Source organism: Cyprinodon tularosa, unplaced genomic scaffold (assembly GCF_016077235.1).
Source record: "Cyprinodon tularosa strain WSP-4 unplaced genomic scaffold, ASM1607723v1 ctg109, whole genome shotgun sequence".
Classification (NCBI taxonomy): domain Eukaryota; kingdom Metazoa; phylum Chordata; class Actinopteri; order Cyprinodontiformes; family Cyprinodontidae; genus Cyprinodon; species Cyprinodon tularosa.
This window is the reverse complement of record NW_024037882.1, coordinates 1,627,880-1,699,968: the sequence shown is the minus strand read 5'-3', so window position 1 is coordinate 1,699,968 and position 72,089 is coordinate 1,627,880. Positions and strand designations below refer to the sequence as shown.

The window sequence follows — 72,089 nt, the reverse complement described above, 5'->3', positions numbered from 1 at the left end:
GGTAGCTGTGTTTTTTTCTTTCTTAAAGGAAGGGTATGTAATCTTGTAATAACAACTATACATATATGCAGTTATGCATAAAAATAAACAACTTGTATGGTACGTTTTTTTCACATAGGTATATGATATAGCAGGTAAAATTGTTTAAATCTTAAATGTAACAAAAATGCAACACACCTGTGAGCCGCTACTGACAGATATTAGATTTTTTTTTTCTTAAGCTAAAAATGCTAATTTAATTAGAAACACTTTTAGTTCCATTTATTTTTAAAGACATTGGTAACAGGTTATTCCCTAAAGAGCCAGTGCTTCAGAAAAATATTACCACTGCATGAATTTCTACACATTTTTGACACAAAACCTAAAAACCTCAGCTGAGTTAAAAAAAACAAAAAAAACAAAACACCCTGAGCAATGCATAACTGTCACAAAGAAGGATTTTTTTTAACATTACCTTTCATTTATTTACAATTTGTCAGCATATTGACATATATATATATATATATATATATATATATATATATATATATATATATATATATATATATATATATATATATATATAATGAGAATATTTGATATGCCAAGTAATTGTTGGATTTAATTTATCTCTGAGTAACTCAAGACAGTTTTTAAAGGGAGCTACTGTAATCCACAGTAAGCATAATACAAACTATCAGGAAAACAGAAAAACTATTATGTGATCAAAGACCCTACAATTAAGTGTGCTGACTAAAGTGGCCAATTTATAAAATTTTTCACTGACACCCCAATTTCACCCTAAGGCAACCCTGACTGATTCTCTATGCCATCATTATAGAATCAACTCTTAGCTTATGATACCCACCTGAAAAAGCAAAATAATATCTAAATTAGTCCACTGCATTTTTCTTTATATCTGCTATCCTCTGATGTTAAATTCATAATGCCTAATTTTCTAAAATATTAAAAAATGTATCGCCTTTAAAGGTTCTGAAGAAAGTTCTTTGCAAATATATCCTAAAGGGCAAATCATTATTTTGTGTCTTTTAGCCAAATCAGTTGCACAACAGCAATATTTTGAACTTCAGCATCTTCAGCATCTTTAAGTTGTAAGGCATAAACTTTAACAACAATGGTTAAAAAAAAATAAATATCCCCTTAGATGAAATACTGGCTCAAAGTGTTTGTATTTCACAGAAATTCTGTTCACTGCTGGAATACATGAATTTTCAAGAATTCTTATGAAGCTTTTTCTATGGAAATTTTTGTAGTATTAATAAGTACATTTTTTAAAGTATTTAATATGTCTATGTGCTTGCAAAGTCAGCCATGAAACTACCGAATGGCTTTAGGTGGTTTAAAGAGTTGTGGGGCTGCTTTATAGGTTTAATAGAAAGACCAAAATGGAGTGTGTTATTAAATGTGTTGTTCTAGTCTGGCCTAAGATGCCAGGGATGGAAATCAGTTGCAGTTTGCTATTTTTTTTTGTGAAAACTGATTTTGTTTCATCTTGGCTGTTTTGCTGTAAAAAAGTTTTGGCTTGCACTAGGACACATTGTTAGTGTTGTTAACATTTACTCTGCCCATGTAAAAAATGGTCTGAGATCTAATTTGTTTTATTAAAGATAAGTAAGTGGAAAATAAAATAAGCTTTTCTTAATATGCAGGACCAGGCAGCATAGGAGGGAGAAATAATCACTTGGTTAATCACCAGTTTTTTTCATTGTTAGTGTAGCATTTTTGGCATTAGAAAAACCGAAGCGGTTAAGACCTGACAGGTAAGAAGTTTATTTTTTATTTATTTATTTTATTTATTTATTTTTTTGAACTTTTTTATTCAGATTTTCCAGTGCAGGTCACATCACATACATCTTACAGATAATACATTTTACAGGTTACATGTACAAACTCACATGTTATGTTTCATAAAATGTTTTGTTTGTCTGGATTCTTAAAGAGGCAAACAATAATTATACAATCAGGGTGAAGAACTCGAGGAGGAATCTCCTATTTATTAATCATAGTTTCCATCAATTGCAATTCGAAATGAATGTTTGAATTAGGAACCATTTTTCTAAGAAGATATCACTTTTCATCTGAAGTTTTGCCGTAATTTGTTCCATATGGTAAACCTCCCTCACTCTATTCTTCCACTGGGAAACTGTTGGGGGCTGAGGCTTCAGCCATGAGACAGTAATCATTTTCTTTGCGAGGACAAGTAAAATCCTTAAGATATAAATCTTACTGTGATCTTGGATTTTATTCTGGAAAATACCCAGTATTATTAAAGATGGCTCTAGAGGAATTGTAATGCCCAGACATTTATTAATTTCCCTTTGTATTCCTTTCCAATAGGTTAATAGTTTTGGACAGTCCCAAAATACATGGGTGAAATCTCCAATTAGTCCACAACCCCTCCAACATTTGTCCGAGGTGCGGTTAAATCTGGATGTGAAAAGAGGAGTCCTAAAAAATCTCACTTTGATTTTCTATTCAAATTCTCTTAGCATTGGGCTATTTGATATTTTATGACCCTCTCGGAACATTTTCTCCCAGTCTTCATCATTGATTATGACATTCATTTCTAGCTCCCATTTCCCTTTAATATCTTTTGTGTCAGTTATTCCTTCCTCTTGCAATATTTTGTAGGTATGGGATATGAATTTGGTGGTTATGTTTCCTTTTATTACAGAGAGAAAAACATTCTCTATGTTTGAGGGGGGTATTTGTAGGTTTTCCCATTCCCTTTTTTCTGCAGGTAATGTCTCATTTGCAAATATTTAAAAAGGTCATGGGTTGGGAGATTGTATTTTTGTTGAAGTTGTTGAAAGGACATTAGGTTTCCATTTTCAAAACTTTTGATCTATTAGAATCAATCCTTTTTCAACCAAGTTATGTAGTCCAGATGTAGGAAGAAATTCAGAGTTATGGTCGAGCCGTATAACTCTACATAAGGAGTTGGGTAGATTTAGTATCTTTTTGATCTTTGCCCATGTTACTAGAGTAAACTTAACCCATTCATTATTAATTTTATTCTTTGTCCATGTGTTTTGGTTAACAAATGGGACAGTATCAAGAAGTATATCTTGGGAGTCGCCTTGTTCCATCTTGTACCAAATTGTATCTTCGTCTTGGCGTATCCATGTTATTATTGATCTAATTTGTGCGGCCCAGTAGTATTTTTTAAGGTTTGGTACGTTTAGTCCTCCATGTTCCTTAGGACACATAAGAGTTTTCAATCTAATTCTGGGGCGTTTATTTTGCCAGATAAATTTCGAAAGCCATTTATTCAGAGTATTAAATATGGACATGGGTACTTTTATAGGTAAGGTTTGAAACAGAAAGAGGAGTCTTGGAAGGATGTTCATTCTAATGGTTTCAATCCTCCCTACTAGTGAGAGGGGTAGAATGTTCCATCTCATAAGGTCTGTCTTGATGTCATCCATTAGTTTTCCATAATTAGCTTTAAAAAGTTGTGAAGTTTGAGGAGTTATGAAAATTCCTAAGTATCTGAATCCCTGTTTTGATGTTTTAGGTTTGAATCTATCTGTTAATTTTGTGGGTAAATGACCGTGTAACACCATCACTTCAGATTTGGATTGATTGATTTGGTAACCTGAAAGTCTACCATAATCTTCAATAGTCTCCATAAGTGAGGGAATAGACTTCACCGGATCACTTATGTAGGTCAAAATATCGTCGGCAAAAAGTGAAATCTTGTGTTCCGTATTATTTTTATCTCTAATACCTTTAATATGCTTGTTCATTCTAATTGCTGCTGCCAGAGGTTCGATGTTTAATGCAAAGAGTAGGGGACTAAGACAATCTCCTTGGCGAACCCCTCTTTCAAGCATAAAGAAGTCAGAGCAAATTCCATTAACTCTAACACGTGATTTAGGGTTCGTGTATATTATTTTAATCCATTCCACAAAACGTAGATGGAAGCCCATAGTTAGCAAGGTGTTATATAAAAATTGCCAGTTAACTGTATCAAATGCTTTTTGTGCATCAAAACTAATTAGCATGGATTCTTGGTTGGTTTCTTTGGCTTGTGTTATAACATTCAGGGTTCTCCTTATGTTGTTAACACTTTGTCGATTTGGAATGAAACCCGTCTGGTCTGGGTGAATTAGTTTTTTAATATATTTCTGTATCCTTTTACCCAGAATACTGGTTAGTAGTTTTAGATCTGTGCATAACAGGCTAATTGGTCTGTATCCCTCACAAATTGTTGCGTCTTTCCCCTCCTTATGAATAACTGAGATGATGGCCTCGGACCAGGAGTCCGAGATTTCACCCTTTTTAAGTGCATAGTTAAAAATTTTCGTTAGTGTTGGCGATAAGATGTTTTTGAAGCACTTATAGAATTCCCCCGGGAGTCCATCAGTCCCTGGAGATTTATTATTTTTCAAATTGTTAATTGCCTCCTGTACTTCTGTTTCTCTTATATCTGAGATCATTTCAGCCGCCTCCTCCTCAGACAGAGTAGGTAGTCTTAACTTAGCAAGAAACATAGCAGTTTGATTTTTTACTTCGTTATTGATTTGGTTTGGTTCCTGGTATAAGTTTTTATAAAAGGATGCAAAAGCGTTGGCGATTTCTATCGGACGAAATAGAGTTGTTTTAAGTGAGGGATCTGTTATTTTGTGTATTATTCTGTCCGATTGTGTTTTTCGAAGCTGGAAAGATAACAGTCGACTGGCTCTATTTCCCATCTCATAGAATCTTTGTTTGGAGAACCTCAGTGCTCCCTCTGCTTTGTATGTAAGAACTTCATCAAGCTTTTTTCTAGTCTCTTTTAGTTCTGTTAGAGTGTCATCTCCTCCTCTATGCTTATGCTCAATTTCTAGTTGTTTTATTTTATTTTCAAGTCTTGTTTGTTCTTCCATGCGTTGTTTCTTAAGTCTAGAAGATATCTGTATCATTTTTCCTCTTAACAGTGCCTTGGCTCCACTCCACATCATAGGTGGTGTTACTGATCCATTATCGTTTATCTCTAAATATTCAAGCAAATGTTGTCTCAGTTCCTGAATCACTGATGTGTTGGTGAGTAGTGATACATTTAACCTCCAGTATCTAAATGGAATGTCCTTACTTAAGTTTAATTGTAGGGTAACTGGAGCATGGTCACTTAGAGTAATTGGTTCAATACTACAGTCAATTACTTTATAAAAATATTTTTGTGGTATGCAAAAGAAGTCTATCCTTGAATAGCTATTATGAACTTTCGAAAAGAAAGTAAAATCCTTTTTGCTCGGGTTTTTAAATCTCCATGGATCCCCCAGTCCCAGTTCAGTTACCATATTATTAAGTATTTTTGTTTTTCTGCTCTGACTCCCCCTCTCTACTGGTGTCCTATCCATTTTGCCATCATGTACTGCGTTAAAGTCTCCTCCAATTATTAGCATGCCTTTAGCATTCTCTGCAATTATATTAGCTATTTTTTTAAAGAAGGATTCATCACATTCGTTAGGAGCGTAAAGATTCAAAATAGATATCTCCTCCTCCCACATCCGACCAAGCACAAAGACATATCTCCCCATTTTATCCTGAATAACTTTTTCTGTGGAAAAGGCCAATGATTTGTTAAATAAAATAGTGACTCCTCTCTTATTTCCATATGATGCACTATATACTTGATTTGCCCAGTCCCGTCTTAATTTTTTATGTTCTAATTCGTTTAGGTGTGTTTCCTGTAGTAGGGCAATGGAGCAGTGCATCTTTTTTAGTTGATTAAAGATCTTTTTCCTCTTTATTGGGTGATTTAATCCGTGGACATTATATGTTACGATTGTTAGTTTTTCCATATGTACCTTTTAATTATGAATACCTTTTCTATATTACTGATCCTGTAAGTATCAATATTAATGTAAAATATGTATTTTACACGATGTGATTGCACATTTGCTAAATTGGTCAAGGTAAAGTTTACAAACATTAGAACATACTTGAACTTTAAAGTGAACAGGCTTCCAAACACTGAACTAAGTAACAATACGACCTTAAAACTGGTCTCCATGGCGACGAAGGGGGTGTGACAGAATCCCTTCGCCTGAACACGCCGTGTGATAGCAGTCTGACAACAAGAGTCTGTTCCCGGACTTGCCTTTCCAAAAACAAGTATACATAAAATAAAATAGAAAAAATAAATCATCCTACCGTTCCTGTGGTGAGGAAATTCCCTGGTATACAGAATTGTTTCATATTTTACTAAACTAGCCTTCTTTCAAGTCATTTTAACCCAAATGTGATACTTTGAGATCGATTTTTTAATTGTCCATATATTACTCCCAAATCCTTGGTTTAATTATTACCTTGTAAAATCGCCCGCATGTCCATTATGCTCAGCATAGTTTCTCCTGCTTTTCCGGGCACCGTGGTCCAGGATTCGCCCAGCAGTTCCTCTCGGTATCTCTCACGCTCATCTATCTTGACATGGATTCCCATCTTCTCCAGTGTTGGGGCTGCTCTTGCAAGTGTTGCAAAGGTCTTCACACCGGAGTCCAGGTGGATTTTCAGTTGAGCCGGGAAAGGTGACACTGCTTTCACGTTTTTGTCTTTAAGTTGCTTAATAACTTCTCGGACCTGTTTGCGTTTCTTCTGTACGTTCGCCGTGTAATCTTGGTCGAAGTATATCCTTTGGTCGTGGTGGGTAACATCACGTCTACTCCATGCCGTCTGTATTACTTTTTCTTTCACTCTGTAGTTAGAAAACCTGACGATGATTGACCGAGGGGGAGCGGAGTCTTTGGGCTTCACATTTAGCGACCGGTGGGCTCTCTCTATATTCAGATTCATGTCCTGCGGTAGTTTGAGTGAGGTGCGCATCAAGTCAGTCACGAAGGAAATCATATCGTTCTTTTCTTCTCCTTCAGGTATCCCGTAGATGCGTAGATTGTTGCGCCTGGATCTTGACTCGAGGTCTTCACATTTAGCTGAGAGATTAGCTTCTCTCTGTAGCATGTAGCGCAGCACTCGGTCATGGCGGAGCAGCTGGTCTTCAGCGTCGCTCACTCTTTGGTTGGTGTCAGTAATTTGCTGCTCCAGTTTCGTCGTTCGTTCAAGCACGTCTTTCAATGATGATTCCACCCTTGACAGAGTAGTTTTAGTATCGTGTGAAGCATCCGTGTGTTCCCTTCTCAGTTGTTTTAGCTCTGCAAGTACGGTCTCCATGTTGTCTTTCTGTTCACTCACGACCGTAGTAGTTTCTGGAAGTTGGCAGGTTTCTTTCCGCGAGGTCGTTTTACTTTTCTTATCAACTTCTTTTCTGAGAGTAGTCATTTTTGTAATTCGTCGAATTGTTATAAATTATATGTTATATCGTCAAATAAGCTAGTTTTAAGGGATTTTCCTCGGAGTAGGGCAATCAGGCTGCTTCTCCTTTCATGGCGTCACCGGAAGTCTTTATTTTTTTTTATGTTCTTAAAATTCTAGGGAACAAAGGAAAAAGATAGTTCCGACAAGGCATAGAATTTTGAAAATACAAATGTGGGACTTAAACAAAATTGTACAGCCAGACATTATCCATGAATGACACAAAATCAAATATATTGATTTTCATTTTATTGTACTAAGAAAGCACTCCTTTTTTCAGGTGTTGCGCAGTAAAAAAAAAAAAGCAGATTTCCTTTCTCCCTTTTATCTAAAGCAGTTCTTTAATGTTACGAGCCCTTCATCTCAAAATGTAACTTTCCATTTTGGCAGAAAAAATTTAGGGAGTGTACCATAACAACCTTGTCAGCTGTTTCCTTCCATTCTCTGAGTAGAGGAATATGTTGCATTTACATCTTTCATACTTTTTCCTTAAACTGATATTTTTCAAGATAGTTTTTACAGTTTTAATCTTAAACATATTCTACTGCTTGTTTTATGTCGACGTGGTGATATAGAGGAAGTCATGGGTGGTTCTAGACAGGGGCCAATGGGGGCCAGTGCCCCTGTAGATCATGTCCTGGCCCCTGTTATGGCCCCTGTACTGAAGACATAATACTCAAAGAAGTTCTAATGATATTTGCTGGGACATATATAGGTACTGATAGGTCCTTTGGATCTATTTAATTTTTTTCCTTTACAAATTCTGTTTTACGAATTATTTAAAAACAATAAGGTTATAGCTTCAGTGATATTGAGATATGATCACAGTTTTCATCTGCTAAATGTTTTTTTTTAAATACTAATTTTTACAGCTGAATTTATCTGTTTTTCTTGGTTCAAATACAGATTTTAAAGAAAATGGTACTTTTAACTTAAATTAAGTCAAAAATATGTAGAATTCCAAAATTATTAATGTATTTGACCTAATAAGACATAGAATTTTTATTAAACCTAATTGAATAGAAATGTCACTTCATGAAGCTATCTTAATATATTTGAAACCCTTGCCCTGTTTTTTATTTCAAGCATTTTTTGTTCCCCCATGAAAACACGCTGGCCCCCTCCTGGCCCCCTGGTACATTTGGTCTTAAAACCGCCTCTGGAGGAAATGCTTTTTAACCAGTGGCGGTTGGCAAATAGAGGGTGCTAGGGCACCGCCCCACCCACCGAATGATCTTGATTAAAACATAAAAAAAACAAAACAACTAGAATTATAAAATTGAAATATTTCAAAAATATATTAATACATTTTTTTTATGCGCAATATAAATATTTAATCTTTAATGGATTCATTGGATTGTTGACGCATTTCCACCCTGAGGAGCAAAAATCTTTGCCCATTTACTCTCGTTAAAAGTTGTACGTGCACCTCTGCAATGCAAAAGGATAGGAGAGCTTGGTGAGCTGCGCCCTGAGGTTACAGGAACTGTCGTCACAGTTGTAGTCTGGCTAATTGACAGGTCGAGTCGCAGAAGCTGGAAAAGATGGAGAGAGATAGAGAGAAATGGTGCACGAAAAATTTATTTGTGAAATCCCTTAAAGAAAACTTACCAAGAGATGTTGGAGGTAAAAGCATTTGGACCTGATCAACCAAACATCAAAATAAATATTTAGCAGTCCAAAGACAGATGGAGACGATAAACTTTTTTTATTTTTCCAGGACCTTGTTTACCAACAAAGCTTGACTAACTGCCTGCAGCCAGTCTAACACTTTATTCTTCTTTACAGCCTCCTTTTTCAAATGTCAGGATCTCACCCAGCATGGACAAGACAGGTAGGACTGAATTAAAGCACTTTTTAGAAAAGGCAAAGAGGCATGAACAATCTGGGATTCACATGGAAAACAATATAATATAGTGTACTTTTTCTAAGTGTTTGATAATTTGCATAGTTGCTCTTAAATAAACACATTATCAGAAAAGAAATAGTTTTTAAATATATTAAAAATACTGAACGGCCTAATACCTTCACCATTATTGAACTGGTATGTTATTTTTTTTAGGTCTGTGACACCATGTTGGACCAGGCAAAACAGATTTTCTTCACAAACCCTTAGAAGGGCAAAATGTATGTACAATAAGTAAATCTGAACATGAAATTAGGTTTTGTTTTTATAAAGTGTTTTTATAATGTTTTTTGTGGTTGGCATTCATATAAGTATGCTGGTGTGATAACTTAGTATAAGTTTGATTGGTTTTTGGTATATGTCTATTTTTAATTTATAGCCCCCCAGGAGAAAACTCCACCAGCAGTTGCTGATTTTAAGTCCTTTGTTTGTATATCACATATACACTAAATTGACAGTAAAAAGGCTTGAGTCTTGAATCCGTTTTGGCACATTGTCTTAACTGAGTAATTATGGCCAATAAGCTATATTAAATATGTCACACACCTTTACACATTTTATAAAGACTTTGGAACATAACACATGTGACCTATTGTAGATGTGTGATCAAATATGTGTATCAGCAATATGAAGAAAAAAAGCCTTGGAGATGGGCCAACTCCCTGCTTTAGTCTGTGTGTCTGACAGTAGTTTTTCGTATTGATCTGTGTGTACGATCATTCATAATAACATCATGACACACTTAGAATCTGTAATATCCACCCATTAAATCATTTTAATTCATGTCACCAGTCAGGCTCCATTCTGTAGCTTTAATCTCATGTGAAATGCATGTGCAGGTCTGTGTGTGTGGTAAAAACTGAATATGCTTTGCTCTAATAATAATTTATTCATAAAGCATGATTCATTATACCAGTGCCCCTAAAAGCCCATGTTTGTGAACTCTGTGCTCTGCAGTTTGTGACCGCGCGTTTTTAGTTGCGGGGCAGTAATAAATAAAGCGGAAGACCACTGAGCTTCTGAGAACTCTCCACAGGGGATTTGGAGAAAACATGGTTTAACTGTGATACTTAGCGAGATGATCATGCTGCCTCCAAGCTGACAAACAGTTGCGAGAAAAACAGCAAAGAGTGATGCATAAACTAATAACTCCTCTCCAATCTGGCAGTTTTTCCAAAGGAAACGAAGCAAATCAAAGAGATGAAAAGCCATGCAACATTTGAGAGAACACAGATATTAAAATGTGTGAGCCGAATAGGGCATCTCATATCACCCCTTTTTTTTTATCACCCAGTTCATAAACCTTTTAAGCTGGCATACCCTTTAGTGAAAAATTATGCTTTTTTTTTTTTTTTTTGGCATTGTCAAACTCCATGCACTTCAATTGCAGTGTCAAAATAGAATTATTACAAGAGAATTTTTTTGATATTCACAAGCTATTAACCTCCTTTAAACCACCAGTTAATGTGTCCCTACCCATCTCATGCATATTCTTAATGCCCTGCTTAGTATTTTCTTCTCATGGGTCCCTGCTAGACTCCTGGGGAGACAGCGGTTTCAATTCAATTAAAACTCCAAGTTCTGTGACTGCCTGATCCAATCAAGGTCTTGGCTCTAGTCCACAACCATGACCAGAATGATAATGCCACAGACGACAATTGCAGAGAGAGGCAGGCGTATGACACCATGAAATTTGTCAGGTGAAACAGCAATGGAAAATTGTTGCTGTGAGGATTACATTTCTTAAAAAGAGGATAAAGCATGCACCGACGTTCTTTGGGGTAATATGACATCTACAACCCAAAGTTTTGTTTTTGTTAAATGTTAGAGAAAATCTTTAAGATGGAGACAAAAGTTTCATTTATCCTGCACTGGGTGGTGGGATTAATAAGGGAGTAAGGCTTTGTGATGGTTTCTTCAAAACATTGGCTTTGTTAACCTTAAGCCACTTCAAAATAAATCCGGTTAGCTTGTTTTTCATTTGTGAGGCCAATTTATGCCCAGTTATTAACCTCCACGTATTTAGATGATGTTACGGGATTTCCACAGCATTTTCCTTGTGATTTCATAAAAGTTTTTGATTATCTAAATGTAGTAACTTTTCACATCTTGCCTGCATCTTAAATTTAATTTCAAACCCATGCTTGATTTTTGGTTAAGACCGCCATTGACTCAAAATGTACATCAGACAGTAACAACAACTCACTTAACCCAGACAAAAAAAAAAGTTATGAGTAAAAATATTTGAAGACACAAGCAAGGGCGTAGGAAGTTTACAATTGGGGGGGACACATGTCGGAAATCTGAGATTCGTAAATATTCAACAGAAACATATCTTAAGTACGCTACTTAAAAAAAAGGCTATTTAATCTTTTACTTTATTCCTTTATAAATGTGTTTGCAAAAATAATGCATTTAAAATGTACATAATGCAATTGTTCATAAGATGTGAGCATATCACCAAACAAAATGACTGGAGTCTTTTATTAAGCAAAGGGAGATGTCTTTCAAGGGCTTCAGCCCTTGGCATATTTAGTGTCTGCATACGCACTAGAAAATCAAAACAATTCAGTGGGCCACACAAGTGCAAAGTTTGATATGTTTTATTTTGTCAAACTTGCAATAATGGTCAAAAATGAATTTATATAGGTTGACTGACAGAGGGAGCTGACAGTGTGTTGAAGAATTATGAACAGGGCGCTTTCAAGCATCTGGTTCAAAAACGCATTCTAAATCTTTGGTAGAAATCCATCCATCCTTCCATTTTCTGTACACCCTGTTCCTTAGTGGGGTCAGGAGGTGCTGGTGCGGGGTACACCCTAGACAGGTCGCCAGTCTGTCCAGACCTTTGGTAGAAATGGCGCCTTTAATTCCAATTTGCAGTACAGAACAGAGAAAACTACAGAGTTGTCAATGTTGTGTTAATCTGTTTATAGTCTAAAAAGAGGAGCCAGCAGTTTGAGGAAATAAAGGTGCAGAAGTTAATTAGTTGGTTAATTAGTGGTTGCACAACCAATGCGACCGCCGCTGCTAAGAATTAAAATTAATTCTCCCTGTGGTTAACTAACGATCAGGAGCGCAGCAGGTATAACATCTGTCCATTTCGGCGAATCAAAACCACGCAAAAAATAAAAAATCCTCGTAAAACGCACACCCAGACCGGGCTAATTTCAACACAAGTTGTGTTAGGTGACTGCTACTCACACTGACGTTTCTCTTTTTAAAAAATCTGAGTAAGTCCTGCTGCTGTTTCAGCCTTTTAGTTGGTGGTGGCAATGTACTGAAATGAGATATAAAAAAATATATATAAAAAAAACATTTTGGCTAGCGTGGCAAACGTCTAGAGAAAGTTAGCAGTTAAATATTGGATGAGTGATCAGACCAAGACTACGGAAGAGGATTAGGGCCACTGGAAAAAAAAAGTTAAGTGATTTTTACATTTTATTTCAGTTTAATACGGGAAAAAAGTCAGAATTCTGACTTTTATTTTCAGAATTAAGACTTTTTTTCTCAGAATTTTGGATCTTAATGTAGATGGGCACCATGAAGGCAGAGATGTGGAGCACTCAGCTTCACTGACAAAGATGTGAGTTGTTTGAGAGAGCCAGTGACACATTGGTGGAAAATGACAGAATTAGGCAACTTTTTACGTGCCCGAGGGGTCCCCTCATTAATGGAGGAGCAGAGGGTCATTAAAACAAGAGAGCTAGTCTCTAAAACAGACATGGCTATGGCTTGATGCTAACATGTTTGTTGTTAAACATACTTTTGTTATATTACATTTGTGTTGTGTTTTCCAAATAGTGTAGAAAATTAATGGTGGGTTTATAATGTTTACCTTTTATGAGCAGGACAGGAAGCAGAGAAGTGTAGCATTACCTCCAACTAGTTAAACTCATAATTATGAAGTTATTCAACAAATTCCTCAAGTAAAAAAGTGCAACTTTTTTATTTATTTATTTATTTTTTTTTTTACCAGATTTGTGGATTAATTTCAAAATTATGTATTCCTTCCAAATTTCCAAATCTGAAGAATTTTTTAAACCAATATCTACATTATTTAACATTTAGTTTATGTTTTAGCAGTACTTCCTGTTATATTTCTTTATACGTATATTTTACATTTTCTTGCACAGCAAGCTCAGCAGATTTGAAATTGTGTGCTTGTGTAAACACAAGTAGTCAATCTTTACTCTAAACATATATTCTGGTTATTTTTTAGGTAGACCTTCTTGTTTTTATATATCTGTATAGTCCCCCCTCCCCCCACCAAAAAAAACTGTAAACTGATTAGAAATATTAATCATCTGTCAGATTTCTGAGAAAGCGGGGGGGACGGGGGGGACATGTCCCCCCCAATATAAAAGCCAGGTGGATATGTCCCCCCCAAAAATTGTACCGCAAAATATTAGATTTTGACAATTTTTTAACTATCGTGCTTTTATTTTGAAGGCGCAGCATAGCGTTACGTCACTGTACTCCCCCTCCCCTCTGTGAACTGTTGAGTGTTTGAGCACTCAGAGGGAAACAGCGATACAGAAAGTTAGAAACTTGTTAACGAGGTAAAATGGTCTGTCGGGAATGCTGCTATGAATATTGCTTATTTATAACGTCTTGTTGTCAGTTCACTTTCATATATAGAAACTGAATCTTTTTGGTTTAGGCATCTTAGTCTTGTAGGAAGAGGATTAGGGCCACTGAAAAACGTTAACTGATTTTTAAATGTTTTTTTTAGTTTAACATTGGGGGAAAAGTCAGAAGTCTGACTTTTCTCAGAATTCTGACTTTAATCTCAGAATTCTGACTTTTTTCTTCTGACTTTTTTCTCAGATTTCTGACTTTAATCTCAGAATTCTGACTTTTTTCTCAGAAATCTGACAGATGATTAATATTTCTAATCAGTTTACAGTTTTTTTTGGTGGGGGGAGGGGGGACTATACAGATATATAAAAACAAGAAGGTCTACCTAAAAAATAACCAGAATATATGTTTAGAGTAAAGATTGACTACTTGTGTTTACACAAGCACACAATTTCAAATCTGCTGAGCTTGCTGTGCAAGAAAATGTAAAATATACGTATAAAGAAATATAACAGGAAGTACTGCTAAAACATAAACTAAATGTTAAATAATGTAGATATTGGTTTAAAAAATTCTTCAGATTTGGAAATTTGGAAGGAATACATAATTTTGAAATTAATCCACAAATCTGGTAAAAAAATAAATAAATAAATAAATAAAAAAGTTGCACTTTTTTACTTGAGGAATTTGTTGAATAACTTCATAATTATGAGTTTAACTAGTTGGAGGTAATGCTACACTTCTCTGCTTCCTGTCCTGCTCATAAAAGGTAAACATTATAAACCCACCATTAATTTTCTACACTATTTGGAAAACACAACACAAATGTAATATAACAAAAGTATGTTTAACAACAAACATGTTAGCATCAAGCCATAGCCATGTCTATTTTAGAGACTAGCTCTCTTGTTTTAATGACCCTCTGCTCCTCCATTAATGAGGGGACCCCTCGGGCACGTAAAAAGTTGCCTAATTCTGTCATTTTCCACCAATGTGTCACTGGCTCTCTCAAACAACTCACATCTTTGTCAGTGAAGCTGAGTGCTCCACATCTCTGCCTTCATGGTGCCCATCTACATTAAGATCCAAAATTCTGAGAAAAAAAGTCTTAATTCTGAAAATAAAAGTCAGAATTCTGACTTTTTTCCCGTATTAAACTGAAATAAAATGTAAAAATCACTTAACTTTTTTTTCCAGTGGCCCTAATCCTCTTCCGTAGTCTTGGTCTGATCACTCATCCAATATTTAACTGCTAACTTTCTCTAGACGTTTGCCACGCTAGCCAAAATGTTTTTTTTATATATATTTTTTTATATCTCATTTCAGTACATTGCCACCACCAACTAAAAGGCTGAAACAGCAGTAGGACTTACTCAGATTTTTTTTAAAAGAGAAACGTCAGTGTGAGTAACAGTCACCTAACACAACTTGTGTTGAAATTAGCCCGGTCTGGGTGTGCGTTTTACGAGGATTTTTTATTTTTTGCATGGTTTTGATTCGCCGAAATGGACAGATGTTATACCTGCTGCGCTCCTGATCGTTAGTTAACCACAGGGAGAATTAATTTTAATTCTTAGCAGCGGCGGTCGCATTGGTTGTGCAACCACTAATTAACCAACTAATTAACTTCTGCACCTTTATTTCCTCAAACTGCTGGCTCCTCTTTTTAGACTATAAACAGATTAACACAACATTGACAACTCTGTAGTTTTCTCTGTTCTGTACTGCAAATTGGAATTAAAGGCGCCATTTCTACCAAAGGTCTGGACAGACTGGCCACCTGTCTAGGGTGGACCCCGCACCAGCACCTCCCGACCCCACTAAGGGACAGGGTGTACAGAAAATGGAAGGATGGATGGATTTCTACCAAAGGTTGATAATGCGTTTTTGAACCAGATGCTTCAAAGCGCCCTGTCCATAATTCTTCAACACACTGTCAGCTCCCTCTGTCAGTCAACCTATATAAATTCATTTTTGACCATTATTGCAAGTTTGACAAAATAAAACATATCAAACTTTGCACTTCTGTGGCCTACTGAATTGTTTTGATTTTCTAGTGCGTATGCAGACACTAAATATGCCAAGGGCTGAAGCCCTTGAAAGACATCTCCCTTTGCTTAATAAAAGACTCCAGTCATTTTGTTTGGTGATATGCTCACATCTTATGAACAAATGCATTATGTACATTTTAAATGCATTATTTTTGCAAACACATTTATAAAGGAATAAAGTAAAAGATTAAATAGCCTTTTTTTAAGTAGCGTACTTAAGATATGTTTCTGTTGAATATTTACGAATCTCAGATTTCCGACATGTGTCCCCCCCAATTGTAAACATATTCCTACGCCCTTGCTTCCAGGTCAAAGATGCTGATGTTCCAGGGAGATCAGTATATTTTAAAAGAAAGAGTGAAAGAATGAGGGGTCATCACATTTGGGCTGTGAATGCTAACAGTGCAAACATTTTGTTATCTACAAATATCTTTATTACTATAAACCTACACTTTAGGTCTGTACGTGTGTCTAATACTGTGAAATATATGCATAGTGTTATAGCAGGCAGAAAACACGTGAGGAAACTCAGGTGATTTAAGATAATTTACAGTTGCAGCTGATTTAGGAGTCTCTTGTAATAAGATAACATCTGGCTGTAATCTTGAAAGCTGGTTAAAGCTTCCTTTACCCATATTTATGCCTAAGTGGATAGTGTTAGCTATCATGTATCCCCATAGAAGCGAATATGACCCAGTAAAATCATGCATAAAGCCCGTGGTTTTCTAGATATAGGTTTAAAGGCAGAATTATAGGAATCAGAATTACAGAGAAAAAGAAAAGTGAGGAGAGAGAGTTGAAGTGTTTGTGTGCGCCAGTGAAGGTAGTTGACCGAGAGAGGAGAAAGACTGAAAGTGAGAGAGAAAGTAGAAACAGATGCAAAAAGGTTTGATCTGACCACATACTGTACACCGTACAGAAACATTAAGTTATGCTGTTACTGGGAAACAGATTATTTAGAAATATATTTTTATAAACTGTTGTACTTATTTGTACTTATTTTCTTATTTTAAAGTGATGGAGCTTTTTTCCAAATCCCTGTAAAGCTGTCCCTTTACATAAAGTTTATTCACAGCCACCGTGGCCCTGATACCTTCAGATATACAGGTAAAAGCCAGTAAATTAGAATATTTTGAAAAACTTGATTTATTTCAGTAATTGCATTCAAAAGGTTTAACTTGTACATTATATTTATTCATTGCACACAGACTGATGCATTCAAATGTTTATTTCATTTAATTTTGATGATTTGAAGTGGCAACAAATGAAAATCCAAAATTCCGTGTGTCACAAAATTAGAATATTGTGTAAGGGTTAAATTTTGAAGACACCTGGTGCCACAAACTAATCAGCTGATTAACTCAAAACACCTGCAAAGGGCTTTAAATGGTCTCTCAGTCCAGTTCTGAAGCCGACACAAACATGGGGAAGACTTCAGATTTGACAGCTGTCCAAAAGGCGACCATCGACACATTGCTCAAGGAGGGAAACACAAAAGGTTATTGCTGAAGAGGCTGGCTGTTCTCAGAGCTCTGTGTCCAAACTCATTAATAGAGAGGCAAAGGGAAGGAAAAACTGTGGTCAGAAAAAGTGTACAAGCGATAGGGATCACCGTGCCCTAGTCAAGATTGTGAAAAAAACCCATTCAAAAATGTGGGGGAGATTCACAAGGAGTGGACAGCTGCTGGAGTCAGTGCTTCAAGATCCACCACCAAGAGACGCTTGAAAGTCATGGGTTTCAACTGCTGCATACCTCGTGTCAAGCCACTGTTGACCAAGAAACAGCGCGAAAAGCGTCTCACCTGGGCTACGGGAAAAAAGAGCTGGACTGCTGCTGAGTGATCCAAAGTCATGTTTTCTGATGAAAGCAAATTTTGCATTTCCTTTGGAAATCGAGGTCCCAGAGTCTGGAGGAAGACAGGAGAGGCACAGGATCCACATTGCCTGAAGTCTAGTGTAAAGTTTCCACCATCAGTGATGGTTTGGGGTGCCATGTCATCTGCTGGTGTCGGTCCACTCTGTTTCCTGAGATCCAGGGTCAACGCAGCCGTCTACCAGCAAGTTTTAGAGCACTTCATGCTTCCTGCTGCTGACCTGCTCTATGGAGATGGAGATTTCAGGTTCCAACAGGACTTGGCGCCTGCACACAGCGCAAAATCTACATGTGCCTGGTTTACGGACCATGGTATTTCTGTTCTAAATTGGCCAGCCAACTCCTCACAGCCACAGCCAAATCTGTGGGGTATTGTGAAAAGGAAGATGCAGAATGCCAGACCCAAAAACGCAGAAGAGTTGAAGGCCACTATAAGAGCTACCTGGGCTCTCATAACACCTGAGCAGTGCCAGAAACTCATCGACTCCATGCCACGCCGCATTAATGCAGTAATTGAGGCAAAAGGAGCTCCAACCAAGTATTGAGTATTGTACATGCTCATATTTTTCCTTTTCATACTTTTCAGTTGGCCAACATTTCTAAAAAATCCCTTTTTTGTATTAGCCTTAAGTAATATTCTAATTTTGTGACACACGGAATTTTGGATTTTCATTTGTTGCCACTTCAAATCATCAAAATTAAGTGAAATAAACATTTGAATGCATCAGTCTGTGTGCAATGAATAAATATAATGTACAAGTTACACCTTTTGAATGCAATTACTGAAATAAATCAAGTTTTTCAAAATATTCTAATTTACTGGCTTTTACCTGTATATTTTTCTTTAATTTTATTGGAACTCAAAGCTCAATAAAACAGGACTCATCAACAGTCAAGAGTTTCTTTTTGAATCTAATCATTAATGCTGAAGTGCTTTCCCAGCAGCTCTTTGCCTTGACTTTTTACATATATATTTTTTTATATTATATAATAATAATTCAGCACTATTCATCTAGGTTAGTTGTCATCATGTCTCTTACCTCCAAGCCGGTGAAGGCGATGGAATGAGATGTTTTTTACCTGCTCATTGGAGAGTTTCAGCTGATGTTGGAGAAAATCTCAGAAAGTAGATTTGGGATTGTCTTCTTCTCTTTCAGCCAATTCCAGAATGCCTGTGAATATCAAATTATCTCTCAGGCTGCGGGTCTGCAGATCCAAGATTGTCTTCTTCATCTTCTTGTTCTCCCCAGACAGCTGGGAGATTCCATTGGTGAGTTTTTTTTTTTTTTGTTTTTTTTTTACATCCTTCTTCAGTGCAAATTTCAGCAGTATGGGAAATTAGCTGAGCTGGACGGAATTCAATGGGTTCCCTTGTAGCCTGGAATTATGAAATAAGGAGAATTTCAGCCAGGGCAAGGCCAGCATCAAAGCTGGCAAGTTTTTAATTTTTAGGCAATAGCGTCCAGAATGGCCGCATAGTTTTCCTCTGGAGAGATAGTGGAGCTGCTGCTGGCTGAACACTCAGAACAGGAGGGTTTGGATGTTTGTGTGACTTCAGATGTGGGACTGTTGACTTCCATGTTTTGCCCATTGCAAAGTTATCAAAGCACTGGTCCACGTAACACCCCAGGCTCTCCAAAGTTTCCTAGTCCAGGTTGAGTAGAGAATAGGGAAAATAAATAAGCTTGTAGTTTAATTAAGTGTATATATGCTGGGTTTATATTTATTGATTTGGTTTATCTGAATTACACAATTTTGTTAGCTAGTAGTCTAATGCTATCTTTCTCACGAATGGCTCTCGCAAGAACCGTCAGCCACTGATCCGGTCATGCACTCCGATGTATATCCACAGCTGCCTTCGAGTCTTGAATGTTATTATCATTCTTGCATTTTGTTCTAGGTTTTAGTTGATTCATTTTTTAGTTATAGGAAGCCTGCCTTTACAAAATGTTTTAAGACAGCAAATTAACCATTTGGCATGGAGCATTTAGGGTAAGATTACCCTCTCTCAGCATTTTTTTTATCCTCTGCAAAATCTTCAGTTGCAAAGTTTTGGCAATTTTCAACATACTTTTTTGTTTTTTTCTTTTTTCTATTTGGTGCAATTGTTAGTCAGAAAGACTGGGGAGGTTGGTGTGTTTTTATTGTTTTCAAGAGCTGTGACTTTGTTTTTTTTAGATTTTGTTAAAGCTTACTGTGTGATCACAATTTAAAACAAAATGTAAGGATTCTGTTACAGTACTTGATTGTGAAAGGGATAACTAATAAAAAAAATGTCTACTTCATCAAACCAAAGGTTAATAGGCTTGCAATTCATCTAAAATTGACCTTAATCCCTTTGTCCTATAAGACCATTCCCAATAACACTTCAAAATGTATCTGTCAGGATCCCAGTTTTGTGTTTGTCTGTTTGTCTTGTCTTTTGTGTTTCTCCCTTCCACCACCAGGAGGCGCCTGGCTCTGGTTCTCCTCCTCACACACCTGCAAACGGTTACCTCATCACCAGTTTACTCTTAAGCTGCTGGTTGCCACTACTTCGACGCCAGTGTGTTTGCCAGTTTGGGGGTACTCTAGCCAAGCCTTGTTATTCTGAGTCTAATCTGAGTTTTTGCATTCTGAGCTTTAGTTCTCTAGCCAAGCTGAGATCACATTGAGTTTTACCGAGCGCTTGTTTCTCCCTGAGACTAAACTTTGTTTTGTTCTTTGCCTTTCGGCTGGAAGCCTTCCTGCAAAATGGACCTTTCCGGACCGCCTTCTCCCAAGTGGGATCTACTGAGTTTTACACTGAGCGATGGATCCCAAACAGGAGGTTTGGATCCAGCCACCTTTGAGAAAGCTGAGATCACTCTCTGAGTAAGGAAGTCATCTTCGCCACGACCTGTTCAAGTACCACAGGAAAACTGAGTTGTAACCAGCGGCTGCATCATTCCACTCAGTCCGAGTTCTGGGTAAACCCTGTTCCGCCCTCCACCGAATCAAACAAACTTTGGAAGACCTACTGTGTCTCTTCTTCTCTGGAAACATGAGTGGCAACAAATCCTCTCCTTCAAGATTAACAAGTCCAATTTCCCACTGAGCCTGAATCTAACAGTCTGTCTTCCCCTCGTCTTCCAGTTTCCGGCTGAGCAGAGTTCGGAGGAACTCTGCGCCAAACTCAAATCACTCTTCAATAAAACCCATTGAACTTTTATATTGTGTCTCCCTGTTTGGCTTCACTGCATGTGGGTCCGAGCTTTAGATAAAATCATGACATTATCCAAATCAGTTGATTTTTAGGTGGGAAAAATTTAAATGATTTAAAAGCTCAGATTCCTACTTTTATCGGTAAAGGCCATACCAGAAACAAAAGATCAACAATGCCTAAAGAAAAATGAATTGACTAATAATATACCCGCTGAAAACAACATGATCAAATGCAGATAAATGCACAGACATCAATTACCATGCTGCATTTTGGAGACAGCTTGCAGTATCAAAAAATTTTAATTTGTATGCAGGTTGTGCAATCCAATTTTATGATGACTGGCAACCACTGGAGATGGTCTCCTGGCGATTTATTTAGATGGGCAGTGCAAATGGGTTTAGCCTTATAATGGGAGCAGATAATGATCTGATGCTGTTAAAAGCCTAAGAGTGATAGTACATTTTAAACTGATTACATAAATTCCATGCCTTTATTTCTCAATTCATGTCCATTATTTAACATTACTGTCAAATTATTTGCACATGCAATTGCTGTAAATCAGGTTTAAAGTTTACAGTTTCAGATTTTCAGATCTTCCATCTCTCCGGGATCTGCACGCCTCCAGGACTCTAAGGCTAGCAGGGAAGATTGTGGCTGATCCCTCGCCCTCCAGCCATAAAAGAAGAGAGATTTGCAAGTGAAACATTATTTTGTGGCATTTTTGAGTAAACTTAAACATGGCAGCGAAGGGTCAGAAGGGACCATTTATGTTAGCAACAGAGATGGTGCATGCATCCTTTGCTATAGAATGTTTCAGAAAATTTTAATTATTTGGGTAAAACTTGAGATCTGAAAAGTGATGTCTCTATCTGGGCTAAAAGAGATATTTGGGAAAATTCACCTATTCAAAGAAAACCCAAAGAAGTTCAAAATTAACATTCTGGAAAAGAAGAGACCAAATCTGATATAGTTTATTGTGGATTGGAGGAACCGGTTGGGCAATGGGAAACTCAGTTGAGCATCAGGTCCTCTATGGGAGGAACTATGGTGAGGTGACCGTCAGCAGAAAGGCAAAGTTGGCCAAAAATGTGAAAGATAGAATGCGACAAGACATCGGCCATCGTGTTAGAATACCAAGAGCAACATCAACATAACAGGACAGTCTGGCTGTATTATGTACCTACAGCAATTGTTGCCATCATATCACTATCAACACAAATGCTTGATCTATCTAGTCTTATTTTATCATGATCAAATGGTTTTTGATCTTTCATAATAGACATTTAAACATACAGCCCTTTATTGCACTGCGTGCCATCAGTTAACCCCTTGGGTGTCATGGGATTGGATAGCTCTGCCTTACATACATGCCTTATATACAATTTCCATTACAGCTGCGATACAGTCAGAGCATACATAATTGAGACTTATATTGTCATTTGTTTTCATATAAGAAGCATTTTATGTTGACTTTTTTGTATCGAAAAAGTCACTGAATGTGACATTTGACCATTACAATACTTATAAATTTTTTGTTATTAAAGTTTTTACATAGATTTATCAAATAACATATGATTAGTATATTTTTTAATATAATTGTTAAAAATTTTATTCGTTAGACCAACATTTGAAGTTTTTGCAAAACAGATTAAAATCTAGATTCACCCCATAAGAGATTACAAATTAAGGATGTGCTAAAAAATGCATATAAAGGAAAAGAAAGTAAAAAAGGTGAAAGATTAAGCAGAGATGGATAAACAATAATACCAGCCAAATGAAAAGTATGAGTTTTTTTTAAGTAAATTACACTATACATCATCAGTAGCTGTGAGACTACACAGGACCTCCTCCATACTCTTTGATCACAATTTTCAAATGATATGCAAAAACGTTCATCTTGAATAAAAAAAAAAACTGCCAGTCATGATGTAGTGTATCTGCAAATTGTGCAATAAAGTTTTAAAAGAAGGTCGGGATTGGGTGGAATCTGGACCAAAAATAAAAGTAACACATATGACTTTGAAACTGTAAAAAATTAGTTGGTAGTAACATAAATATAAGGTGTTATAACAGGTCAGTTTTTACCTAATGATTGCTTTCCACTAGCAGCCCATAATTTCAATTAACACGTTAAACAAACATTTATCACCAATCTCTCCCTTTACTGTAAATACATCATCACATTACTTACATTACAGAGAACGCAAACTTTATAAAAAGATTTAGATATTGCTTATATTAAATAGCTCTGAGTATAAAGAATATCAGAATTACCTAAATGTAATTATTCAGATTTTAAAGTATTAATTCATTTATTTATTTTTTTGGTGACCTAATACAAGTTATCATTTTTACATACAATGCTGAAGTATTTGTAAATTACTGCTGCAAATGTGTTATTCTAGGATTAAGATTACCAAAACACAGTTGGCTGACTGTTGGTAGTGGACACAGGATATGTAAAAGGCTACTTATATGTGATAAACATGACAGATGAGACCAAAATCATGGCTCATATTTCTCTAGAAATGAGGTGATGGTGGGGGGCAATCTATAAATTCAGTGAACCCTTCAAAAAATCAATTGCATTTTATAGATTACAGTCTGATAAGTAAGGATGTCAACCAACACCGTGAAACCGAATCCAGAGCATCACATGGAATCACTTCAAGCTAAGCAAATGAGCATTTGGAAAATTGAAATTTATTTCCCAGATGACTTACATTGACACGGTTGCTATATAGGTTTAATAATCATATAACAATTAAATCAAACATCTTTGAAATCAAGCTGTTCACTTAGGAATTGATATTCAGTTTCACATTCTGTTGTGAAAATGGAATAGACAACATAAAAAAAATGATTGGCAATTAGCAAGACACACTCAATAAAGGAGTGGTTCTGCAGGTGGGGACCACAGACCACTTCTCAGGACCTATGCTTTCTGACTGATGTTTTGGTCAATCCTGAATGTTGGTGGCGCTTTCACACTCATGGTAGCATGAGACAGACCACACTGGGTCAGGTACTGCATCATCCAGGATGGAACATCACTGGGAGCTGTTAGACAATATGCTGGTGTGGTTGGCCCTGGGTACCTCCTAATGCAGGACAACGCTGGACCTCATGTGCCGGAAGTGTGACAGCAGTTCCTGCAAGATGAAAGTATTGAAGCAATGGACTGGCCAGCCCATTCCTAAGACTTGAATCCGATTGAGCACATCTGGGACATCATGTCTCGATCAACCTACCATCACGTTGCACCACAGACTGTCCAGCAGTTGGCGAATGCTTTAGTCCAGGTTTGGGAGGAGATCCCTCAGGAGACCATCCACCACCTCATAAGGAGCATGCCTAGGCATTGTAGGGAAGTCATACAGGCACATGGAGGCCGCACACAATACTGAGCATCATTTTGATGCTGCTTTAAGGACATTACATGAAAGTTGAAGCAGCCTGTAGTGTGTTTTTCCAATTAGATTTTGTGTGTGACTTCAAATCTAGGCCTCCATTGGTTAATAAATCTTATGTACATTGATGTCTTTTGTTTGATGTTGTCAGAAAATTAAATTCAAGTATTCAAATATAATATGTAATTCATTCAGACTCAGGAAGTGTTTTTTCGCTATTATATTAAGATTTATATGTGTATATGTATATATATATATATATATATATATATATATATATATATATATATATATATATATATATATATATATATATATATACACAATTTTCCAAGAACATATATCAGAAATACAGTACGATGAAAAAAATTTCAAGAGCTGTCTATTTGTCATTTTTTTAGTTATCCCTATGTATAAATGATAAAGAAAACACATTTTTATATGTATGTAGAAGGCCAAAAGCATAAAAGAAGCCAATAAAAATTCAAACTTTATACTTCAAAGTTATATCCCTTTCTAAAAAAAACAAAAATAATAATAGAGCTAACAAATAATGTTTCCCGTCTCTGTTAATATCTATACTATCACATTCTTATAAAAAAAATAAATGCATCCATGATAAAATATTTGTATACAATATGACTTTCAAAAAATAAATTCACTGACTTTATGAGTACAGTCAGGAGACATGTTAATTTTTTCTTACTGACCATGCGGTGGCTTCTCAGCGATTTTAGTATACTATAATCATCCAAATAATTCAAATTACGTTATAAGTCTCAAATGGTAGACATTTTGGACTCCTTGCATTTCCCACCTTTATTTAGGTAAAAAAAAAAGTTTCACCCTGCAAAAGTACAACTGCAGATAACGTTAACAATTTAAATAATGACTCTCCGGGTGACGTCATGCCATGTGACTTATGATCAATTTCAGATGTCCTTTTTTAATTGCACAAAATGGACAAAAATACATCACAAAAACGCATGCACATGAATCCAAGTCTACTCTAAATCAAATGCATATAGTGCTATTTTTTTCTCTGTTATTGCGACATAACCCCCAGATTTGCTTATCTCAAACGGATTTTCTCCTATCAAAATATAGAAAATTTATAACTTCTTCTATTGCCAAACTCTGTTGTTTTAACAGTTTTTAACTAGGTAGATCCAGAAGGCTGAAGAGTTGTCTTCACAGCAGGACACAACAATTATTTTACAGTTATTGCTCTGTAGCAATGCATACAAAGAAATGAACAAGTACATTCTTTCGTATTTAATTTTTTTACTACACATACATTGGTTTAAATGCATATCTTTAAAACAGTTGACATATTCTGAAGACGTTTACTGCCCTGTGGTCAAGAAAAGGACTGAGGGCCAGCCAAGGTAGTTAAGCAATTCCACCAGATATTTTTTTTTAACTAACCTGTCCTAAGTTTTTTTTTTTTTTTTTTTTATCCAGGTGAATTACCTACTTTCATTCAGCTGCCATCATCTTTTCACCACGTTGCTCACAGTTTTACCTTATTCATTGGAAACAGCACAGTGATGATGATTCATATATCATCAAGAAATGTTACAAATGTACCAAGACAATTGTTTAAATCCATGCATTTCATGCATAGATGATAGTACTCATTTGAGGCCTCCGAAGAGGAGTGTGTCAAGAGTTTGCTGTATGTCCCGCAGGTTTTTGGCTAGTCAACTGTCCGTTCAGTCATGTCTGTTCACCTTCTAAACTCTTCTCTGTTGAGTTTAAATTGAAGCCGAGCTGACTGTAAATGAAAAATCCATACACACTGCTACCTTCCAGCAAACCCTCTCCATGATCTTTGATCTTGCCTTGTGATTCTTATTCTCAGCTGATTTTGAACAATGTGGAACCACCCCACAACTTTCACTTCAGAGATTGAACTTAACCCCTTTCAGCCTCTGTAATACCTTTCTTCCAATGATCCGAAAGATTTTCAGAGACTCTGTTTTTTTCCATGACAAACCATGGTACACTGAACAAATACAAAACAAGATTGCCAACACATTTCTCTCATTAATGCACACAACAATATAACGCTACTCATTGCACACTGCTGATGAATAGTCATAATATCCTGGCGAATGATATGTATTGTTAGGTGTACTTTACACATTTCCATCTGTTTGTGTATGGTGTCCTCGTGTTTTTCAAGGTATCTTTTTGTCTTTACTGAGACAAATCCAAGTAATCAGAGTCATTGGTGGGTCCAGTTACACTGAAGTTATTTTTCGGCATGGTTTACAGTTCTGTGATTGTCACTCTTCTCAATATTTTAACTTTTTCTTTAGTTTTTATGTATCGTAGCCATTAGGGTGAAATCAAGGACACTATTGTTCCCCAGGTCTTACTTCATGCCACTTCGCAGCACTTGATTGGCTGCAATAAGCATGACACTGATGATGAAAGCAATGGCAAAGGCGCATATCAAGCTCTTGCGCACACAGGTTTGCTTGACTTGCTGGGTTGGGCTGGAGGCTACAAACAAATAAAAGACAGGAATGATAATGATAGATAAAACATGGACATCCAATGAAATAGCAGTGTTATTTAATGCATAAAGGATATCTGATAGTTATCTCTGATAGTTCAAAACTTATAAGTGATTAAACACAATGTTAAACTTACAGACTTAAAGTTAATTTTTCTATAGGTAAAAAGAACTACTCTGCATCTTAATAGATTTTTAAACAATATGTTTTCCAATACATGGGAAAAGAGCTTCTATAATGATCTGTAAGCTTAATATAAATCTCTCCCTGCATTGTTTGTTCCAAAAGTTTTTTTTTTTTTTTTTTTTTAGTAAAGCTCTGCACAAGGATAAATTAAGCATGGCTACCTGCAATAAACTCCACATTAAGAGGGGAATTACTCTACTGAGATTGCACACCCTCATTGAGTTGCATTTAATTGGTTATGAATGGGCATCATATTGGTGTTTTTTTGTCTGTTTAAGCTGCCTCTCTTGCACCTGCCCCTTCTTTTATTGGAGACAATTCATCTTGCTTGCAAGATTAGAGAATATTGATTGGCTGAAAGTCTCTAAAGCTTCCTTAGGATAAACAGAGAAATTTGGGTGAATGGAAACATCTTGTTTTGATCTACAATTCTGGGACTTTTGGTTCCGTTTAGTTTTCACTCTGGGTTTTCAGTTAGGCTTTGATTTTTACTATTCAGTTTTTATTGTTAATTGTTATATCTTTTTTGAATTACTTCTCCTGTTTTGTGCCATTTCAGTTATCTCACATTTAGTATTCCTTAGTCTTTGCTCTAGTTTTATTTTGTCATTTATTGTTTACAGTTATTTTTAAGTTATATTTCCCAGTTACTCATCATTGCTCCCTAGTGCCACCTCCCTTACCATGTGTACCCCAATCATACCCCAATGGGACTGTTAGTCTCCTCTCCAATTTATATAAACCCCTTTTCTGCAGTTTGTCTTTGCTGGATTGTCATCTTTATATCATGTCCACATAAGTTCCTGTCAGTCTCCTACTGTGTAGTCTGTTCTGGTTCCCGTGTTTCTTGCCTGATTACTTTTGTATTTAAATTACTGCTGCCTTTAACATTAAACCTACCAGAAACTATGTCTGCCTCTGCTTCTGATTTTGGGTCCAGCTATAAACCTCTATACATCCTGACACATCTACTTTTAAAATTTTTGAATGAAAAGTGGAAGTGTTTCAATAATAAAAGAAAAAAAAGACAAAGACTTAAAAAGTAAAGCCTTATCTTATAGAGATTAAAGGATTATCTTTTAATATATAATTTTCTTTTTATCTATAACTAATATGGTATGCATAGCAAAACATTTCTGGAATTATTTCTCATGTATTTTTGATATTTTCACTTTGACTGGGAAACATTTTGACTTAATTTTTCACATGTAAACATTATGACATCTATGATATCCAACCTACCTTAAAACATTTGTTTAGAGACTAAACTTTGCAACGTTTAGTAGTTTCTTTTTACATTTCTTTTTTTCTGCTTCACTGTCTCTAGCATCACTTGCCTGCCCACTCTGTACTACTCGGTTCAGGCTCAGTCTGAGATTACATTCTCATCTGCTTTGCTTTATGTAGATTTCCCCTAGAATTAATCCCTGTTGCAGCAGCTCCTTCCATAATCCACCTGAATTTCCTTCCATCAACTTCCTCTGCAAACTTTGAAACAGTAAACTATTTTATTACTTTCATGGCTGTTTGTCTCATTTTTTGTTCTGATCCATTGTTGCATCTAACTGCTCCCTTTTTCCCTCAACACAAAAGTCTTCCTAAATTTCTCACTTAATGTTGAAAATAAACTTTTCATGTATGCATTTTGATCCTTTTGTTGGTTCCACATTTGGGTCAAGACACATTTCAAAAATAAGGTAACTTAAGTCACTTAGAGAGATTTTACAGCCAGGTGTGAGGAAAAGTAATATATTACTCAAAAGAAAGGGAACACAACTTATCAATGAAGGCAAAAAAGAAAGGAATAACAATTTCATTAATGTGCTAAAGCTAATAATCTTTTTCTGTAGTTGAAAATAACATATGCAAGCCTTGATATTTTACTTCTACTATACTGTCTACTATTCATTTTATTTTAGGAGTTAAGTTAAAAACTTTTGACATATCACACCAAGATAAGTTAGGAAAGATACAAGCGTTTTGCCTAATGTTCAAAGTTGTTAAATGGTATATGCATAAAGTTATATTTCTGGATATTTTTTAAAATATATTTTAATACAGACAAGCACAGCAGGGAGAACTGTCCAAGAGATGTACAAAAAAGAGAAAACAAGAAAAGAGAGAGGGAGTTCGATGAAACATAGAGGATTACTACTTACTGTCAATATCCACCTGGTATTCCTCTGGGTTCTCTATGTGGTTCTCCTCGGTCATAATGATATTTTCTATATCTTTCATCGATAGGTGATCACAGAACGTGTCATACAAAAGCCTCTTCAGCTCCTCAACTGTCAATTTCTGCATGTCACACTAGAGACAAATATACACAAAAGTATTAAATATCCAAAACTACTATGGGCATTAGCTATCACACAAAGTTTACATGCACACACAAACACACTCTCACCAACCAACAATTACACGCATAATGCAAAAACACAAAAAAAGAAATCAACTGTGACCTTTTGTCTGCAATACAGAATAAATATATGGTGATAGTTTTTAAAATATAATTTTCCTGTAGTTACTGATCTTTATATTTAATAAATTTTTAGTGTCTAATGTCACTTTCAGTTTATTCCAAAAATTAATTATAATTAATTACAAAAGTAACATATGCATTATTCATATGTTCAGAATAGCTTGGGGTTATTAATAATCATTGTTAGTTTTTATGTTTTCTAAGTTAATTTGTTCAATATACAGTTTGAAAAGGTTATTGGGACAAACTAATATTTTATGAAGTTGTATTTTTTAAGTCAAGGTAATTGTTGCATATTAGACATAATGGTGATTACTGATGCATTCCCATGGCATGTGAAAATCAAGATTTTCTAATTCCCAGTTTGAAAAAAGAAATAAAACTCCCTAAGATCCAAATACATGAAGCTGAATATGAGGCTCAGTGTCCAATATTAATTACTGCTGTATAAAACACAAATTCAGTTGAGCATAAATAAAGTGTACTTTTTGTTTGTTTTTTTCCTCGTTAGAGTCCGCATTGCATAAAAGCAATGACACAATATTTTCAACTAATATTGATCATTCTGTGTTTTGGATAATGATCTTTATATTCGCAATTGATTTTGTCAAGTATCTGCTTTGCATTTTTGTTCTAAATAGCTATTTGGCACAACACGGAAAGGCCGTATACATTACGCCTACTGATGACTGCTGTGAATTATAAACAAGTGCTACTTTCTGTCTAGTCTGATAAAGATTTGCTTACTTTATGCAGCTACAAGGCTAAAGTTGTTGTGACCCCAATCTACTTTCTGATTAATATAGTTCATCTTTTGATCTCTTGAGGCATATGTTGCATGTTGCTATAAATTATTGAACCTCAATGTTGATCAATACATAAGGATACCAGAGATAGGGTAACTTACCTTGTACTAAAACAGCAGCACACTGCACCTTTTCACTACATACTTCATCCCATACAGACATATTATGCTAAATAGGGGGGCATTACCGGGAATACACACATTTAATTAACATGAAGACTAGTTTACATAAAGGGGGTAATTCCTTCCTGTTTGAACTCCAATAAAACCCCAACACATTTGTTATATACAGAAAAACCCATGGGCACATGCTCATCACTTGGGACACTTTTTAGTTACCATTTAAACAGAAATCAGCAGAAACTATAAACAAGAGGAAAGCATGCAAACTGAAACATGAGATACACGCATGGTAAGTAAATAAATATAGTAATCAAATGTTTAAAGAAATCTAGCATTCTGATCTGAAGATTATATATTTAACCCTTTAAAACCTAGACAATTAAACAAAAGGGAGATAATTCTATTTCTTTCAAATTATAGTTGTCATTGAACTTTCATAAATTTTGTATGTGTTAGATGATTTACTTGCATCATTTTTGATATGTTAAGCATTCGTGCATAATCTTTTATAGATCATCTGTGCACTGCATGTGTCTGATTGTTAAAGTCAGGGTTTTCAAGAACAAGAATATCAGACCCAAGATGCAGAGGCTTGCTGAGGTTTCAAAACTCATGTATCAGATATTATACATTTGGCTTTAAATGGTTAAATCATTACTGTTATAAAACAAGCTTTTTCATTATGGGATACTGTAATTAAATAAAGAACTTGTCATGTTAGAATATCATGAAAATATATATATGTTTTTACTGTAGACCATTTATTTTTACAAGCGATAGTATCTAGGAAAAGTCCCTCTACCCTAAAATAATTTTGTGTCAAATAATAACAGAACAGAAACCATATATTGGTTTTTATTCAGATAAAATATCCTGGTAAGAGCATATAGCATGCAAATGCAAGAGTATATAACATGTAGCTGCGTTTCCATCAAGTTTAATATAACTGAAATTTTATCAACTTATTTCAGGTTCTGAGTTCAGGAGGTAAAATATACAAAATATAGGTGAATTTAACAAAGACAGATGTTTTAAAACCTGTTTATGATGATTTTTTCCTTAGAGCTTATGAAAACATAAAATGTCTTGTAAGCTACAAAAAGCTACTAGACAAAAAAATAAAATGTGATTCTACAATAAAATCCTTTGGTGAATTCCACGTATTACTAAATAAATGGTTGATTTTGTTGTATGTGTTTCATCATCAGTGAAAACAAAGTTTCTTCCGAAAATGTAAATGTTTTATAAGTAAGCTTTTATTGAGCAATATTTACCTATTTGGTGTTCACATCATTTTAATGGTTTGTTGTGTATTTAATTGTTAAAGCAGCTTTGCTTAGAGTATGATATCAAACACAAATTTCCCTGTGGGGAAAATAGAGTGTACATCTATCTACATGTTCTAGCAGTATGTCATTATGCCCCTGCTTGGACATTGCATCTCCACATTTTTAAATCAGCCTGAGACAAGATCAGCGGTTTTGCATGAACATCTGTGTGAAAGTTAAGCAACACATGAAAAGTTAAAATGCTACATCTTTTTCATACTGTTTTGCTAGGTTTTATTTGTTTTTTCAATAATTTACTTTCTTCTCCCCAGTGCAGTGTGTGCACTAACAATTCTCATTGTTCACAAGTTACTGTGTGACGAATATGTCTCTGCTTTATAATACAGTGAGTCACTTTAATTTGCATGCTAAATTCACCACCAACCTTATGATATGATTGCCTAACAAGGTGTCTTTAAATAGAATAATAACTACTTTTTCTATAATGATAAAAAGCAATAATGTCATAAAGAAATAGCAATTGAATTAATGATCCAGAGAGCATGGCAATGAGCCAGCTCTTTTCTGAAGTTAGAGTATATAAATTATTATGTGTTGGTAAATGAGCAACACCTGAGACTGCCTAGTCAACACCTCTCCCCTTTAAGCTGGAAATCCTGCATGAATAATAAGTACCTTCCAAAAAACTGAGTCAAAATCAGTTCCGTTGAACTTGTCTGGCACCCCTGCTGCTGTCAGCTTTGGACCTAAAAGAGTTACAAACTCCTCAAAGTCCACCTGGCCATCACCTGCAAAAAGATGACATGGTAGTTGTGAGTTATCGTTGGTTTAGGTTCTACTGTGAGGCACTTGATTTATTATCTATAAAAGCAGAACACGGGTGAATAAGCTACACTAAAATATTTTCCTCAATATGTCATCCTTAAAATCTATCCATCTGAAGGACAAAGTAAATAAATATTTATTTAATAAAAACCAAGATGATTTTGCGTATATATGTAGATTTATTTTAAATTAATCTAAAAAAAAATCTCTTTTATAATGCTAAAAAGTAAATCTACAGAAAATGATCAGCATTGGACAGATAATCTTGCAAGGAATTTATACAAAATTAGTCAATACATGTATGCTGTATCAAAACCAGACCTGGAAGAATCAGTTTTTTCTAAAGTGGTTGTTAATTGCTAGTTTTGGGGGTTTGCTGGTTCTACTTAACAGGTAGAACCTGTAAAACTAACTGAATAAAGAAAATGGATTCATGTTCAAAGTTTCATGTTTTTTAACCATTTATAGCCCTTTATCCAAATTTATTTATTTTATTTTTTTTGTAAATTTCCAAATTACCCTAATATTTGACCTCTGTTAGTAGGCATTCTGATAAATAACTGTATTGGGCTGACCCCCTGCTCTGGTCATAAATGTTAATGAATTGATACTTTGGCATTGGTCACAATCCAACAAGGACAGTAAAAAGGGACCTGGAGAAAATCAGTTACATAAGCTACAGTAAGACATTAAACAGAAGGCAGTTTTACGAAACAGAAAATAGAAAGCAAGAATCTTACCATCCATGTCAAGTCTTTGGATGATGACCTCCAGCTCCACCTCGTTTGGCATGTAGCCCAGGGAGCGCATGGCCATTCCCAGCTCCTGCTTTGAGATAAACCCATTTCCATCTCGATCAAACACCTTGAAGGCCTCTCGAATCTCTGCAAAAAACACATGGATTCACAACAGCTCAGTTTTTGGTTCAAATCAGAGCACGAAGGATTCCAAAGACCCATTTGTTATGCTGCTTCAAAGCCTGAGTCATAGTTATATGGAGGTTGGCAGCTCAAGAGAACATATTCCAGTAGTTAACTGGCAGAAAAGAGGCAAAATAAAATAAGAACCCTGAAATCTGAACAATATAGTAGGGCAGAGCCCTCTCCCTTAGGTTGGGACTTTTTCATGATGAATCAACTCGTCCCACATATTTTGGTTGCCAAAATCAAAAAAAGAAAAAAAGGCTCTGCGGGGGGGGGGGGGGGGGGGGGGTCTCTGAGAGAGAGTTGGAAAGTTGGGTTTGCTGCTCTCTTCTCCTGCCGGCCACCTGAGACTCTTCCTGGCATCCCTGGTTCGCCCTTCGCCCTCCATGGGCGAGTTGTTGTTTTTTTTTTCTCTTTGGGGCGTCTGGAATCCGCCCTTGAGGGGGGGGGGCTGTCAGGATCCGGGGCTTTGCCCACCAGAGGGCGCCGTGGATCCAGGCTGGGGAGCTTTGGCTCAGCATGGACAGCTGTTGTCTATTTGCTGATTAAGGAAGCCTTTCCTATATTAGCTGAGTGTGACCTCCCCTCTGAGCTGGATCGTTGTGTTTTACCTGTGCCACCATGCCTGTCTGAACCTGCAACCTGTCAGTCTGTCAACTGGTTCCAATTAAATACTGGACTTTTAATCCTCCCTCTGTGTCTGTGAGTCTGCATTTGGGCTAGTAAAACCATTGCATCATGACAATAACATTGTGAAACACCTGGCTGACATTATAGCACCTATTCTTTGAAATACACCACATTCGGTTGTAGCCTTGGCACAGCAATAAACCATGCAATATACAGACCTCGGTACTTTATATGGCCATCAGTTGGTCTGAGTCCCAACCGCACGTATGCAACACACCCCAAACTAATTTCCCATCATTTTATGACCACCAGTGCCAAGAAAAAAAAAGGAAGAAAAAAAAACACTGCATCATATAGAAAACTTCATGAATTTTCTAACAAACTAGCCCCAGGAGAAATAATGATAGTTTGATTTCACTTGATTTCCCCTTTTTAGCTCACATCAGGGGCAGAATACAGTCAGAAAATGGCTTCCTAAAGATGCGTACCTCATAAACAGGGTCAATTTCATTAGATCGTTACCATGCTGAACCTCTACCCTGAATTGTTTGGAAATGTGGTGCTCAACTCTTCAGGATAAAACTTGATTTTTTTTTTTGCCAAAACCTGAAGGATATGGGTAACTTTTTTTAAAAGGCAGAGATTAACCCTAGATTTGAAGGAAGTTTATAATTTAACTCGAACAAACAAAAATCTGTCTGACAAATGAGAATCAAACCAGCGCTGTGCTTTTAACTAAATTTCTACAGCGCATTCAAACCAATATTCTGATGCGGCTTCCTCTGAAAGGAATTGGACAGTTGTTATTTGGATACATTAGCTTATCACTCTAGCAGTGCTTTGTCCGATACAACCTTCAATGCAACTGTCACTTGTGGTGAACTAAAGAGGATTGATTATATTAGAGCACTAATGATGTAGAGAGACTTAACAAACAGAATGATCAAAGATCCTTTACTCTCTATGTGATTTGCTACAGGGGTAGACAGCCTTTCCACCTCCAAATTCAATGAATGTACTCTTTTCCAAAATATTCACTGCAGTAGTGCACAAGTGGGCTAAAGATATATTTTACATTCATTTTTAAATACTGTATATTTGCTAGAGTTTACAGTTTGTGTGATGGGTACCATGCTGCACTTTTAAAGCGATATTAGGTTTTTGTTCAAATCCTTTATGGTTAATAAAGCTTAAGATTTAGGTTTTATATACAGGTACATGTCCTCTACTACGTTTAAATACCTCTACTGCATATTTAAAAATAGACTGGGAGCAAAACTGAGTATGTTTGTGCTTTATTCATGTATTTATTACAAAGTATTAATCAAACCTGGGAGCTGGCCGTGAGACAGACACATCGCTGATGACACAGGGCGCTGATGATCACTCCTCTGAAACAGTTTATTGACGCATAAATTAACTTAAAATGCAGAAATCTGCTGGCAGAATATGTTCGCTTTTATTTTCCTGGTGCCTGCAGTTTAGATTATTTAAATGAAAAACACCTACCAGCGGCCGTGGTGAACCGCGAGGAGGCGACAAAGCCAGAGGCTGCTGTTGAATGGGTACATGGGGGTATGTGGGGGTCTGAGCGGCACCAACAGAACTAATATTGGAAGGCAGGATGGTAATCTGGATGAACTGACTGCAATGATTAAGTTTTCAGGTGGACTTTCCCACTTAAAAACATATTAAAACTTCTTTATTCCCACTGATCACAGCAAATATAGCTGCGAGGCAAAGAAAGGATAGAGTAGCTCCGCCCAACGCGCGTCCTTCACACTTTTGCACCGCGCAGCCAGAGCAGCAAAGCTGCTTCAGCCGCGCATCAGAACTAACTGGTACAAGCAGCAAAAATTAAGCAGCAGACACGATTTTGCTGCTCTTGCTGCATCCGGTGTGAACATAGCATTACTTTGAACGGCCGGTTCACACCAATGTCGAGCGGTTGAAGTTCCTTTGTCAGACCTCCCGGAATAAATAAAATGTACAATAATATAAAATATACAATACGATGGTAATGGCAGCAGAAAAATTCTTATTATTATTTTTATTAGCAATTATGTAAGATATATTTGTAATAGTAACAGTGCAAAAGAACAGTAAATAAATATAGTAATAATAGTAGAGCAGGAGAAAGGAGACAGTCAGTCTATGAAAACAGACACGCACAAAGACTGTCTCGCTCTCTGTCTCTCTCTCGGTCTGTCTGTCTGTCTGTCTCTCTCTGTCTGTGTCTGTCTTTCACAAACACGCATCCACGCACATGTCCTGCTTTAATCCAGCTTCTGACGAATGGAACTGGGTCGAATTTGTCCAGAGGAGGTCCGTTCAGGTCTACAAACAGGAGTGAAGACCTGCTGTCTTGGCGCAATCTGTTTCGTGTCTGGTTGCCTATGTTATTAAGTGCGGAAAAGCACATGGCTAATTTGCATACACGAACAGGATTGGCTGGCTCCACTTGGCAAAAAACAGAACATATTTGTGAATAAATGTTTTGAATTTTAAATACTGGACACGTTGAGCTTAAAAACATTTTAGTGACCATTAGTGACAACAAAATATTTTATTTTTCATTTTTTTGGACACAATTTAAGACCCCTTTAAATTTAGCTTTGAGTCTTTCAGGGGGTCTCAATGTGTTAATCGGGGGGGTCGAGGCCCGGACCCCCCCGTATTTCGCACTTTGCATAGGGCGCATCGCACTATAGGGCGCGTCGCACATTTTGAGGAAAAAAAAGACGTTTATATGCGCCTTATAGTCGCGAAAATATGGTAAACAAAAAAAAAATTCTGTTTACTGCTGAAACGATATTGAATAGAAATTAAGTTCAGTTGCTTTTAAGTTGTTAAGCAGTTGAGTTGCTTTTCTTCTTGAAACAGCAAACCTCTGAGTTCTCAGCCACCATCCACCTTCTCAATTCAGAGGACTCCATTCAACAGCCCCTTTCCTCCCCCGCCATCTTGTCCCTTTCAACATCACAGATCAAAGTGCGAAAGGCTGCGGGTCAAGATGACAACAGCTTTAGACCTTTGAAATATTGTGCAGTTGAACTATGTGGCATAATGTGTGTTACATGTTCAACTTAACCTCTTACACCCTAAGGGGGTATAAATAAATTTCTGCCTGACAAAAACACACAAAAGTAAATAACTTATAGCCTCAAAGCTATTAGATTTAAGAAGAAACTTTTGGTACGTCTGTAAAGGTAAGATGTCATAGAATGGTTTTCTGGTGTCAGCACCATTGTAGCTTTGACCCTGCCTGAAATATTAGGGACAAAATACAAAATATTTTGCATTTTTTGAACCTTGCCAAAATTTTCTTTGAAATAAACATTGCAAAACACTACCAAAATATTATTTATAGCACAAAAAAGTAGTACAGACTTTCAAATCTAAATGTTGTGTAAAAATGTACCAAATTTGGACTCAATCAGATTAATCATATTTATTTTAGAATGGTATTAGTGAGAAATTTCTTAGGCAGAGAGGCCATTTTGGCACATTTATCTATAAATGTCACCAAACTCTGCCAAATATGTTTTTTACATCAATACTGGGGGTTTGGTAAAATTACCAGGTCATGTAGCAGCTGGACCCGCCGGTGGGTCCGTAGGGTTCTAGGGGTTAAGCCTGAAGCTGAGAAAAGGAATACCTCATGTGGCACTGATGCCAAAGACAAACTATTCAAAGTACCTCAGCAGCTATACCCCTGACTGAACGGTTGGTCTTATACCATCTACCCACTCTAGTGAGAACCTAATTGGATCAACTGCAGTTTGTCTACCGGTCTTGTTGAGGTGGATGTTGCAATCAGTTCTGACTAAATTTGAGAAACCTAGAAGCACTGTGAGGAACATGTTATTTGATTTCTCCAGCGCTTTTAACACCATATCAGCAGGGGCATTTAAGGGGAAGCTGGACTGGAGAGCCCCTTCAGTGGCTGACTGCTGCACCCTAAATGCATTAAGAATTTTGCAGATCCTTCCTCTCAGCAGCTGGAAGACTGGCAGTGCTTCCAACAAGCTGAATAAGTTTTTACATTCAAGCTGATTTTACAGTTTCTATTCTTTGTCACTTTAAATAACATGCTGCTGCCGTTTTGTACATCTCTATTGTTGCCTCTATGGCTTATGTCCACTTACTGCAAAAATGTCCACAGTAGTGTATTTTGGGTTATTTATTTATCCTTCAATGTTTTTTTTTTATCTTACTGTACATTATTTGTATTTTTGTTTTTAAAATTTTTCCACTATTCTGTTATTATTTTACACGCTTTTTAATTACTATATCCCGGCGACATCTTTATGATGCCTGTGCTTTGCTTCATGTTACATCATAATTTTCTCATTTTGAAACAATAAAGAAATATTCTATTCTATTGTATTATATTCTAAAATGAAGGGCTAAACATTGTGTGACTACAAAAAAAAATGCAGGGAGGTATGTAGCTGAAAAGAGCAGTCATGTAGGAAAGTTGAATTAAAATTCTTGATTGAAATTACTGTCTTCTCTAAGTACACTACTAAAAACGTATCAATTAAAGTGTAATGCTCAGGAGACTTCATCAATCCAGCTGCAAAGCTGAAAATCTTAGAAGTAAAATCTGCACCTGAGAACCAGATGTCAGAGCTGCAACAAATAGATACGCCTCAAGCCCCAAAACACAGTGTGACAGTGTGAGAATTTTTTTCTAAAAAAATAAAAACCTAAAATTAGTTTTTCATTCATTGCAGCAGCAGAACTCTGGTAAGGTTTTTTTTTTTTTTCCATAATTAAGTATATATGTCATGATGGGTTCAGAAAAGCCCAATATGCAGAACACAACGGAGACAGATGAAAAGTTTAACAATGTTTATTTGAGCACAAGCACATGGAATTAAACACTGGAACTGGTTAAGGCCTGGGGGCAGGTTCACTGGAGTCTGTAAGGATGACAGTTCAGTTAGCTCTGGAACTGAGGAGTTTGAGTTTGAGAGTTTCTGAAGAGTACCTTGATGAGTCTGGGTTTTACTTTGAGAGAGGAACTGGTCCAGAGACTGTTTAGTTCAGCAGAGTCCAATAACCGCTTCAGCGTCTTACTTCTGACTTGAGGGCAGACCTTGGTTTGGGGTTTCCAGCTCTTAGCCAAGAGCTGCATGGGAATCCAGAGAAGAGTCTTCAGGTTTGGCTCAGAGGGCAGGCTCGGCAGGTTAAGCTCATCCAGAGCTTACAAGGGAAACAGGATTCCTGAAAGCAGAGACAAGGAGGTGTTAGACTCTAATCTCATCAGAGACGACAAAGATTCTCAGGTTATTGCTAGGCTCAGGTGCTAACCAAACTGGATCAACACTGCGGCGTTGAGGCAAGGTCTGAAGGCAGGTTATATAGGAGAGGATCCTCTGATGACGAGATGCGCCTCAGGTGTGTTGGAGGCTCAGCTCAGGAGGATCCACGGCGCACTCTGCTGGAGAAAGGTGGTACAGCTCCAGATCCCAACAATATATCCATGGAACATTATACAATGAGCAAAAGCTTTCTTGGCAGTTATGTACTACAACAGACTAAATTAGAACATGAAATTTATTTTTTTTTAAAGTTGAAGAGATGGCCAGCCATTTTTTTTTTATTCCTATTGGTACCGTATAAATCATTTAATTCCTCCAAAGTTTTTTTTTTTTTCTTTAGGATGAATATTATTTTACTAATTTACAATACCATCATATATACCTGGGGTCCTTGACACTTCTGATTAACCCATTTAACATTAACATCCACAGAAACAAGGCGAGAACTTCCAATACATAGTACATTTTGGGAAAATAAGCTACATGCTTATAGATGCATCACCACTGAAAAACGGAGGTGTCATTGTGCTCTTCTAAAATGTTTTACTTGTAAAGGGTCAAATAAAAAGCCTATTTCAAAGATACTTTTCAGTAGAAAACTCAAAGAAAAAATGTCTCTTTAAATTACATCATGCAGACTACTTCTAAAAGAAACAAGGTAAAACAAACTCTCTCTGTAATAGTAATTTATCTCCACCCCCCTTTTTATAACTCAACCTGTAACATACATTTTAAATATCTTCATCATTGACCAATGTCTTTTCTCACTCCATTATACACTCACCGGCTACTTTATTAGGTACACCTGTCCAACTGCTCGTTAACACTTGATGTCTAAGCAGCCAATCACATGGCGGCAACTCAGTGCATTTAGGCATGTAGACATGGTCAAGACAATCTCCTGCAGTTCAAACCGAGCATCAGTATGGGGAAGAAAGGTGATTTGAGTGACTTTGAACGTGGCATGATTGTTGGTGCCAGAACAGCTGGTCTGAGTATTTCAGAAACTGCTGATCTACTGGTATTTTCACGCACAACCATCACTAGGGTTTACAGAGAATGGTCCGAAAAAGAAAAAACATCCAGTGAGCGGCTGTTCTGTGGGCGGAAATGCCTTGTTGATGCCAGAGGTCAGAGGAGAATGGCCAGACTTGTTCGAGCTGATAGAAGGGCAACAGTGACTCAAATAACCACCCGTTACAACCAAGGTGGGCAAAAGAGCATCTCTGAACGCACAGTACGTCGAACTTTGAGGCAGATGGGCTACAGCAGCAGAAGACCACACCGGGTGCCACTCCTTTCAGCTAAGAACAAGAAACTGAGGCTACAATTTGCACAAGCTCATCGAAATTGGACAATAGAAGATTGGAAAAACGTTGCCTGGTCTGATGAGTCTCGATTTCTGCTGCGACATTCGGATGGTAGGGTCAGAATTTGGCGTCTACAACATGAAAGCATGGATCCATCCTGCCTTGTATCAACAGTTCAGGCTGGTGGTGGTGGTGTCATGGTGTGGGGAATATTTTCTTGGCACTCTTTGGGCCCCTTGGTACCAATTGAACATCGTTACAACGCCACAGCCTACCTGAGTATTGTTGCTGACCATGTCCATCCCTTTATGACCACAATGTACCCAACTTCTGATGGCTACTTTCAGCAGGATAATGCGCCATGTCATAAAGCTGGAATCATCTCAGACTGGTTTCTTGAACATGAAAATGAGTTCACTGTACTCAAATGGCCTCCACAGTCACCAGATCTCAATCCAATAGAGCATCTTTGGGATGTGGTGGAACGGGAGATTCGCATCATGGATGTGCAGCCGACAAATCTGCGGCAACTGTGTGATGCCATCATGTCAATATGGACCAAACTCCCTGACGAATGCTTCCAGCACCTTGTTGAATCTATGCCACGAAGAATTGAGGCAGTTCTGAAGTCCAACCCATTACTAGCATGGGGTACCTAATAAAGTGGCTGATGAGTGTATAGGCCTTAAATAAAATGGAGATATGCACTCTGCAACAGTGACTGGATCCTAATTGGAAAACTGCTTCTTTTAGAACATTAATCCAAGCCAATAGCTGTAATCTTGATCTTTAGATTATTTCCATTTTTACATTAAGAGGAACAATTATTCTTATATTACATATGTCCTCTTTAATTCCAAGTTAGACATCATGTGTCAAATGACTTTAAGAAGGTTTTACCTCTTTTCGAGTCTTATTTGATTCAGATCATAAACACATCAGGTGCCCTGCGACCCCCCATACCACCACCCACCCACCCGCCGCCCTCCCAGGCTTTAAAAGCACCAATTATCAACACATTATTAAGAAAAAGACAAACTTTGACGAATTCATTCTGCACAACTACAGCCCCATCTCAAACCTCCCCTTCATCAGTAATATTATTGAACAAGTTTTTTCAATAAACGCCTTCTTAACAGAACATAGCTGCTTCGATATCATCCAGTCAGGCTTCCACAGTCCACTGACAGTACTGATTACTGCAATTTCTTCAATTACATCAGTATAAATTCAGACTGTGGAAGAACCACAGTGCTGGTATTATTGGATCTCAGAGCAGCGTTTGATACTGTTGATCACTTAATCTTTTTAGAGTCCAAACTAGACTAGTTTAAATCCTACCTAAAGGACAGGGACTTCTATTTGTCATTAAGGAGCTTTAAATCAGAAACCAGAAAAACATAAGGGTTTTCTACCATTAAAAAATCCACATGCTCATTTGGCTCAGATTATAGCAAACAACACCATAAGTCACTGTAACAATGCAGACAATACACCACTTAACATCACAGCATCACTAAATGATTATAAACCCATCAGAGCATTGGCTAGATGCTTAGATCAGCTCAGTACGTGGATGCTCCATAATTTTCTCCAACTGGATAAAAGCAAAACTGAGGTAATAATCCTGGGACCAAAGGGGGAAAGATCAACAGTTAGCGTACAGCTAGAAACCACTGACTGGCCGAAATCTTGGTGTCATGATGGACTCAGATCTGAAATTTCAGAGGCACATAAAGGCAGTTACTAAATCACCCTCACATGACAAGAAGAACATTTCGATGATTAAAAGACTAATGTTAAAACTAGACAAACTAATTCAGCATTTATCTTTAGTAGAATTGATAACTGTATCAGTGTCATTATAGGTTTGCCTTAAAAGTCTGTCAGACAGCTGCTCCTGATCCAAAAAGCTGCTGGCCATGTTCTCAGTAGAACTAAGAAAGTGGAACACATCAGCCAGGTTCTGAAGTCCTTACACTGGCTCCCTGTAGCCCAGAGACTAGACTTGAAAATATTTCTGTTAGTCTATAAATCACTGAATGGATGAGTGCCAAAATAAATGACAGATTTGTTATCGGTGCAACACCCTCCCAGACCAAGGACTTCTTCTAGTTCAAGCCTACTTTGTGCACCCAAAACTAGAACCTAACATGTTCCTATGCTCCACTTATCTGGAACAAACTTCTAGAAGACGATAATAGTAGTGATCACCTAAGTGGTTTTAAGTAAAACCATTTATTTAGAACTGCCTTTGACTGTTAATGTTAAAATGTTAACTGATGTATTATTAGTTTAAGGTCAAACTGTTTTTGCTTGTTTTACTACCTGTTTTTAATCATGCATTTATCTTTGCTTTTATTCTGCTTTTATGTTTCTTTTATTTTATTAAGTATGTTTTTTAATGTACGGCACTTGATTTATACTTATATTAAATACTTACTATATAATTATATATTTATACTTATATTGAATTGTGCTCTATAAATATACAGTACTTCCCTTGCCTTATTGTTTGATTATTATACTTCAGTAATATTCAACAGACTCATGTAGGCATGCATATCTAGCAGGTCCAATTTATTTCAGGTGCTCCTGTACACATGGTTCTCATCCAGGTGTGTAATTTGCAGTGCAATTGTTTTATTTGAATCTGGTACAAAAAAAAAGACAAGAAGTTGGAAAGCTCACTTGTTATCAAACTGAGATGTTTCATTGTGTTGGTATTTGCCCCTTTTTGATATGTACCAATCTTGCTCTACTCGTTCTGTCCTTGGATGATGAAGACAAGATCAAGTATCTAATATCTGCTAACTGGTTGTTCTTCTCAAAATAAGGATAAAATTCCTCATTATTGTTTTCTAAAATCTGATCCAAAGTTTCTCTCAAATATCTGCTCATATTGTCACCCAGTCATTGTTCTCAGAGTGAGGAGTGCTAGACAAAGAACAGGCTGTGTATTCAGGATCTGTGTGAAGATTCGATACAATAGTTTGGAGGGTGTGGTTCATGTGGAGGGATCAGCACAATAGCATTGTACAAAATGGTTTATAAAGACACCCGTCTGGTCCATGTAAACATATGAAGCTTTATTTCATCAAAAATGTTACACAAGAAAGGATAGGTACATGGGCACAGGAAAAGGAACAAACGGAATAGCACTGAACAGCATCAGCGTCAAAGGTAGGAACCTCTGCAGGAGAAGAAAACAGGTTAGTGACCACTTCTAACTGACAGAAGATGATAAAGAACATGTGAGTCACTAACATGATCTTATAGTTCAGTCCGAGGCCAGAGGAAGAGGTTGGTTCCAGCTGGTCGGCTGCCAACAAGAGGTGTTGCACTGTACCAGAGAATTCCAGACAATGAAGTATTGGAAGTCGGAGGACAGGTAGGAGATCAGAACCGAGCAGACGAAGGTAGGAATAATATTCCAGAGGGCGAAGCCAAAGCTGGTTTTGATGACGATGATGTGCTCTGTAGTCTGAGTCAGGATATCAGAGGTCCAAATAGGTCGCAAATGGAAATCCCGAATGGAGTCAGGAAACAGTCCAGGTTCGGTTCACAGACAGGCAGAAATTCGGCAGGATTCCAAGGACAGGTCAGGCAAACAGATTATAATGGGGACAGGCAGCCTCAGATGTCCAGAGGAAGACTGTGTCAGCATCAGCCAATTGAGAAACACTCAGGTAAGCTAGATAACTTCTCACCACAGGCTCGAATAACCTGGCACTGATGACTGGTTTGAAGGCTGGTTAAATAGAGGATGAAGCAGGTGAATCAGATGAACGGTAATGAGAACAGGGCGGATATAAGCAGGTGAGTTAAATGAGTAATCAGACCAGACATCAGTGGCAAGAGCAAGATCATGACAGGGTATGGCTTTTCTTCTGATAGATGATTATATATTGTGGATTCCCATCATTTCATATTGTATGGCAATCAGTTTTGGTTGTGAACAGTACAGTGAGTTTAACAATTTTGACTAGGTTAAAAGTAATTGAAAATGTAACTTGTTTTTGACTGTTCAAATGCTTATCATGGATAACATCAAAACACACTGAGGCAGATGTAAAAATAACTAATTATAGGTGTAAAACAATTAAGACTGGTCAGATATATAACCCAATCATGACAGGAAGGTTAAATTAATAAACCATTGCTATTTGAATCTTACAGTTTTTATAACATTTTACCTTTGCTGAATACTTCATCTTAATCTCACCCTCATATTTTTCAATCCATAGTATTAACTAATTGTACTCATGTTTTTTATAGAGCTATTAACGACTTCTGCTGTAAGATCTTCTAAGAACAATGGTCCTCCCTGGAGGTTTGAATAATGATGAAGTATGCAGTTCTTACTTTGATGTGTAGATGTGCTCTATGGCTTTCAGAGGTGCTATACCACCCATTCCCAGATGATGTGATTCAAAGAAGGATAAAAAGTTCAAGAAGAAAATGACATAAAGGGGTCAAGCAGATGAAGCTACACTTCGATGGTGAATAGTGCAATTCACTCCAAAGCAGAGGTCAGTTACAGTTACTTGTGTAACTTTTGAGAGAAAAATAATTATTAATCCACATAGTTAAAAAAATAATTGTCAAATTATAGCAGCCCCATAATCACGATTCCCTGGCATGCCTTAAGTATCTATTTTTTTGTGGATGATTTGGGTTTGAACGGGTATTCCAATCCCCTCAATGCTGAGGTTATCTGTGTTGATTCTGTCTTGTTTTACTGCAGTAGCCTTTCTTCCATTTAAATTACCATTAATATGCATAGACACAGCTCTTTAAATGACATATATATAGCAGCATACCTTCTTTGTGTCACTTTCTGATTGCCGGACAACTGTCAAGATAAAACTAGTTTTCCCCATGATTCTACTTGCCATAACATAATTTTCTCTGTTATAGATGTTCTTTTATCACTGTTGTAATGTCATATTCTCATGTGAGAAGCACATTTTGAGTGTTCATTAGTTGTAAGCCATAATCAGATCTGACATGTAATGAATAAAGAAAAATTTATATTGAATTACTGAAAAAATGACTTTTTGATGTCTTGAGATGCATCTACAAAATATGTTCTTGTAAACAGGTAATACTTTATTTGTTGAGGCACACTTTTAGCAGAGATTCAGTACTTTCACTTTTGATGCCAAAAATAGAGGCAACAAAAAAGACATGCATTTTGAGCTTAACAACTTTGTGCATGGGTTTTTGTAAAAATGAAGTTAACATAATACTGAGCTTCTTTTTTTCAGTGCCATTGATCCTCTTTGCTTCAGTCAGACCTACATCTGCTTAGGGCTGCTTTGGATCAGTAATTGCAGCACACCCACTCTTTATGTAAGACCTTATCAGTATGAGAAAAACACTGCTGTGCTGTTTGTGTGAACCTAGGGCGGCTATTTTTAAACACCCATAGGAAGCTCAGTTCATTTCTTTAGCTAGATACAGGCCTGCTCAAACACCCGGAAGACTTTCTATTACCATAATAGGCCTGTAACAAGTCTCTGGAGAATACAAAAGGAGTATGCAGCAAGTTTGAAAGTTGACTGAGTATTGAGGGAAAATCCTGTTTGAGTGTTTGAAGTTTAAGGCATATTAACTTTGCTAATGCACCGATGATATAAGAAGAGAGGCAGGGGGTGGGGTTGTACAGTATCACACAAAAATCTATGAAGTCTCTGACTTAACTGAAGTCTCTTAACTTTCTTAACCACTTTTGACCTTGGATGATGAAAAAAGGACTTTAGTTGAGGTAAGCATCAGGTTAAAGCTAGATGCTGGAGGACTCTGGAATGAGGCATTGCCCATCCTCCACCTCATCTCCTCCAGCATAGTCATTAGACTCCCCAACTCAGATGTCTGACTGTTGATGATAACCTTCTAGGCTGTCACAACATATTTTCTATTTTGGCCTTCATTTTGCGCAGTGTCTTGTGCAGGCTCTCCAACTCGCCATTGGATACGATTCGCTGTTTTTGCATCTGGTGTATCCGTGCTCTGATGGAATTGGCAGGGCGTGGCTTGGAAAATACAGATGGCGAAGGATAGCAGAGTGCCTGTTACAATAAATGAGAATAACATATCTTTAGTCCAAGCGTTTTTTTTGGTTTTTTTTTTTTTTTTTTTTTAGTTTTTTACAAGGAGAAGTTGGGTGCTATTTGGAATAATAATAATAATGTCTTCTACTTTAAGTGTACTGTTCACAGTTTGCTTAAAGAAATGTGTGCTATAGCATGTGATACAATACAAATTCCTGTAACTTTGTCTATAAAACATTTAATTACAGAATAGATTGCAAAATAATCTGTGTCATTTCTTCTTGCCTTATTCACTCTCAAACCAACAATGACAATTATCAGACAATATCAGAATTTTGTTGAGTTAAAGAATATAAAAAAGATTGACAACTGTTTTGTAAGTCAACATTTCACTACTACACTAAATATGAGAAAAATATAGGTAACAACCACATAAAAGCATTTTTTAAACCTTCTTTGAGCTCTGAGGTAATGATAGTTTTATGCGGCACAAACAGAAAGAGAGGAAACAGAAGAATCACAAAGTTGCTCCTTTTCTTTGCAGTCACATGGCCCATTGGCACGGCTAACAGCTGCGTCTTAAGCTGTGTTATAATAGGAATGTCACAAACTGGTCAATTTGATTGTTCTGATAGCCTAGACAGGAAAATATTCTAGGCAGGGAACATTTTAGGTCAGTTAAGATATTATGTATTTGTTATTATGTAACAAAAGTGAAAAAAGAGAACAAAATCCTGTTGTTTCTCGTATTTCCATTGTTGAATTTAAATTGAAAAAATAAAAATCGTATAATACGCAGATTTCAAAGTGGTACAGACAAAGATTAATACCATTGATTTGGAGTTTATGTTGGGTTTTATTCAATGTTTGGATTTCCCTGTGCTTTGAAAATGTGTTGGCAGTGCGTGATTGCGCAAGCAAGCAGCTTAGAGGGAACATTTTGCTGTAAAAGGGTCGATAATCCTTACTTGTTTTTTCTTCGCTACCTGACTTTTTCTCTGGTTTAGTGCTGCAGATGTCCATCTGTATTTACGCGTTGGGATGGCCTGTGTGGTGTTTACCTGACAAGGAAACGGTATGCTGATTGGTTTCCTATACAGAAAATCCTATGTACATTTCAAGAATAAATTAGCCTTGAGCCATGCAGAAGTCAATTTTCCTTACCGTTTTCCCACAAGTCTCTGTAGACCTGTAGAATGATTTAGGGGTTGTCATCATGGAAGTCTTCAGCAAAATGTACACCTGTTTTTTCAAAAACTTGTCCATTGTCCGTTGCATTTGCAAAAATTACGCTGATTAACAAGGCACTCTCATAGCGGATCCATGGTTTGCAAGCCAAAGGCATAACTACAAAGGAATTTCAACAATTTCTTGCAGTCATTGGTATTAAAGTTATCTTACGAATTGTTCGTCATGTTTAAGAGCAGGGGTGCTCAAGTCCAGTCCTCAAGAGAGAGAAGAGCTACCATCCTGTAACTTTTAGGTGCATCTCTTCTCTAGCACACCTGAATCTAAAGCCTCAATCCCCTCATTTAGCTCAGCAGAGGTGTGGTAACGGGCCACTCATTTGATTTAGGTCTGTTAATAATGGTTGCACTGTAGTAACAGTCTCCTCAGAGCTAACCTGGTCAGGGTTTTTTTTTCAATAAACAGAGTTACCTCTGTCTCTGCTCTACTTACAGCCAATCACGTTGTTTATTTCCTGTCTTTGTTTTATTTTCGTCATAGTGTTGTATATATATATATATATGTGTGTGTGTGTATATATATATAAGAAAAAAAAAATTATATTAATTCTTACTAGTATAATTTTTTTTTACTTTCTAAAATTCAGTTTCTGCTACAAAAAAACTAATTTAAAAATCATATTATTAGAATTAGGTCTAGGAATGTGATTTTATTTTTCAGGAAGAATCTTATTTTAGTGATCTACAAATGGAACAACAGAGTGGAGAGTGCTTTTATTAAATGTAAAAACGGCCTGCCACAGCCCACTTCATACATACAAACTTATGCATTAACTAAGACAATATTCTCCATCATCATCTTCCTCTCCTTTGCAGCTGTAGCGGCATTTATATGTCTTTTAAATTCTCTTACATTTGTTTAACATTGTCTTACATTCTCCTTTTTTATTTTTTCATTTCTGCATTAAAATCTCTACTTCCAGTGGGGTGAAATAGGCACTTCCTGTTTCCTGTTGTCTGGTGACTGGTCGAATCAGTGTTCAATTGATAATGGCTTTTCATACTTATGGGGCTGCCCCACGCCTGCCCAGTAAGAGGGAAGCATACCGTCACTGGGTCGGGTTTGGTCGCCCCGTCCCCTGCTGCCGGGGTTCCCGGACCAGCCCCAGAGCTCACTGCTGGGTTCCAATGCCCGGTCCGATCCAGTCATCTCCCCTTCCCCCACACACCCCACCCAAAAATAAAAAAAAGTGTCCTCCTTTTCTGAAACCCAAATCTGGTCACCCTATGTAAAACACTACGAAATTACTGCTTTTTTTGTTCACTTCTCTCTTTCCAGATGGAAAGAGTTGTCAATGATCTATATCCAACTTTTTTATTGCTGTGTTTAACACACAGCTATGCTGGGTAATGTCAGTACCCTGCAGGAAAATGATGACAAGAAGCACCTCCAACAAAGGTTGGATGCTGGTTATCAAAACATTTGCAATGCTTTGTAACTTATTCATCACTGCCATATCAGTTTTGCCAGCTTAATGGTAGTAGCTGACTTCTAGATGGAATTTTCCATGGCTGACACTGTCTAGATTAGTTTAGACTGGACTGCAATGTCTATCAAAGTGAGGAATTATTAGCCATTTGTAAAAAGCCACTTTCCCATTCAACACTCATCACAGTTGATTTCACAGGTAATAAAGAGCATGGCTTGATGAAATAAGATAGAAAATAAGCACATACAGTTCCACTCCACCCGTTAAAACCCATTCTCTGCTGCTCTAGATGAGAGCATACTTGGTGGGCATACATCTCATCATTTTAAAAAGCTTGTTTATATCCTTTAAATAAGGGGCTCTGAAACCCAAGTCCCAGAGAGCCAGTATCTTGCAACTTAGGTCACTAATTTATTCTAGCATTTCTGAATCAAATGGCTGAATTACCTCCTGAGCGTGCAGTAAAAGGTTACATCCGAATACATCAAATTGTAGCATCTTGCTCTTTTTCCTTCAACTTTCACAAGGTCAAAAGAAATAACTTTATTGTGGGTAGGAAAGAAGGTTTGGACTGCTGTCCTCCAAGACTTCATTGCACCCTGGAAACCCATTTGGATGATGCTAGTCAAATCTAGGAGAACAGCCTTCTAAAAAACAAACTACAATAGAACAGGTTACACAAATTCAGCTAACAGTGAAAGCTCTCCAAGGTATGAGTATGTAAATGTACATGTGTCAGACACAGCACCAGTGAGGTTTGCCAGAATAAATTCCAGTTCCATCTTTCTTAGTCACCTCTTGTCTACTGATGGTGGTCAGATGGCAACTGACTTTGATTGCAAAGAAACCCTGTTGCATCCTGTTCCTGTGTCACCAATAAGACACCAGTTTAGAAACGTCAAAATAGTTTTAGTAGCATGCTAAAAAAAAAAAAAAAAAAAAAAGTTTTATAGATAGTGCCGCTTTATAAATCTTGAATAGGAATATCTGCAAGTGGATATAGCTTTTTAAATATCGCTGTAAGGGTGAACAAATTTCAGACTTATTCAGATAATAAATGTATGTATTTTACTTTCTTGCCTTTATATCGCTTCAAGTGAAGACCAGCCTTGTTTTTATAGCCTAGCACCTTAAGCTAGAGCAGGGATCTGCAACCTTAACAATCAAAAGAGCCATCTCTACATTTAGTCCGGCTAAAGAAATTGTTTGGAACCACAAACATGATTGGGACTTTCTGACAGGGACATCTGCCAAAGATTTTTTAAATAATGACTGTCATTTTAACAATTTAGAAATGGAGGAATAAAACTTGTAAAAAGAGAATAAATAGAAATATAAATAGAAAATTTCACACACAGTGGAATTTTGGGCGAAAATTGTGCAATTTAACATTTCTTAACAACTGTGACAATGAAACAGAGGTAACATAATTTGAGTGGTGCCACCTTAGCCCTAAATTCCACATCCTCCTGATTTCCTCTGTTTCCCTTTGTAAAATTGATGGAGCAACTTCTTAGTTATGTTAGTTTGTCAGAACCATTGCACATTCTCTGACTCCTTCGAACGTCACAATCCACTGGTGTGCTACTCGTCCTTCACTGTGATAATACAGAATAGCTCCAAATTCCTGTTCCGCTTCTGTCTGCTTGGCTCTGCCCAGACCTTCGGTAGTTGTATAAAAAATTTTGACTTGATTCGAAGCAAAGTGCAAACGTTTGACAGAAATTTTCTCTATCTGGCAAAAAGTTTATATGAAATCATTGTTGTTAACACTCATGGGCAAAGAGCAAAAGAGCATTCACTGCCGCAACTTTACAAGTGTTTTGTTTAGAGGCATAATGTCGTTTAAGGTAATACATTTATAACGTAGATATAAAGTAGAAGCAACTGCCCTACATTTTGGTAAGAGACAACCTTTTTTTCTGGGTAGGGGTGGTTGCATGGTTCGTACAAATAAAAAATTTGATAACCAAAAATGACCAAATTTCAAAAAGCTGAGAAGAATAAATTTTTTTTCAGGGAAATGTGTCTTTTACATTAGAAGTAAAACTTTGATAGATACATTATTTTGGGGATCATTCAAACAAAAGGCTGTTTGTGAAAAGTAGGTCAAATACTGGCATACGTAGAATAGAATAGAATAGAATAGAATAGAATAGAATAGAATAGAATAGAATAGAATAGAATAGAATAGAATAGAATAGAATAGAATAGTCCCTGGGTGGCTAAACAAAATCTCATTCTTGGAGTCAGTCAACATATCTATGAAAATAAGGTGCCTTCTAACATCTACCCTAATGCTGGTATTGCAACAAAAATGTCAAGTCTTTACTTGACTCACTATAGGGGGTTTGTAGGCTACATACGCAGCTTGGTAAAGGACAATCTCAGGACAAAGAATTAATTAAGTATTTGACAGCATTAATTTTTCAATCCTTTTTCCGTCTTGCTTATCCTAAGAGGGGTTGCGGGTGATGTTGGTGCCTATCTACAGCTGTCTACGGGCAAGAGGCGGGGTACTGACCCAGTCTGATGCTCATAAGACATGGATAATAGAGAATATCTTTTTTTTATTACTATTTCAATGCGCTTATTTAATGTCACTGTTATTTTGCAACATATGTACAAAACTATGACCGAATCACCTGTTAATGGACAAACCTTATTAAAATCAAAGTTATTTTGAGTTGTACATTAAAGACCTTTGTTAGACCTGTCAGACCTAAATAAGGACGTCAATATTTTAGTTGTTAACTTGTATCTTCTAGATACAGTTTAACCATGTTATCGAAGTTTTTTATATTGAAATTTAGATTCTCAGTTTATTTTATATATCTGACAAGTGTAACAATGAAAGCACCACAAAGGGCATACAAATCTATTTTATATCTATCAGAAGAGACTTTCCACAACCTGTGGATCTCCAGCTGTGGTGCTGGGTCACATTGACCTCTAAGGCACGCTCATTTTACTCACATCTTCATCACCGTCCATGTCAAGTGGAGCTTTCATATCCAGACATGTGACACTTTTAAGGAATACAGTTTTCCATTCATTTCTGCCTGCTTTTCACTTCGTTTTTGTGGCAGGCTGTGCAAGGCATCATGGAGGGAGAAAGTAATAATATATATTTTTTAGATTATATTCTTGGAGTTATTTTATAGTTTCGGTCAGTGTAACATATTTTTAATGTCACAAATGTTATTTTTTTTCTAAAATACAATTTTATTGTTGAAATTTTCATTTAGAAATGTTATATATAGACAATTATATATTTATGTACAAATTTACATTTTAAATTTACAATTTAAATTGATTAAACAATAAAATGCAGTATGTACGCAGTTTAAAAGCTACTTTGTGAAGTAGAAGCCACATCTCTCATTTCTAAATTCATATATGCACTGTTTTTATTATCCAACGCCAAAACATTGAACTGCAGTAAATGCACTGCGTTATAAAAATGTTTGAACCCCCTTAAGTTTCTAAGATTTTGCCGGGCGACAATCACTACCTTTGATGATTATAAAAACATTTGAAATAACCAGTCAAAATAGTAAAAATCTAAGTAAAGCACAATTTTGAAGTGGCAGAAAAATGGCCTATCAATATAAAGGTTTTACAAATAAAAATTAGATAATGTACACATAAATCTATTCATACAAATTTTAAGTCTGACCATTAACTTCTATATAAATAAGCATGACAACATGTTTTGATCCAAACCTTTCCACTGTTGTGCAGGATTATATTTAGAGCCACTTGGATTAAAGGCGAGCCTCCACACCTGTCTCAAATTTCCTGTAACCTTTGATATATTTGCTTAATACAAGTCCTGTAAATCCTACTTTCATCTTTCCTTTAGCTCTGGCTATCTTGTTTGCAATGACAAAAAGCATTTCCAACAGCATGACAACACCAAAAATATGTTTCACTGTAAGGCATGGCATGTTGAGTTTGATGAAAGGCATTAGATTTTAGTTTGAGAAATCATTTGAATGAAAGCCATGGAGTTGAAAAAAAATATCTGATCTGAGCAGGTTAGGCTACAACTTCTTTTATGTATTTGATTTTCTAAAATGGCTTGTGTCAAACTATTAACAGAGCTGTCTTTGACAAAGGCTTTGTTCTCGCAATCTTTCCCCAGAAGCCAACTTTATACACTGCTAGAAGCTATGCTATGGAGAGGGTCTTCATTTTAAGCTGTGGATCTTTGCAACTGCTTTCGATTAATCACAAATCTTGAAAAGGATTTTATTGCTAATGTCAGAGTTGACGAGGCTGAGTAAAATGCAGTCTACATTTAATGAAGGAAGAAAAGAAAAGCCTTTGTGCTTGTTGATCGAACAAAAAACCATTCAAAGGTTTACGGCTATGACGAGCATGTTAAAGGGGTGTGATTACATTTGCGTGCTGCAAAATACAAAGCTTCAACTATGCAACAAAAAAAAACTGATTCGAAAATAACTTTAAATAAAAAATAAATAGGAAAATCAAAGCGTCTCAATAACCTGCTGAATATTGCTGAGCAGGTTTTTCACAATACAAGAGAAAGTCTGCATAGAGCCCTGCTATTGGAGGTAGATAGTTTATAGAGTACAATGAAAGGAAAAAAATTGCGTTAGACTTTGGTAAACACATCTTTCTCTTATTTCCAAACGCCAAACTCCTGAAAACGGGTCAGGATATCCTCTTTCGTTGTCATTGGCAATTTAATTTTGTGTTTGTCTCTAACTGTTTCAAACTGCGTAAGGTTAAAATGGTCCCAACTGGCCATTAAGACACGCACAGATGGCACCAACTGATACTCCTCACTATTCTGTCCTTTTCCTGTCTTTGGTAGCAAATGCTGACAAGTTTAAATACCTTCATTTATATTCATACAAGTATTTCAAGAGGAATGGAGTCAACCCCACAGCTCGGAGGCAAAGAAATGAGTCAATGTTGCTGCTGCAGATACAGTAGGAGTTTAGCACAAACATGAATAATGCCTCACAAGCAGTTTATGCCATTAGGAATTTTATGGGGAATCTTTATAATAGCTGTCAGTCACCACTGTTCTCATGTGTAAAACTGATGGAAAGGAAACAAGGGGGTGCTGTGAAAATGATTTCGCTTTTTTGGACAAAAGACCTATGAGCCTATAGACCTATTTAAAATACAATAAAAATAAATTAGTAAATAGATTGAGATTCACTACTTAATTTCCATATCCACTTCGGTGCATGCTACAAGGGTCTGTAACACTGAGATATCATCAGTTCTCAGGTGAATATACGGTATGCACAATTAATTCGACTTCACAATGACACTATAACAACAAAAATTTGGTCAGCTGACATTAACCTGAGTCACTGCGTTTATGTTAAACGTGACTCTATTAGATCCAAAATCCTTTTATTCAAACCACAAGGAAATAATTATATTATTATACTATTTAAACGTAATTGAACAGATCTGTTCAATAAAATTTCATTGTAAGGGGCTGCTCAGTGGTGCAGTGGGTAGCACTACTGTCTTGCAGAAAGATGGTTCTGGGTTTGATTCTTTCAGCATGGAGTTTGCATGTTCTCCCTGAGCATGTGTGGGTTCTCTCTGGGTACTCTGACTTCCTCCCACAGTCCAAAAACATGACTATTAAGTTAAGTTCTCTAAATTGCTCTTACTTTGAGCTACAGGCAGGGTGCCCTGCCTGGTTACTGGTATCCAAATGTTCAGGTGTGCTCTGAGGTACTGGAGATAAAGCCTGTATGATTTTTTTGTTCTTTTTGGGCCAATTCTCCAGTCGTGCCAGAATTTTTTTGATCGGGCCGAGGTTTAGCCTCATCGTGGATCCTGCGTTGTGTAGTATACAGGAGGTAACAAGGGGCTATCAGCCTCTCGCACCAAGCTCCCGATAAGGAATCATAAGGTTGGGAGAAAATCAAACATGTTTGAAATTCAATCGGCTGTCGTGAGGTGTTCATGGACAAATACTGCTGTTGAAGCAGAGTTAAGAGCGTCTATGAGCTGATTTACCAGAACCTCAAGGACTGCTAATATGCAAACAAGGGAGTTCTTCTTCTTCCAGATTGACAACTCCGACCAGCGTCATCTCTCATAGCTGAGTCTGACATGTGGTTTTTGGATGTGCAGTGTGAGCATCAGAGCCTCGGGCCACACAGTGTGAGAACATACATTGTGAGCTGTGAACCCTGCGACTTCATCATATAGTTTGAGCTGTAGCTGCATGCAATGATTGAAAATACAGCACAGATAGATAGATAGATGTTGCAGTATCTATAACAACCCAAACACACAGGATTTCAAAATTAGACATTCAATTCAATTCAGTTTATTTATATAGCGCCAAATTCACAACACATGTCATCTCAAGGCACTTTACAGTTCAACCAGATCATACAGTCAAATTGATACAAAGTTTTCTATCTAAGGAAAACCAGTTGATTGCATCGACTCATTGACTCAAATACAATCCCTCACACTAAGCATGCTCGTAGCGACAGTGAAGAGGAAAAACTCAGTGTATGTCCGGCTTAAGCGAACAAATCCGAAATGGGTTTCTGTGACATATTTCCTCCTCGTTTCTATCATTAGAATATGTAAAATTACTAGTCTGCTGCCCGCGAGCAGATTACTACACACTAGCTTCCTTGACTTTACCACTAGGGGTGCTACAGGACCCCGAGCACCCCCACTTCGAGCGGCCATTCTCTAGAGCCTTGAGAAAATATTCCAACATGCATTTTTATGAGACTATCCAAGAAGGCTAGCATACTTTTATTTATAAATCAATTAGCACTCGATGATAAATGCTTTAATTACACATTTAATGGCATTACTCATGCTGCTATTTATTTTATGGAGTCTTTGTAGACCAATATACCTTGAAATAGTCATACCCCTTTTACTGCTCTGTATTCTATCACATAACAAATACAAGCCTGATGCTTATTTCCCTATAGTTTCTGTCTTTTAGGGCACAAGATTTTTTTTTTCCAGTTTTCCAACTACAGTGCAGAAGTATTTTCCTAAGACAATAATTTTTAAAAATGTAATTTGTCACAACTATAAATGGAAGTCTATGGTGTTTTCCTGTACTAGATTTGAACACCTGGGATTTTTCTTGCATTTTAACTTTTGTTGTTACACCATAAGCCCTGGTGCTATATTAAACATTGCTGAAGCATAGTTATGTGCTCTCCAAACTGCTATACCAACCCCATAGAGCTGCACCAACCCCAGAGCTGCACCACCCATCTCCAAAACAGAAACCCAACCCAGGGACATCTGATGCTGCTACCCGCCATAATGGGGGTAAAGAGCTCTGCTTACAGATTGCTGAAACTCAGTGGCTCTGCAGCAACCCACACCCAGAGGGACCCCATAAATGGAAGGCTATGCAGGCACAGGAATTCAAACCCTCAGACTGGCAAAAGCGATATTTGACTTGGTTTTTAATCTCAGAACCAGATCCTGAAAAACATTCTACAATATTTCTCTTTATATTTTTACAGGAATAACTTGGAAGAAGCAGAGACTGGAATTATAGGAGAACAAAACACAAAAGCCTTCAAGCTAGGCCATCCAAACACAGTCCCACCCAGCAACACAGCCTGGGCAATGTGTTGCTGAACTTGCCACACTTTTCCAGAAAAAGAGGTTACAGGTCTGGCAAAGTCAGGGAAAGAAATTCCAGCCAAATAAATTGGGTTTTTGATTAGTTTTGATCATTTTATATGTGTACTGTTGTGTAAAATAAGCTAGCATGTAAGCTAATGGAGACTGCATGCTACCTCCATGGTGACATGTTTTGAGTTGTTTTTTATAAAGGTAAAACAAGCTTTAGTCCACTAAGCATTAGTGGAACACCAATATAATGTTCACATTAATGTGTTTCCTTGCCCATTGATACATTTTATGAAGATTCAATGACACTTGGCTCTTTCAGTTTGACAAAACATGTTGTCAAATCAAAAGAGAAATGGACATTCGAACACAAAATTTACACAAGTAAATTCTTATGAGTCTATCTTAATCCCAAATTAGTAATAATGAAACTCAATAAAATAGACTTGGGAGAGGAGGGCATGAATGACGACCCATAACTCAAGATGATCTAAAGAGATCATTGGGAAAGAGGACTCCTTCTCTCTGGATGCTTTCATGTTTTATGAAATCTTTAAGACCTTCATAAGGACTAACACTTTCTGTGACACATTGATTTCTGCAGTGAAAGATACATGTTTTGCATGTATTGTTTTATAGGCATGTCAATAATTTGAAAAGTTTAGTTTCTTGTTTTTTTTTTTTTGTTTCTTTGTTTTATCCTCTATTAGCATGCAATTTAATCCCAACATAAACTTTTTGTTTGGCCTTTTTTTGGGCAGCCTAGTATGTCAACAGAGATATATTTATCCAGGATTTGATTTATTATCCGCAAATACATAAAATTATTTCTTCACTCTGGTCTCAAACTGTTAATGATGATTTTGTGGGGTTATTTTATAAATCTCTCAGCGTTACAAAAAAATTGGCCATAATTGTGCATTTTGTCTTTAAAAAGAAAAGCAATCTCATACATATCTTTAAGGTTAAGTTTTTGGTCATAAATTAGAGAACATTTAACGAAAGACATTTTCTATAAATAATAAGTAATCAAGCAAGCCAAACAGAAGAGATTAAATAATAGCAAAAAGTAGAGCATTGCTAATGCTAATCTTAACTGTGTTGAAGGGGTACAAATATTCTCAATTCACCATCTTCAGCATTGCTGTAAAGCAAACTGCTGTGATAGTAATGTCTTACATGATCTCCATTTTGGGAAATATTGCCAAAGCTTTAGGCCTTGCCCCTGGGATATACTGAAGCTTATTCCAATAGGGATGTTGTTAGGCAGAGGAAATAGGCTTCCCACTTAATTCCACCTGCAGTGAAATTGATACCAAGCTTCTGTGTGTGTGTCTGTGTGTGCAGCTAGGTCTGGAGGAGGTCTAAACTATATTGAGCTCCAGTAATATGATCAACTGTTTCTCTATCTTGCGTAGGAGGGGGAATTGAGAATATGGAGTCCAATTCAATTTGTGCTCTCAACATTTTGCATTTTGGTACTTGCCACTTCCCTCCATGTTCTACCTATCTCTCCTCCACAGACGTACACACCTACATGCACAAATATGCACAATGTAAAAAAAAAAAAAAAGCACACATAGATTATAAAAAGGTTTGTGCAAATCAAAGCGTTGACAGCCTTCACAACCTCAAGGTACATTGTCATTGGTCCATTCCCAAGGTGCCGGTGGTTGTAATTGAAAATCAAATGCTGGGTTTGGGCTTTGTGTTCCTGCGCATGGACTTGCATACACACTCATGTATTCACTAATGGGCAATTCCGTTCTGTGAAAAAGCCCCTGGCCCCTGAATGCTGAGCTGATGTATGTGACACCTGTCTCCAGGCCACTTCTCGTTCATGTCTACAGAGATGAGAGCGATGACTAGACAATGTCACTCAAGCAGTTTTCTCATCAAGAATTACTTTATGATACAAAACCGCTGTGAAAAACTGATTACAGTAGATATAGGGATTCCCAATTTATCAAAAAATGAAGACTCATCCATCAGGTGGACACAAAAAAACGCATCTTATCCAAAATAAAAAATAAAAAATTTAGATTCTACTTAGTAGGACAGTATTATAAAACATACAATTGTTTTCGCTATCTTCCTTGACAGAACAATTAACTTTCATATTTTATTTGAGTTAATTTATTTAACTTAAACAAGATATATAGGCAGATGTTCCTGTTGTGAGGTTGACAGAACACTTTTCATTATTATAATGTAATTCTAGAAATACTAATAAAGTTGTTTACCTTGAAGGGCACTTTCATAGCAGCACTGTTTAAGCAGCTCCAAATGAACCACAGCTTATTTCCTCGGATAGTTTGCATTGATGCAGAAGATATGAAAGCTCATATAAATTCTGGAAACAAGCAGGTGAATCCTGGTCTCCTCCGAAGACATTTGGTCACATTTCATTTTGCATTTAAAACTGGGACAATTTGCTTACAATGGCAAAGCAGATGAACTCTCCAACAACCAATCAAGAAAAAGTGGTCAAATGGTCAAATTCAATGGGTTTTAAAATTTTACAAAAAAACTTGACAAGCTCATCAGATATTCTCATATAAAGGCTATAGACTTTGTATTTTGAGGCATGAAGAATTATTTTTATTAAAATTGTAAAAAAGTATTTTGAAAAATGTTCAAACCCTTCAAGAGGTCGGTCATTTTGGACGCCTCCAAGTGAACTGCTCCTACCTAAACTAACTACCTGTGCATGGTTGTATGTGTGCCTCTCGCTCATAGGAGATGAGGCACTGGACCCACTGATACCCTGACGGAATAATACAGAAACGGATGGATGTTCTCTTTTCACAATCTGATTTTTAGAACTGTGTCTAGTGACACAGAACAAGATGATGTGTATTTGTACTCTAAATAGTGACTGCAGACTGGACCATAAGGGAGTAATGGAGCAAAAAATGTCATATCTTTCTTTTTACATAATATTGGGTTAAAATCACACATGCATATTTTTTTTTTACCAGTTGCTTTAAACTTGATAATCTATGATCATTGTCAACCTCAACGCATTGCCGGCATTAAGTCGGACCTGTTCCCGGTGCATGTTGGACTCCGACAGGGCTGCCCTCTGTCACCGGTCCTGTTCATAACTTTTATGGACAGGATTTCTAGGCGCAGCCAAGGACCGGAGGGGGTCTGGTTCGGGGACCAGCGGATCTCATCCCTGCTTTTTGCGGATGATGTAGTTCTGGCTCCCTCCTGCCAAGACCTACAGCGTGTGCTGGGGCGGTTCGCAGCCGAGTGTGAAGCGGCCGGGATGAGAATCAGCTCCTCCAAGTCCGAGGCCATGGTTCTCGACCGGAAAAAGGTGGCTTGTCCCCTTCAGGTTGGAGGAGAGTCCCTGCCTCAAGTGGAGGAGTTCAAGTATCTTGGGGTCCTGTTCACGAGTGAGGGAAGAATGGAGCGGGAGATCGATAGACGGATCGGCGCGGCTGCTGCAATAATGCGGACGCTGAACCGGTCTGTCGTGGTGAAGAGAGAGCTGAGCGAAAAGGCAAAGCTCTCAATTTACCGGTCGGTCTACGTTCCTACCCTCACCTATGGTCATGAAATTTGGATCATGACCGAAAGAACGAGATCCCGGATACAAGCGGCTGAAATGAGCTTCCTCCGCAGGGTGGCTGGGCTCTCCCTTAGAGATAGGGTGAGGAACTCGGTCATTCGGGAGAGGCTCAGTGTAGAGCTGGTTCTCCTCCACATCGAGAGGAGTCAGTTGAGGTGGCTCGGACATCTTCTTCGGATGCTCCCTGGACGCCTCCCTCGGGAGGTGTTCCAGGCACGTCCCACTGGGAGGAGGCCCAGGGGACGGCCCAGGACACGCTGGAGAGACTACGTCTCTCGGCTGGCCTGGGAGCGCTTAGGGCTTCCCCCAACAGAGCTGGAGGAGGTGTCTGTGGAGAGGGAAGTCTGGGAGTCTCTGCTTAGTCTGCTGCCCCCGCGACCCGGTTCCGGATAAAGCGGGAGACGACGAGTACGAGTACGAGTACGAGTACGAGTACATTGTCAACCTACTGCCTGTTCAATTTGATTACATTGGAAATTAAAACAAGTGCAACCACTACATTTCATGTAGTTATATAAAATGCATTTTTGGACCACAGTTCAACATATGTGCATGGTGTTAGACTGTGCATGACTTAGTTCTCCCACTGAGAAAAAAGGCACAGGTTTTTGTAATGAATGACCTGACATGACATTGTGTAGAAGTTTTGAACTTCTAATAACAGAGAATAATTTCTAATGATATTTTATAAATAGTTTAGAAAGTCTGTTGCCACAAATTTCACCCAAATTTGATAGGATATCATCTAAGCTTAACAGGGCCAGAATGAATGTAGCACTTGTGTGTAGTTCGGATGTGTAGGACTGAGTAATATGTCCTCTGGGGACATCTAGGCAGGACACCTGTGGTCATTCCAAAGGCTGCAGCAGGGCAAATATGCAACAGCGGCTCAACGTTACATGTAGCTTTATTCATTATTAGGTTTGCCGTTGCAGCTATCAGCAATTCCATTCATTATAACTTAAATTAACTTTCTTAACTAATAAAATTTAATTCTTACAGGGAAAGGTTCATGTTATGAATTTATAGGAATGACCTAGCTGAACGAATACCATAACTGAAAGAATAGTTCGGCGCTCTGATCTGTTTTCAGAGGTGCATTGTTAAAATTCAAATAATTCAGAGGAAGATCTACATTTTTTCGTTGGATTCTTGTAAGGAATCCTAGCTATATTGTTGATGCTTTTATTTTTTTGGACCCATCATTTTGCAAAGCAAGCAATTGAAATTAGTTTTAACCATGCAGTGTGTTTTTCAAGATATAGCTTGAGAAAACCACATTTTAAATCTCCTGTCTGCAATTCTATCATACACCCTGGAATAAGTCATAATCTATAATTAATTAAATTTACATCAATTAATCTACATAAAAAATCCAATGTATTGTCAACGTCACTGTATTTATTCCACTGTGCTCCATATATATCTGTTATACTGTCCAATTAACTCAGTGACTGTGTGGGGAAGCCTTCCAATTCCAAAACCTGCGAGAGTTTTCCACCATAGGATCACTAATTACCACCATGAAGTAAAACAATGCCCTTTAAATGAAATACTCACAGCTTACATGTGCTGCCTGCAAAGCACCACTGTGTTTTTCCTGTCATACCACCAAAATGAGTTGAGCTGTTAAGCCCAAATGGCTCTGTTTGTTTTGTGACAGCATGTGTGCAGCAGGCACAAGCAGATTTGATTAATTAGAGTTTAAATGAAGTGTTGTCTGTTTATTGCACTACAAGTTTGGTTGTAAATTAAACTGGAATTGTGGGAGGAGAAACAGAGATTCCCTTTGTAAACAACCTTGGTTTCTCCTTTAGCTTCTCCTAATCAATGACAAAAATAAGGCACAACCATCCTTTTTACATCAGCAAAGACACTGCTTCAATAAATAAACCACTTAAATAGAAATTTATCAATATACCACTTTTAACATATACATATTAACATTTTGGTTTAAAGATGAAATCCAAAAGAAAAATTGTTAAAGCGTTGTTCTAAAGTGTTTAAAATAAAATATTTAAACTGAATAGGAGGGTTAGAAATAAAAGTACCATTTAGGAGTTGAAGAAATGTAGGTCCAATGTCTTTATTTATGTTCTCTTACTAATATGATGTTTGTTATTTTTTCCTGGAATTCTTATTGGGAGCAAGCTTAGCTTATGGAGGTTTGTTTTCATTTGTAAAATAAAAAATCCAAACCACCACCACCTAGGCAAAGTTTGTTTTTTGAAAAGGAAAACAAAATATTTATTTCTATCAAAGCAGAATGGGACCTCTAATTCAGCTCATCAAAGTATTGGTATTTGTGAAAATACTTTTCCACATTGCCCTGCATTTTTAACAAGGTAAAGTTAAAATCAGTGCATTCAAATGTTTAAATATGCCTTTTAAGGATTGGGTCCTGATACAACACAACTTAAGGTGACAAAGTTATTATTTATAGAGGCTTACAGAACTTAAAAGTGTGAAGAAACTGCAGATGAATTTTATAACCAGTTCATGCCTTATTTTATATTGGGTTATATCTGTCTTTTTGCTGAAAATGCAGATTTTTTTTTTTTCCTGAATTAAGCGTCTCTTCATTTGATGGCCATTACTTCCCAGTTTCTGCTGAATTCTAACAGAAGTACATATTATTGTTCTTAATGAGGTGGTAACTAGATGATCATCAGCAGACCAAGATGTAAGAAAGTAGGGATTGTATTATAGATTTTGTCAAACCAATTATTGATTTATGTATTATTTCAGCCTCCAAACAGTACATTTATGTTATTATTACCATTCCCATCCTTTCATATGACACACAGCGATATTTCTATTAAGAATAGAAATAGTTATTTGTAAAAACAAAAAAATAAATAAAAAAAATGAAAGAAATGCAACACTTTATTTCTATTTAAATATACCGCTATAAATGGTTATCAAAATGAATCAAATGTCTCATAACTTTTTGCAACTCCTAGTTCTCTTGTGTTTTGAACACAGATAAATTACAAGTGTTGATTCTTAGGTAAAAAGCTTTCAGTGTATAACTTTTCCATTATATAATGTAGCTGGTAGAAAAAAATAAAAGTGACAAATCATTTAGGAAATGTTGGTTTCCAGGTTTAATGAGCAGGGAATTATGACAAGAAATTCTGTTTTAACATCCAACTCCATAATTTATGAGTAAAATCTTTACTGTGGTCCTCAGAGGTGACTTTTGTGAGGAAAAAAATGCCTATTTGTACTTTTTGATCAATATATTTGAGGAAATTAGACCATTTAGCTAGTTTTCTTTCACTTAACCAAACTGTGTGAAACAAAATAAGCCATGAATAAAACTAGAAATGCCTAAATTCATCTAAGCGCTGTCCAAGGTCCTGACCGTGCGCCCGTGTCAAGCAGCTACCTGCTGGAGCTCAAACCACATTAGATGCCACTGTATAACCAGTCACGAATTCAAATGGCCAATGTTTACTACCGACACTGTGATGGTCATTAGCTTCGTGTGAACAGGTGCATTCTCACCTTCAACCTCGTCTTCGGGCAGGTTTACCGGGGCGCTGTAGGAGAGGATGTCGGGGATAGTGCAGATGCCCCGGTACATCAGCGTAGAGGTGACTGGATGCATCGGCATGACTGCAATCTTTTTCTCCCACCTCCACCCTCGTCATAAAGAAATGTCTATGGAGATGATTCCAGCTTCCCTTGCGTGCTCACATATGGAACGGAGCAGAGTGTCCATGGATTGAGAGCATGGTGATGGGAAATGCGGTGAATTCCTCAATGTGTTTGCCTTAATCCTCCTTTGGGTCAATAAATGAAGAGCAGAATAAATGCTGAGGCTGTCTTACCTTACTGCAGTTCAGTTGTAAGTGTTCAGAACAATAAAGCCATTTGAAAAGTGCACGTTGCGCGCAAATGCGTTGACCGCTTCACCATGATTGGTTAAAATGAGCCTCACATCAGGTAGCGGAGGATGTTTCTCTCTAATCTAAACCGGTATTCGTTACGATAAATGATGCTATAAGTGCTCTGATAGCCTTGTTTAAGCTTGCTTTCAGCAAATTCATACGTCCACTTGTTGGATTGCTGCTGCAGGCGCACTCACTTGACGCGCTCCGATCTCAAGCTCCAGATGCCCTGCCATCATCAGAAAACAAGCGTTGAACACCGCTGAGACTGGTCATTAACCTTAATGTATCTCCAACATAATTGAAAGGATTACGGTTTAGTATATGTTTGGATCTTCATGAATGTTAATTAACTGATCGTCTCCTAATTGGTCGTTGGCACAAATGTGCGTTACGATCCAGATGTTCAGAGTTGAAGGAGGTCGAATAAAGCTCCAAATAATCGTAAATGCTCTAGTCTCCTTTCTTTTTTCTGCTCTTCTCGCCGTCTAAATCAGGCTCTATATGCGCACACAGGCACACAGACCTACACACAGGCTATTGCCACAGACGCACACAATGCTCCCTTTCCCTCTATTTTCACCTTCAACTGTAATTTATACTATTAGATTCCCTCTGGACACCTTAGAAAAAAGATTTCAGTTTTTTGTTTGTTTGTTTCTTCATCAAAATAATACCACAAATCAATTGTTTTCTATAGATACCTGGTCACAAACTTAATAAAATTTTATTTTAAAAATAATTCTCTATGCTGACTGTACGAATTAAGACGTAGGAGTCGAAGGCATGTTCTTTGTTTAATCCTTTGCTTCCGAGAAAACGTTTAAGACGTTTAATCTGATAAATATTTTTTTGCCTGCAACATAATGCAAAGCCACAGTTTACTATACAGCTACATGCTTACTTTTCAGCTAAAGACAGTTCGTGCTTAAAAAGTACATAATTGTATTTTTAATGTCCTTACCCGATACTTAAAGTGCATTTATTAAACTGTATTTTGACTACTTAACAAGGGGATAACACCAACAGGGGTCATTTGGCCAAACTCTTACTGGAAATCCATACAACTCTTGAATGATCCTGCGTTTATAATGTCCTGATTTGAGAAAACCAGTCTGAACCTTTAGGTCTGTTCTGATTTCTCATATCATATATACGTTATTGCATATATAAATCTGTGCCATATCTAATAATTCATGGACTATATTTCAAGATTAGGACACTTTACACTAACATGGTTAAAGAAGCTGCTGTTGTAAATTCCCAACTAACTCGGCATACTTGCCTTTCTAGAAATGTATTTCACATGGGTTTACAGAAAGCTATAAAAAGCTATACATGTATCACATATACAATTAAGGTAATCCTGGCATATTTAGATTCATATTTATTTCCAATTAATCAAGAAGTTATGATAAATACATTCTCTGCCCTACAGGAAATAAGAAAACCAGAAATTAATCATCCCATCATCCCTCTCAGTAATCAATTGTAAAAAAAAAAAAAAAAAAATGTCTGTTTCTCTTGGTTTGCTTTCAAAATTATATTTTCCTTTTTTTTAATAACCAATGAAGACATTTTAAACCCAGATCTTTGAATTACACAAACATCTTTAAAGCCAGACCTTATATTGACTCTTCCCTGGGGTCATACCAACATAAAACATGGCAGAGAGGCAGATGTTCAAAAACAGTGTTTTACAGAAACTCACTAACAGGTTATCGTCAAACAATTCAATCAGTTACATTGTCAATATTTAGGTGAAATATTATAAATAATGAAAGTTTATAGAATTAGGTAAATATTCAGTGTATCATTCAATTCTTCGGAGGTAACTGATAACATACAGTACAAGTGATAATGCATATACAGGATAGCAGATCTGACTTATTTTCTAAAGTAATGAAATGGGTATACTGTAACAAAATGAAATGAGGTTAAACATTATATTTTGTTTATACAAAACCCTCCCACCTAAACAATAATGGAAAGCACTGTGATGAAAAAGTAATTGGTTCTCTAATAGTTTTCATTCTTCAAATTTTCTTTATTTTTATTTAACATCTACATAATAGTCCAGACAGGTATATTGACCAAATTCTAGTGGCAGGTACATGTGAATACTGTAGAAAACTAATCACTGATCATGTTGTACTTTAGTTCAAAATTTTTACAATACGTTTATATCTTATTTTAACATAATTTCTCAGAGTGATACCAGAATTTCCCTTTTCTTGTAGTTTCACCTCATTGTAGCATACCGTTCTGTTATACATCACCATGTTTTGAGATGAATTTTTGGCTGATACATTACATCTGGTAGCATTTTTTAAATAAAATTCTAATGCAATGAATAGTCAATCAGTGCTTTAAAGGTATGAAGAGCTAGTACTCCCTTAATGTGATGGGTAATATATTGTCATACAGATCTATCTATTCATCTATAGCAGAGGTCTTCAACAGGGGTCCGTGACCCCTAGGGGGTCCGCGGAGGTACTGCATGGGGGTCGCGAAACTTTAGGTTGATTCATTTTTTTTTTTTTTATATATTCCCTCCTGAATTGAAATGTCATGTAAATGAAATGTTAAATCCACATTAACATGAATTGAACAGACTGTAGTAAACAGATAAATGGAGGCAGAAGATGTCTTTCAGTCATCAATGCACACATTCAGAGACACACAGGAGCTCTTTCAAACTGGGCACCGTTTCATTCACAACTCCTGTCCCATCAACCAGGAATCAGAAATACTTTAATAATCCCAGGGAGGGATTACTTTAGTTACATTACTCCATCTGTAATAGAGTGACTATAGGAGCAGTTGATATAACACAATTTCATTCAATATATATAATTAGGGGGTCCCCGCTCCATCTTGTCATCAGTTTGGGGGTCCTTGGCCTGGAAATCGTTGAAGACCCCTGATCTATAGATCCAATTAAAAAAAAAAAAAACAGGAAAACAAAGCTAGTTCTAATTTCAATTTCAATTTTATTAACGTGGAGCCTCAGGGAATTAACAAGGAAATAAATAAAAAAAATAAAAAATAAAGTTATTAAATAAAAGATCTTGAAAAACAAAGAAATGACAACATTGTCTCAAGATTTCAGTCAGCTTGAGACAGTTTTCTTTTATGAAATACATTTTCTTTTTCAGTAACCCATGCCACTTTAGCCATAGTATTTTACACAGTGCCAACACTCTGCCCAAACATCTAATGCACTGTGCATGGGGCCCTGAATACCAAGGGAAGAATCCAAAAATGGTATTCATCATTCTTGAAATGACGGATAACATACATGCTTATATGTACATTTTGGACCTCATCTGTACTTGAGTTTGAACTTTTTTTTTCTGCTTGAAATTTGTTTATTATTCCATGAAATGCTGTGAGATGGTTTTATCTTTCTTTCACTGTTGTTAGATTCATTATGTTGTGTTTAAACGTCATCTCCAGGATATTTCCGAGAATGTCAGCTTTTTATATGGTGCAAATGCACCATATAAAAAGCATTAATGCATGGGATCCCAAATAATGATTAAAGTTGTGTAAATTGTAAAGTGTAATAAAGTCCCAGTTTGCAACTAGGGCTTTATTTTAACAGCACTTACTTGGTGAGTCTTAGTTCTGTATTCCACACCTTATTGTTGGATTATATTAGGTATACCTTTCTCCTTATTTCAATCCCTCTTAAAATATATATTTTTGCTAGTATTCCACTATGATAGATAAAACAAAGACATCTTGTGTGGAAATATTACACCATTGTTGGTGCAAAATTATTAAATGTTTTTAAAGATTTTAATTTCTCATTTTATTTATTGCTATTGTTTTCACAGCATAAAAATTGAGGAATTATTTTTGCAATAAAGAGAAACAAACTAAAAAATACTGAATTATATGTCTTTTTCAGGTGGGGGAACAATGCAAATGTTGTGCTCAGGGTAAACCAAATGGGTATCTAAAAAATCCCAGGGGTTTTGCACCATCAGATTTATTGTTAGTAAATCTGATGTCTAAGTCTAAATCACTGAGTCCAACCTCCATTTCCTGAGCCTTTCATCAGCCACATTAATGGCATTAATACCAAGAATTCTGCGTTAAAATGACTGGTTTTATTTGAAGAGTTTGTCAAGCAACAAATAAACAGTAAACTGTGGAGAGGTTGGGAGGGAAGGAGGGATGCGGGTAAAGAAGCCCAGGTACCTGGGGTGTGTTGGAATAAAGCTCTGATACGCTTATGGGGAACATTTAAAAGTGATGATACCGTACTGAATACCTTTGCATACCAGTCCATTTAAAGCACTGGTCAGAGTAATGGAAAAACTGAAAAATAAAATAGAACATTTCTAATCCTTTGTTATAAAACCAAAGATAGAGATAAATCAAACAGATTATGTAAAATGATTACAGCTCACATGAATATTTGTTATAAATTTGTTTTCTTTTGTAGATAGAATTAATATGTATTTAAAAATATAAAAAGCACTTCACCTTGGAGCTTTGGTCACTTCCAAAGGACCCCGTATTGACATCACTCTTTTCTCCTCTGAACAGGAAAAAAACTTGAAGGTCACTCCACTTTAGAATTCAATAACCCAAGTTTTTACACTACCAGGCTTCATAGGAGGCTTTTTGTCACTGGAAATGTGTAATGATTACATTGAATGGGCTGTTTTTCAAATTCTAGAAATGGCCTCTGGGTTTATGTGACCTTCTGTTGAATGATGCTTTAGGCAGGGGTGTTGAAACTATTCAGCTTTTTAAAAACTGCATTTGAACTAAAACATAGCTTGAAATAGGGGGAGCAAATGTTGGCTTTCCATTCATATTATTAATGAAAATAATTAGTGAGCCATCTGATCCAACTTGATTCTGGTTGTGTGACAATTACCCCCAATGCAAAGCAGAATAAAAAAAAACAATATTTTGAATTACAAGAGCAAGCAGTCCTAAAACAGATGGTGTGATTCCCCCTGAGCCCTGATCTCATGATAAAGTCTGTCTGGGATTACATAAAGCAACAAAGGAAACTCACAAACGAATTATAACAAGTTTTTCAAGATGCTGTTAGCAGTCTTCTCGCCAAGTCTGCAAAACAGTATTGTATTTTTCTTAAAACTAAGGCTTCTGCACAAGATCCAAATGAACTTTCAGCACCTAAAGCATTTATTATATAGAGACTCAGACTCTTCAAATTTCTGAGTTAGAATTTCATATCTGTTCCCCCAATAATACCATTGATGAAAAAAAAAGTACAATAACAATTAAATCTCAAACTTGAAGTTAAAAAAATGCAAATCTGATTCAGCCATAATGGATATAAAGGCTTAAAAAATGTACAAAAGTACAGTGATCCAGTTAAACCATCCTAGTTTGCAGAAAAAGTTAATTATCTCACTCATTAAAACAGATATTTTACATATTCATGATGCATCGTCACCCAATTGCAATTTGATAGTGGCGTCTCATAGTCTTCATCCTGTCATAAGGTTCCATGAATGAACTCTTGGAGTATTTTAGTATTGGGTGTTTTTGTGTAGCTTTTTCCTGTCTCGAAGGCTTCTGCACAGAGGCATGGTAGAGCTGCAGCTGTCAGATGCTCATAACATAGGACCCAGTATTCTAGGCCAGATAGACAGTGGGATAACTCAATAAGTATTTATCTAAAACTGGCTAATCTGAGTAGCAGTGGCCAGGGCACCTAAGGCTGGAACCTCTACAGGAGAGAAACACAGTTTAGAGACCAGAGGATGATTATACATGTGATTAGGTAGCCTGGTTTACAAGTTCAGTCCATGTCCAGAGAACGAGGTAGGTGGGATGCCAACAAGTTAAGATGGGGGCCGCCCAGAGTGTCCCAGATGCAGAGAACATGCAGAAGTCCCAAAAATTTCAAACAGGAACTGGCAGGCTCAGTGGTTAAGAGACAGAACAGGTCAGGATCAGAAAATCAAACTCTAAAAACAATCTCACCAACGGCTAGAGAGAATAAGAATAATCTGCCAAGATGACTGGATGCAAGCACCTTAAAAAGAGGTTGGAGCATATGAGCAGTGATTGGAGAGCGGCCAGACAGACAGGTAAATGGAATGAGGAATTAAGCCAGTCATCAGCTCCAAGATCATAACAGTAGACACCTGAGTTAAATTCCTTTATCATGCCTCTACTTTTTAGGGTGATAATGGGAAACCATTCTTTGCCTTCTGTTCCAAACATACTTGATAATAAAGTCCGACTTGGGTTCCTTTCCCAAGACTTACCTAAATTAGCTCTTAGACCTTTTTTTTTTTTCTGAGAATATTTTTTGCCTTATTGGCTAACCTTGTTTCTCCATGTTCCTGCAGGTTAACGACTCTCTTCATTTCTAATTATACTGGCCAACCAAACACAATATATTTCTTTTGGAATCCTCCATATCCTTGAACATCTCTTGTAGCTCATCAATGTGCTGAAAGAACCACCTGCTCCTTTCCAGTCACCAGATTCTATTCTGCCAGAGGACCAGTCCTCAGTTACTGGAGCCCGCCTTGCAGATATGCAGACACCAGAATCTGGCTTGCCCTCCCTCCTAACTTTAACCTAAAAAAGCCTCTCCTTCTTTTCACATTACTCTGCCTGCCATCAGCCCAAAACTATTGTTAATCTCCCTTTAAGAAACAGCACTGATATCTGGGAATTCCTTGATTTCAATAATTACTGACTTCTTGATTTCTTTCCCCTTTAAGAAAGAGAATAAAGGACTTACATTTTGTTTGAGTCTTGATTCTGTTTTTGCATCTGAGCCAAAATAATCACCACAGATTATGTCATGACCATGAGCTTATTGACCCTTCTTGTATAGCTTCTGAATATAAAAAAGACTGCTGCTCTGCTATTATTTAGTAAGATGTAAAAAAAATCATCTCACCCTAAAAACATTAATTTGCCAAAAGATTCTAAATCAAAAATTTGTTTCATATTTTAAGTATACACATGCAATGGCCATAACTTAGACAATAAATTGACTCTTTATGCAGTGGTATTGTTTAGTACATTAAAAAAATTTATAATCAATACATTATTGACTTTAATAGGGAAAACCCTGACGGTGTAAAAGGGGAGTTGATGTTCGGAAGGGAAGGCAGGCATTAATGAAAGCCCGTGGTTTCCATAAATCAAATCAATGAGGAGCAGACCTATAGAAGAAAACAAAATCATTCAAAGATTTTGAACAATGAAAGGTAATTAAATTGTGTGTTGATTTTGCCTTAAAACATTTCAGTTCGACTTAAGTTATTTATGGCCAAGAAACCTTAGTCACAAAAATAAAGGATCATTAATTTAAACCAGAAACACTCCCATTCAGATTCAACACATCTTTTTGTGCAAATTCTCAACAATGTTCCAAAAAATTTGAAATCAATCCACTGGACTTTGTTTCCAAGTTTGAAGACGTTTTGCTTCCCATCCAGGAAGCTTTTGCAAATCAAAATGTCAGAATTAGCTTTGAGTTCAAAGATTTATAGAGTGGCCCCCA

The 72,089-nt window shown here is 36.8% G+C and overlaps 1 protein-coding gene across 1 annotated transcript; it reads right to left on the bottom strand.

The window, feature by feature from the left end:
* Positions 1-25,699: 25,699 nt before the first annotated feature.
* Positions 25,700-64,840, bottom strand: LOC119788977 (calcium-binding protein 7). The gene is made up of 5 exons (XM_038293703.1): positions 64,182-64,840; positions 33,277-33,420; positions 32,387-32,499; positions 29,172-29,322; positions 25,700-26,812 (listed from the first exon to the last, which is right to left on the bottom strand). The coding sequence occupies exons 1-5, from the start codon at positions 64,288-64,290 to the stop codon at positions 26,682-26,684; spliced, it is 648 nt and encodes a 215-aa protein (XP_038149631.1). The 5' UTR covers positions 64,291-64,840; the 3' UTR covers positions 25,700-26,681.
* Positions 64,841-72,089: the final 7,249 nt, after the last annotated feature.

Coding starts and splice junctions, on each gene's coding strand:
- LOC119788977 (XM_038293703.1), bottom strand. CDS start 64,290: ATGCCGATGCATCCAGTCACCTCTACGCTGATGTACCGGGGCATCTGC. Junction 32,500..33,276: donor CCAAAGACTTGACATGGATG/GTAAGATTCTTG, acceptor ATCTTTTTGCAG/GTGATGGCCAGGTGGACTTT. Junction 26,813..29,171: donor ATACCAGGTGGATATTGACA/GTAAGTAGTAAT, acceptor ATTTGTTTGTAG/CCTCCAGCCCAACCCAGCAA.